The following is a 72,089-nucleotide window of genomic DNA, read 5'->3' on the forward strand; positions in this document are numbered from 1 at the left end:
TGACAAGCCACGTAGTTGGAAAAACATTATTAGTCAAAACAATGCTATGCTTTAATATTATATGATGAATTTGGTTACTTACAAGTGAGCTGACTCCAATCAATGCGGAAATAATTTAATCCATTTATTATTATTATCCAGATAAAACATGCAGCGTAGCTTAGGTGTCCTCTTCGACTCCGTGTTGTAACGTTGACCACAGCAACTACAATGAAGGTGTCACAGTGTTTGCTTTTGTCCTTAACGCGAGTCTCTCTAGATTTGTCAAATCTTTTAACTACTCAGATGTCTAGTGAGCTTATGCCGCAACCAGCGAGTCTCCGAAATCATTTACTAATAATTTTTATTCCCTGGACTGTATTTAATTTGACCCATTCTGTACATCATCATCTCCTCCCGTATTTCCTTTCATTCCCAATCTCAGGGAGCCGCAATGCGTGTGACGTCACAGTCACACGCCGATGCTCGCGCACGTCTCGCGTTCCTGCAGGTGCAGCATTAAAAAAATGACACAATTTTCTGTATTTGCATGTTACAAAATTATTTTTTGTCTTTCCTGTTATAATTACATTATAGATATAGATCTTACAGTTTTTGTGTGTGAGATTTAGATTAGAATCATAATGCATAATTAAATTGCTAATTTATTTCCTTTCAGACGGTCTTTCACAGACATGACACTCTTTTAAAATAAAATAAAAGTTACAGAAGTTACTGCTTTGGAAACAATATGGGGATGTGAAAAGCAATAAAATAAACTGACAGTAAAATCAGAAAATAAACAAAGTTTCATGTATTTCATGTTTCCATGAAATCTTTGCTTTGAGAAGAAACATAAGAAATATAATAAAATCAACATCAATTATAATGCCAAAGACTCAAGTGAAGGTCAATGTTTAACAATTTTGAAATTATTAGTCACCATTTGTCATTTGATCATTTTTATTTTTTCTTCATAGAGCAAATTCTGCAGAAGCAATTTCATGCCTTTTATATCTATTTTAATATTTATTTCACATTCAGCTATGTATAACATTGTGTGCAGTGAGTTGTGATCTATTTCATAGCTTTGCTGCTGAGACTGTATTTCCTGCGCACACCAGAGTATGTGCGTGTGCTGGCTGTGTTACAGTAGGACAGAGTGGGAACAGTAGGCAAAACAGGTTCAAGCGGGGGGAGAACGTGACTGTCTTTGCGTGAGAGTGTGAAGATCTCTTGGTTTAAAGCTTCGATTTCCTGTGCTTGAGCTTCCAATAGCTGCTGTAGGCTCTGCAGCTCCTGTTCCTCAGCAGGACAACTGCGGTGAAACGGACTCACCTTAAACAAACACACATATGAATCTGTGGATTATGTTGACTTAAAGCATGTATAAATTGTGGGGTTGATTCCAAAAATTTACTTTTTTACAAAGTCACATACAAATCTACCCTTGATAATTATGCCAGGTATAATTTACACATAGACAAAAATAATAGACAATACCGTATTGCTTTGTCTGGAGTTGAGTTGGGCGTCCATCATGTTTTTCTGACTGAGCAGACTGTTCATTTCACGTAGTCTTTCTGTGTTCTGTCTCGTGACTTCATTTAGAGCTTCTTCTGCTTCTTTAACTTTTACCTGGTATGCACAAGCATGTATATATACAAACATACACAATAAAGAACAAAACCACAGAAATAAGAACTGCTGTTTATTCTGCTTTAGGGGACATGTGAGTGAAAATGTGTGTGTGTACTATACCTCATAACGTTTCAGCTCCCGTTTATATTTATCCTCTTGCTCTGTGATCTCCTGTCTCATCTCCTTTAGCTTCCTGTTGTCTGACAAAGTCTGCAGAACCTCAAGGTCAACTAGCCTTCTGAACTTCATCAGCATCGTCTGCTCGCAACACACTTCTGACTCTACAAACAAATGCAGTTTTTTTATTTTAAATATGAAAGTTTTATTTTGTTAAAGCACCAAAATGAATTCTTCAATAAGAATTTTTGTAGAGCTAAAGTAAATTGTATATTATTTTAAAGTAGTACTACTTTTTATTTTTACTATGCATTACTGATTTAATTCCTCAGGGTTCTACGGGTCATGGAATTTCTGGAATATCAAGAAATTTTAAAAAGTCTTTGACATTGAAAGTCAGGGAATTCTATAATTTTTTGTTCAAGTCATGGAATATCAGAGATTTTGATTTGTTGCTTTAAATTTTAGTTTCTATTTATCAAAATGTAATCCGCTTCTTAAAGGCGGAGTCCACGATGTTTGAAAGCCAATGTTGATATTTGAAATCACCCAAATAAACACGCCCCTACCCCAATAGAATCTGGACCTTCTGTTGATAGACCCGCCCCACACATACGCAACCCGGCATTTGATTTGATTTGATTGGCTATAAGTGTGTTTTGGTAGTCGGCCCGTCTCCTTTTCCAACGCGTTTTTCAAACATTGTGGACTCCGCCTTTAACTTGTGACACAAGTAATACTATTACCGGGTCCAAGTCTCCGCTGACTACAATTTAGACATTGACACTGTTTATTCATTTCACACATTTTAGCCACATTTTTGTAAATTCACGGTGTACACTACATTATCAGACTCACGGCATCTCAGACATAGGTTAAGGAAATTCAGTTTTTTAGTCAGTGAAAGTCAGGGGAAAGTCCGGGAATGTGACATTTGATTGGGAACCTTGATTCCTGAAAGTGATTAAGAAAACTTCTTTACTTTTCTTTGCAGGGGCAGCCTTGCTAAAGTCTCCCAATTTTGTACACTCTCAGAGAAAAGGCAAAAACGCCGTCATTGGGGCAGTACCCTTTCAAAAAGTAAACCTTTGTACCTACAGAGTGTATATTATCTGAGGTACAAATTGGTACCTCAGAGGTATATATTGATACCAAATGTATTTATATTTGTAACTAAATGGTACATATTAGGACCTTGGGGTAGCTTTGTATCAGTGGCGGCTCATGACTGCTCATCCGAGAGACGTTAATTAAAAAAAAAGTGTTTGGAGTGTCATGTGTGTTGCTTGCGTTTTAAAATATGTGTTTGTTGCATCATGTAAACCATGTGCATCACGTGTTTTGTCATAATAAGTGCCTGCTGCACACGCGTCAAAACCGTTTATGATAAAAGAGACGCTCACGTTCACAAAATACACACAAGACACTCCATTAACAGTAAACTCTGATTACACATGAGATTATGCGAGTATCTGGCAAACTCGAGCGTCTTATTTATCATAAACCCTTTAGACGCATCTGCAGCAGGCACTTATTTTGACAAGACACGTGATGCACACAGGATCTTTTGATGAGCAGAACACATATTTTGAGAAAAGGAACCACACACATGACGGGCTACACACATGTTGTGACAAACTTTGCATCGAGCGCCCTCAAAAAAAAGAAGTCACCAGCCGCTAACTACTTTGTACCATTTTGTCTGAGAGTATAGGTATGTAGCGATGTTGTGTTTTGTGTATATCTCTGACCCTTTATTCTGGCCTCCATGTCTTTAAGGTCTTGTCTGAGCTGAACGTGTTGTTGTCCGGCTTGCTTATATAGCTCCCACTGATCTGTCTTCTCCTGCTGCAGCTCTTTAATGCGTATCTCCAGGCGTTCAAGAACATCTGTGTTAACCACCAATGCAGAGTCCAGCTCACCGAGCATCAGACCACTTTTCACATAATCTATCTGCTCAGGCAGACAAAAAAGGAAAGTGATCATGCAATTGGTGGTAATAATTTTCAGCCATGAGGTTTACTGTACATGGCATTATTATATATACAACATTAATGTTGGTTTCTATTCATCAACTTGATAAGCAACGAATTTCCTTATGCCAGTATGTTCATTACTGACTTTGTGGTATGTAATAAAGATAAAATTGTATGTGTTGTGTTCACACCTGGTGGAGTCTGAGCGGCACCACCACGTCGATCTCATTAAGCCTTTGCTGTTTTTCTCGATTAATGAGCTCCAGATCGCCCTCTGCAGCTTTACGGTTGTTCTGCACGATCTTCTCCTAGTGTGGGTAGTAACAAACGAACAAACAAACGAACGAACCCTGTGTGTTTTTTCTGTATGGGCAAGCAATTAAATAGATAGAATATGTTCTCTCTTACTTTTTTAACTAATGCATCACACTCCTCCTTTAAACTGTTGACACTTTTCATCTCTTCCTGAATCTGCTCCTCGACATCCAGGCGATGTTCACGCAATGCCAGCGTGTTCTCGAAGAGGTTGAGATCACAATCTAAAACTCACCCAGACACATACATAAAGGGCCAATGAGACTCACTACATCAGCAACAACAAATCACTAACAAACTCAATATTATAATTGTTATTATTATATACAGTACTGTGCAAAAGTCTTATGCCAACATGCCACATTTAGATTTGTTGTTTTTGCAATGTTATAGTGATCATATATAATTGTTTTTTCAGTCTCTTTATATATCCAAAAAATACAGGAAATGTGTATATAGTATTAAAAACTGTATAAAAATGTAAACTGATGTGTCAGGTTTTTAGGGTAAGCTCCCCTTCCACTTGAGCAATAGCAGGAAACTGCAGGATCTCTTAAACCTAAATAAAATTAAATCCTAATTTGTAATTTTAAAGAAATTAGTCTTTTTACTTCATTCTGCTCAAAAACGGTCAATATGTGTTTAGTGCCAAGAGAGGTCACACTAAACAGCGATGATGCATAAAGACGACATTTAGTCCTGAAACTTTTATTTTTAATTTTTTGTACATATTTCCTGTATTTTTTGTTTGTATCTTAATAAAATAGATTGAAAAATAAATAGGGATGGACATTAAAACTTCTAAAACAACAAGTCTGGTGGTGGTGGCCTGTATATATACAATAAATATTTTATATACTGTATTTTATGTTTTTATTAGGGCTGTCAAAATTAACGTGTTAATAACGCGTTAACGCAAATTCATTTTAAAGCCACAATTTTTTTTATGTTGTTTTACTTTCTACCTAATCATACACTGTTGCAACATGATCTCACAAAGTTTTGTGTTATAATCACTGAATATTTTGCTCATTTGTCCGTGTCATTGTCACGAATATCCGCATTTTTCCGTGTCCGTACCACTGACTTTCTTTTCCGTGTCAGTTTCACCTATTGGTTACTCAATTGTTTTTCCTATTTTTAAACCATTTTCGCATGGGTTTGGGGTTAGATTTGGGGTTTGGGTTTATACTATTTTTTTCCGGTTTTTTAAACAATTATCCTGATAGGGTTGAAGTTGGGTTTGGGTTAGGATGACATTTTATGTCACAGAAAGAAAACAATTGAGTAACCAATACATGAAACTGACACAGAAAAGAAAGTCCGTGGTACGGACACGGAAAAATGCGGAGATCCATGACAATGACACGAATAAATGAGCAAAATATTCCGTGACAATAACACGGATATTCGTGAGATCAGGACTGTATGCAAGTATTAAACTAAATCCTAATGTGCTAACTTTTCATTTCAGATAGGTTTGAACGGGATGTTGATCTCACTTGGTGGGCACACGCTGTCGTCAAGCGGCGCTCCAAACTCAGAATCTTCATAATCCTCATCATTGTCCCCGTCTGATTCTTCATCAGAGTCTTCATCACTGTCATCTTCTTCCTCTACATCACCACCTGACAAAAATGACACATAGTCATTACATAACACAAAGTGACAAATGTACATATTTACATCAGGCTTGTGCACAATTCAGAATTTCAGAATTGGCCTCCATTCAATTCATGAATTGGAATTTGAATTGAATTGACTCCGCCCTACAGGAAGTTGAATTGGAATGACAGGAAGTGGAATTAAATTCATGGCAATTCAAAGAAATTCCACAAACAAAACAGAAAGAATCTCACATACATTCAGTGTTAGGAAAGTTACTTTGAAAAATTGTTTGGAAACCATTTTAAATACTTGGTTAAATTAAAACATTCAGGGAAATGAAGTCATGCTCCATCGTGTTCCACAAAATTACAATTACAAAAAATCAAACTTCATTAGTTGTTATGTGACTAGAGTTTTGAACATTAATTGCTGGGGGAAAACATTTTCTGTTAATGTAAGTAGTTCAAACTAATGTAATTTATAGATTATGTAATGCAATCATATCTGACATATACTGAAAGCTTCATTTTTAACACTTTACTTACTGTATAATATGTATATGAATTTCTTTGAATTTCTATTGAATTGCAATTCTGCTTCCTTTAATTCAGATTCGAATTGTAATTCTAGATCCTGTTTTTGACATCAATTCAAATTCAATTCAAATTCAAGAATTGAATTGGAATTTAGGAGTCATTCTCAATTTAATTCTGAATTGTGCACAAGCCTGATTTACATAAGTAGAAAAAACAATTTTAGTGTCCTCATTGGGGATAAAAAAGTGCACAGACCCTAAAAGTTTCAATTTCAGATGGACAGTCACATTTTCTGCACTGTTGCTGCTATTATAATTCCCCTAATATATTGTTTACACAGCCAAATACACTTTTGTATTTTTACTTTTTCTATTTTGATAAATCAAACATTCTTAATATGCAGCCCACCTTCACTTCCCCTTGCTTCTTTCTTCTTCACACGTTTGATCTTTTTCTTAAACACTTTGGTAAGGAACTCCTCAAACTTGTTGTTCTCCCCCAGTGATGTCTTAAAGGTGGTCGCGATTGTTTTCTCCTCATTCTGGAGTTTGACGATCTCGCTCCTCTTTACCTCAATCTGGTGCTTACACTCACTCATTTTGGCCTGACACACAAACAAGCAAACAATACCAATTCAGTTGTGATCTGACATAGACAGATTAAAAGTGTGTCTCTCTCACCGTGATTTCCTGCCCTTCTTGTATATACTTGTTTAACCGTTCCTGTAGAATGTTCTCTCTCTTCTCAAACTCCTTCAGCAGCTGCAGCTCCGCCAACAGGATCACTTGTCTGAGATCAGCCAGTTTCATCTGAACATCCAACTCCTGCTTCTCATGACGCAACAGGCGCAGCTCGGCGTCAAAGCCCCACACTGCCTCATTCATCTGCAAAGAAATCAGGTTCTTGATGGTCTTCATGAACGGATGTTTATGCACGCAATATTTCATAGACAGACAGAACATGCATCTGTTTAAGAAGTGCGTCCTGCTGGTACAGATTTCTGATCTCTTCTGCTTCTCTCATCTCCCTTTCTATCTCTCCGAGCTCCTCGTCCGGCCTTTGAGAGTGCATATCTATCACACCTTCTTCCTCCATAAGTGCATTCTGAGCATCGTTTTGTGTATCTTGTGACTCCTGTTCAAGCAGTTTAAGGATATTTTGCCCGATCTCCTTTTCATCCAGTCCAGTGGAAACCATCTTGGCCCGAAGGGTGGCGAAACGTTCCAGAGTGGCCCTGGTGTATCTGTGTTTCTTCTCTGGAATTTCATCCGGCACCAGGATGGGCACAGCAGGCAATGCGTGACGCTTCTCAGGTGGCAGACGTTGCTGAATCATATGCAGCTGTTCCACTTGAGAATGGAGCTGAGAAATGATCTGCACCTTACTGTCTCTTAGAGCCATCACACGGGCATTCATCTCAGATTTTTTCTCGTAGATCTGTACACAAAAATACATATATATATATCAGAGATTGAGTCTTATATCTTTAAAGCTCATCAGTATGTTTTAAATGATATGTTGTTCACCTTTATCTCCAATTCCATAAGCTGCATTCTCTTCTTCTCTACGTTCATTCTCAAGTGTTCAGGAATGGTGAAGTCTTCGGCTGTCTTTAGCTTAAAGTCACCCAAATTTTCTTTAGCCAATCGTATCGCTTCTACATCCTTAGGGTCCTCATAGTCCTTGCTGGGCTTGGAGGCAAAGCTGAGGAGGTACTAAACAGTGTTACACACACTCATAAATTACACAAGCCCTTGCTAAAATCTAATTTTTGGGTGCTTTTAAAAGAAGCATGTACCCATACTGAACGCAAACATCCAAAATGTATTTGACTAGGTCTAAACTGGGTCAAAGAGAGAGAAAGACACATATAGATGCAAGTGTTACAACTAACCCCCTTCATTTTCTCACCATAGATAGCTTCGCATTGGGCCCCCAATTTTCTAAATCCTCAACTGTGGGTAACATACTTATGCCGCAATAGTTAGCCTGTCTGGAACTAAGCTGATTTAAACTACATCACTGTGTGACACTTACATTACATGTGAACGGCCCCTACGCTAATAGAATTTTGGTTCTCTCTCTCTGTCTCGTCCTTGACCCCGAGGACAATGAGAAAACAGACCCAGTTCTGGTAAATGTGAAGGTCGGCACACCTCTGATCTACTGGCCGTCCTTCAACGTGATACCCAGCTGATGCCTGACCAACGACCACCGGCAGAACCCACTTAATCTCCTTATTCATTTACATGTGTAAAGGGGGTTTTTCAACCCGGGGAGGCAGCCTTCTTTGGCTTAACTTATAGCACCCTCTTCTATACGTTACATTAGTTATAGAGGGGTTGAAAGTTTACAAACATTGCAGGGTGCGCGCGCAACCAAGAGGCAGAAAGCCCGATTGGTGAGCTGATCTGCTACTGCAACAACCTTAATTATTGAAGCGTTCTTTATTGTTTGTATATAAATAAGACTTGATTTTAGTTGGATCTGTTTTTCTGTCTTTATTTTTGCAGTGTTACTGTGATACATGTATGAATTATAATGTTATAATTATAATGCTAGTAACGTAATAGTCGCATCTACTGGTATGTTAACATCAGGCACCCAGCACTGACTCTGTTGGTACTATTTTCCACGCAACAATTCCTTGGCATTTTGAATTACAGACACCGCTACTAGCATACAACACAATGCACGTCTCTTCTTTCTGCCTCTCGGTTGCGCGCGCAACCAGTTAGTGACGTCGCCGTGCAACCCGTCTATACGCCGCTTATAATGTTGATTCATAGCCGCAAATTTAGCTTATGCTAGCGTGTATTATGTTATGCTATCTGTCGATTTTCTGTGCTTTTCACAGCTTCTATTAATGTAAAGCTGCTTTGAAACAATTACCTATTGTGAAAAGCGCTATATAAATAAAATTGAATTGAATTGAAAAAAGATGCACTCACAATTGTTCCCATTCCTTTTTCCTTTCCTTTATTCTGGCTTGGATTTCCTCTGCTTTGGACAATTTCTCTGCTTCCCTGTTGGCCAGTTTCCCTGACTTACTTAACCCTGAAGACAGAAAGAAAGTTAAGAAAGTCTTGTATTAAATTCAGTATTAACATTCTTTAATACTGAATGTATTAATACTGAATGTTACAAGCATGCACAACCATTTAAATAGTACACACACACACTTTTCTTCACTTACGTGTAATATTGTGGATTTCTTTGTTGGGCTGTGCTTTGTCCCTCCACTGTTTTTGTTCCACAGGTCCACTTCGAGATATGTCTCTGTTACGCTGGTATTGCTGTATTTGTATGGGGGACAGAGCAAGCAGCCTGTAGGTGGAGATCCGATGTACACTTTCGAATGCATACACTGTGACCGTGTCCTGCACCGCTGACTTTGAAAACCTACAGAGACGGACACTGAGTGTCAGCAAGGGAAAACTAAAAAGTGTAATGGTGAATGGGTTAGCTCTGGATATAAGTACATGGTTTGAAGTTTGTTGAGACCCAAGCGATGTCTCTCCTCATCCCAGGCGAGCTGTTTCCGGACCACCATCACTCCCTCTTCCGTCTGCTGCTCTATCTCCTCACGGAAGCATGGATCCAGTTCAAACTCCTACAAGCATGAGGGATCAGGAGGAAGCATTTTGTAATTGTTACCGTGACTCCAAAATATATGTGCATTTTGTTCTGAGCATATGTGAGAGGTGTGCACCGAGCGATGAAGGCGGATATGGTCTGGAATGTTCTGGTTCTGCTCCAGTAAAGCTTGAAATCGACTCTGCAGTTCCACCAGCATCTTCCGTCTCTCCTGTTTCCTCTCTTCTGCTTCTTTCAGCTTGCGGTCCAACTCTAGCTTCTGCTTAGCTGTTTCTATGCTGTGCACACACAGTGTACATAAATGTACATACAATTTCTGTAAACCATATAATGTAAACTATAAGCAAACCTCATTTTAATATAAATGCAATGGATTGACTCAATCTTCACTGTATATTCAAATATTTTATTAAAGATGCATTAAAAAATTGAGTTGGTGTTAGGCTTGGCAACACCAACACCACAACACATGTGCAAAGTTTCTAAAGACATAGCCTGGAACAATGACTACAAAAAATTACAACAAAAAAGAATTAACTACATTAATGTAACACATTGACTGTGATAATTATGCAACTTAGATTCTGAATAAAAAGACATAACAGCTAATATGCAATACCTGATTGGCCCACAGAGGGGGGCTATGGCACACAAGTTGAAAAGCACTTGACCTCAGAAAACTGGACTAGACTTAAAGGGGACATTTCACAAGGCTTTTTAAAGATGTTAAATACATGTTGGGTGTCCCCAGAGTACATATGTGAAGTTCTAGCTCAAAATACCATATAGATAATTTATTATAACATGTTAAAATTGCCGTTTTGTAGGTGTCAGCAAAAATATTCTCGTTTTGGGTGTGTCCTTAAAAATGCAAATGAGCTAATCCCTGCACCAAATGGCACCGCCGTGGTTGGATAGTGCAGATTCAGGGGTGGTATCACAGTGCAGATTCTGACGGTGACATCACAGGGGGGACCTAATTTCAGTAACCTATTTTTTCACATGCTTGCAGAGAATGGTTTAGCAAAACTAAGTTAATGAGTTGATCTTTTAAACATTTTTTTAGGTTGATAGAAGCACTGGGGAGCCAATTATAGCACTTAAACTAGATTTTTATGATATGTCCCCTTTAATTAAATAACACTGTGTCACCTGTACGCAGATGGATCCTCTATATCCTGAGCTGGTTTCTCCATCTCCAATCCAACCTGTTTTCAGGAACAACATAGAGGCCCAAACGGCAAAATAATTAATTTCTCTGGCCAAAAATATGTTTTAAATATATGCTATATGTTTGAATTTGAAAGCATATGTTGATATAAAAATTAAAACTAAATTTATTTGAAAATGTAAGGGCAAGCAAATACATTTCTAATTTTACAACCCATATGGCAAGAAATATATTCTTGGCCAAAATTTTAAATATATTGTAAATACAATAAAATTTTATATAGTATATTTTTGAAGTTAAAAAATGTATTTAATTTAACCTTTTTAAATCTGTTACAGGTTATAGGTTACAAGTTTGTAACATTAACATAACGTTTTTCATTTTTCTTCCCATGCAACGTGATTATATTTCCTTGCTTTAAAATATATTTATTTTTTAAATATATTTCAAAATATAAAAAATATATGGGTAAAAATATATATTTTAAAACATTTTCCAAAATATATTTCAGCAATTTTGGCCATTTTTTGTATATTTTGAAATGTATTTAAAGATATATTTAAAAACATATTTTTTGCCATATGGGGAAAGTTAAAACACACGAAAGCACACGCTCACCCACTCTCACACATATGAACACACTAACCCGTGGGGATGGCACTTTGGCCTGTTTGAGCTGCATTGTTCTCTGGAGCTCCTCCTCTGGCAGACAGCTGAAAGAGAAGATGTTGCCGTCCTCTCCAGCGGTCAGGACGAACATGTCATCATAGCTGCAACGGAGGTGCCGCACACAGCCATTCTGGTTGTCATGGATGCTGAGGGCCCAGTAAGCCTGCATGGAGCTGAGCTGAGGGTCTGATGCTTGTATGGGATAAACTCTTACACTGCCATCCTGCATGCCACACAACATCAACTGCTTGCTGGAACTGAGACAGGGAGCGTAAGAAATCAGTGCTGGGTGAAAAATGCTTTTTTTGGCTGTTTTGAGCGCAAAGGTCATGAATTTAATTTCTAGGGAGCACACATACTGATAAAAAAAATACATATGGCTTGAATGCACTGTAAGTTGCTTTGAATAAAAGCATCTCCCAAATAAAAAATGAGAATTTCTCATGGAGATGGAAGTTGAAGACCTCACTTGAATGTGATGGTGAGAATGGAGTTATGGTCTGTGTCATCCACAGCTATAAAAGAGAAAGGCTCATCTCTCCTCTCTAAAGCATCCTGGCTCTGCTCTTCTGAGAATTTACAATGGTACAGATACCCCGAATCATAGCCACCCTGAAACAATTCAAACAATGCATTTCAGTATTTCATACAGCACACCTGTCCTGTACAGTGGGCTCCGTCTGTGTTTATATTTATACCATAGACAGCCAAAATGAGTCTGGTGTTGAGTAAAATCCGCAGTGAAGAGGACTGGGTGGAGAAGGAGTGTACAGAGGGGGCAGTTCCTCTTCCTCCTCTTCTTCCTCTTCCTCCAATAGATGCTCCTCTGTGGCATCCGGGTCATACTCTCTTAACTTCTTTAAGCGCTCTTCTCTTTCTTTCTTTTTGTCTTCTTTTCTGGCCTGTCTGAGTGCAATCTCTGCATCTCTCTGCAAACACACATATCCATAAGCCGCAACATTATAGCAGCAAATACGTGTGTGTGGAAGAGAAAAAAGAGTGAATGATTAACCTTAATGCGAGACTTGATGCTGCTGAAGCAGAAATGCTTTCTGGAAAGGTCTGAGAGCTGGAAGGTGTTTCCTCCGGCCTGAGACCCAGCATCAGGACACTGAACTTCCATCACGTGACCATTCTGGCAGAAGATCAACAAAGTACTTTTTTCCTTTAAACACACACACACACACACACACACACACACACACATACACAAACCTTCAGTGTGCTTTAATATATTGTATGATCAGAAAAAAAGCTTTTATATCTAAGCCATTAAACACACCACAATCATTACTCACATGAGACTGAGGTGACCACTGCAGACCTTGCACAGGCCCTGGAACAGTAACAAACCCAATAGGGTCATATTTGTCGCCCACCGTAAAGAAGAACACAGTGCAATCTGTACTCTGCAAAGACAAAAAACAAAAGTTAACCTCTCACAAACACAAAATTACACTCACTCATACAACACTTACCGCAGTAGCCATGATCTTTCCAGTTCTCTCATAAGCAATGGCTGTCACAGAAGCATTATGGGGTTTGAGAGCTTCTTTGAGAAAGAGTTCGGCATCTCCAGCGTGACTCCGTCCAGCAACTGCGTACAGACTCCGAGGGTTATACAGCTCCAAGAGACGCACAACACCATCACTAAAACCAACAGCTAGCAGACTTGCAGCACTGTTCACCTGCAAAGACAAATCAAACAAATACACATATAGTAAAACAACAGCTTCAATGTTTTTGGGAATGCACAACATCACCACAAACAAAGCAAGAGGAGAAAAATATTACATATGGGAAAAGCCCCTAAAAGGTTGCATTACCATGTCTGAAGCCCAGGTCAATGTGGTTCCCCCCTGTTTGAATCGGCTTATCGTGAGCTCTTTCTTTGAAAGAAAGTCAAATACCCTAACAGAGGCTGAGTAGGAGAAAAAATCAGTTGTTATTGCTCATAGAGATACAATGATACAGCGGGGAAAGTAAGTATTTGACACATCAGCATTTTTATCAGGAAGGGGATTTCTAAGTGGGCTATTGACACAAAAGTTCCACCAGATGTAGCCATCAACCCAAATATTGAATTCATACAAAGAAATCAGAATGTTTAAGTATACAAGTTGAGTCATAATAAATAAAGTGAAATGACACAGGGAATAAGTAATGAACACATGAAGAGAACAAGGTGTAAATTGGCATAGAAAGCCAGGAGATCACCTGAAATCTGTGAGTATTGAGATAGAAACCCTGCCCCCTATCAGTCATATTTGATATCAGCTGTTTTAGTCCTAATTGATGGCCTATAAAGGCTTCTCATTGCCCATAACCTCATCAAGGCCAAGGAAACAATGAAGTGGTTTCAAAGAAAGAAAATCAAGTTGCTTGAATGGGCCAGTCAATCACCTGACCTAAATCCCATAGAAAATCTATGCAAAGAACTGAAGATCAAAGTTCATAAAAAAAGGCCCAAGGAACCTTCAAGATTTGTGTGAAAGAATGGGCCAGAATCACTCCTGAGCAATGCAGACAAGCTGTAATCGCCAACAAAGGCTTTTCTACAAAGTATTAAATAAAGTGTGTTCAATACTCATTCCCTGTGTCATTTCACTTTATTTATTATGACTCAACTTGTATACTTAAATGTTCAGATTTCTTTGTATGAATTCAATATTTGTCTTGATGGCTACATCTGTTGGAAATCTTGTGTCAATGGCCCACTTAGAAATCCCCTTATTGATAAAAATGCTGGTGTTTCAAATACTTATTTTCCCCGCTGTATGTATAGGTTTGCTCAATACTGTCTTACCGTCCAGGGCTGTTGTGGCCACAAGGTGGCTATTTCCAGAAACATCTAAGCCCTGAATGACACCAGCATGAGATGAGAAAAGACACTGTGGATCTTGAGTCTGCATAATAAAAGTGTAAATGATGACCAAAACATGCCCCATCATAAAAATCAACAACATATGATTTGTATCTTTATTAGTGACTCACAGTGTTAATAGATCCAAATAATAGATCCAGTTTCCAAATACCACCATTAGAGTCCTATTTCAAATAAAAATACAACAATCTTGTATGTAGGCTCAGCTGCTTAGAAACATTGAATGTGTGTAAACAGGCAGAATGGATGTATCTAAACCTGAGCAAACCAGATGGAGGTTTCTGGGATAGAACTCTTGACCATAGAGCGCAAGCTGACATTACGACCTATTATTAATTCATTCATAGGTTCGATCTCAAACAGGCCACTTTCGTCCACAGCATCTGCTGAGTCTATGGTCTCCAAGTTCCAGCCCTAAAAATGATTGGGTGGTAAGAAATCAAAACATCTTTACCATGTAGTACAATCTGAATCATTTCTAACAAACTAAACTGAGGTCAGACTTACTTTTTAATTCATTAATAGGGTAAAATATACTCCAGTACATACCCTGACTGCTCCATCAGAGCCTATTGTAATTAGTTCTCCCTCATCCAGGTTAAATTGATGTATGGTTCCAGCATGACAGGTGCGTCGTCCTTTACGGCATATTTCTACTTTTATTAGACCACCCTCCCAAAGGAGCATGTTTCCCCACTCTGATCCCGACACCACCTTAAGAGAGAAAGAGAAATATTATTTTCTAAGGATTATTTAAGGATTAGTCAATTTTCTTAAAAAAAAAATCCAGATAATTGACTCACCACCATGTCATCCAAAATGTTGATGTCTTTCTTTGTTCAGTCAAGAAGAAATTATGTTTTTTGAGGATTTTTCTCATTTTAATGGACTTTACTGGACCCCAACACACAGTTTTAATGCAGTTTAAAATTGCAGTTTAAAATTGCAGTTTCAACACAGTTTCAAAGGACTCTAAACGATCCCAAACGAGGCATAAGGGTCTTATCTAGCGAAACGATTGTCATTTTTGGCAAGAAAGATAAAAAATATGAACTTTTAAACCACAACTTCTCGTCTTCCTCCGTTCGTGTGACGAGACAGCGCGAACTCACGTAATTGCGTAATGATGTCAAAAGGTCACGTGTTACATATATGAAACTGACATTTGTGAATCATTTTAAACAATAAACTGACACAAAGACATTAATTAGTATCATTCCACATACAACAACGTTGGAACGCTCCTCTTTCTCCACACTTGTAAATACTGAGGCGTAGTTTCGATACGTCATTCGTGACCTCTTGACGTGATGACGTATTACGTGAGGTCGCACAGGACCGGAGGAAGATGAGAAGTTGTGGTTTAAAAGTGCATATTTTTTTCTTTTTCTTGCCAAAAATGACAATCGTTTCGCTAGATAAGACCCTTATGCCTCGTTTGGGATTGTTTAGAGTCCTTTGAAACTGCAATTTTAAACTGCATTAAAACTGTTAAGTGTTGGGGTCTATTAAAGTCCATTAAAATGAGAAAAATCCTGGAATGTTTTCCTCAAAAAACATAATTTCGTCTCGACTGAACAAAGAAAGACTTCAACATTTTGGATGACATGGTGGTGAGTAAATTATCTGGATTTTTTTTTTTATGAAAATTGACTAATCATTTAAAGGCGCAGACAGCTTGCAAATGTAACTTTGTGCAGACAAAAAAGTAGGGGTTTGGTTGAGCCAAACTTCTTAAAATAACAGATTGTAATTCTGTTTGGTGCACAGAAGTTGCATGTGTGAAAACGTGCAATGTAATAACCTTGCCATCGGGAAGCTCCACATATCCTTCTATATCTGTTACTGTCGTTTTTCCAAATCTTCCCAACAACCCTTGCAACTTTAAACCAGTGAAGGTACTGGCCATTTTCCAAAACCTATATTAAAAGATTTTTAACATAAATAAATGGCACATTTTATTAGCACAAACCGGAGGCATCTTTAAAAGCAATGAAAAGCACATACATTTAAAACTGGCATTAGCAGAATCAGCACAGACCTGATATGTCCAGAACCGGAGGTAGTGAGCTGTCCGGCGCAGTCTGGAGAAAACGTGACTCTGTAGATTTCCTGAGAAAACGCTTTATTGCAAAGTATCCCCTGTTCCTGCTTCCAATCCCAAATTGTGAGCATATAGTCCGGCTCTCCACCCACACTCGCCAGTAGAGAGCCATCACGGTTAAAATCCACAAAGCTGTATGTGCTATCTGTACCCCCTTTACATAAAAACAGGTGTAATATAAGATTTTATAAGCAAATCATCAACATTTTTGAATGAAACCTATTTGCCAGTCCGTTCGATGGGATTCATATTGCAGGGAACACACATACTGGTAAGGTAAATACCTAGAATATAATTTTCTTTGACCTGTACTCCAAAATGTTAAGCTGTTTAGATATCACACTTAGTAATTTTTCGTAGTGTGTATGATGCCATATGACACCTGACCATTTAACATATAGCTGGTGGTAATGCAGTGCACTGTACCTCTGAGGATCCTGTACGGCCGCAGGGAAGGGTACTCATATATGATGATGTCAGGCTGATGACCCTTTTCTGCCACTGCAAAATACTGCTTACTTGGGTGAGTCTTTGCAAAGAGACAAAAAGATGGTACCATATCCAAAACTGTTTCAAAGTGCTACCTTTCATACTGTATGGACCATTTTTTATACAACTTTTTGTTTTTATTTGAATTTAACAGACATATTTGTCAGTATTAATGTACCATGATGGCACCGATTCCTCCTCCACTGCTAGTGCGAATGTAGCGCTGCTCCTTGGTATCTATGTCCAGTAAGACAAGCAGATTTCCAGCTATGAAGGCCAAGGTGTGCTCATCCAATAGCTGCAGGTTTCCTCTCCGCCCGCAGTCATAGCCAAAAGAATGTCTGGACTCAGTTTAAGGAGCGAATAAAATGAACTGAAACTTTTTAGGAATGTAATGTCACAAGATGGCAGTATTGGAAACATGCCGAAATGTTACAAGCAAGGGCGTAGATTTGGTTGATCATGCCAACTGTACATATGCTTTCATTTAGGGCTCTCAATCAATTAAATAATTAATTAGATTAATTGGTGTTTAATTTTATTTTTCTATATTTTTGGCTTTTGACTTGATAATTTGATACTGACTTCTCACTACATGACACAATGAAAGCAACATTTTTGTTTGCTTTTGCACAGTGAGATACGGCCCCTACTTTCATTAGAATCAATGTTGAGGGGTGTCATTGCTTGTTTTAATTATTAATCATTTATAATAATCCTAAATATAGGCTATGACCAGTTATAATTGCATTTTACTTTGTGACGCTGTTTTTCCAAAATCATATAGGGGCGGTTTCCCGGACAGAGATTAGCTTAAGCCAGGACTAGACCTTTGTTTAATTATGAAATATAACTAGTTTAAACAAACATGCCTTACTAAAATCATTACTTGTGTGCATTTTGAGGCCAAACTAAGGGCACTGATGTATTTTAAGATATGTCAGTGCAAGATGTTTTTAGTTTGGACAGGTCTTACATTTATTTTAGTCTAGGACTAGTCTAATCCCTGTCCGGGAAACCGCCCCATAATCCACCATTTTGGTAGCATTTCATTACTTTGCCCTCCCCCTTAAAATTACATTTGGCTACTCTATTAGGCTATATGATATCATTGCATGAGGTTTAGGATACGAGAGATGCAGCAGATTTGGGGGGATGTTGGAGTCTGCCGAAATGAAGGGTTTGGAGCACAGCTCTTCATAGTTGTAATACATGTCATCTGGTATTAAACTCCTCTGCTCTTCAGCAAGGTTTCCACCACCCTCTTTCATCTTCTCATTCATCTGGTCTGGAATTAAAGTGACAAACACAATAAATGGTGTGAATTCGGTCTGTATTTGGCACAGACCCCCATATGAAATATTGTATAATAACCCTATGGTTTATAAAAAAAAATTGACCAACCTACTATATTATTTGATTTGGTTAATATTTATTAAGAATGTATGGAAATACAATATTGTGCTTACGAATTCACAGAACTCTCATGTCAAAATTGTACTTCCTAAAGCGTAACTGCTAAAGTTATATTAGTAACTATGTAAAAACTATTCTTAAACTGTTTTTAAAGACATATAAAGTGTTATTTCACCTTGTAAAGTAACTTCATCGTCAAGCGTCTCGGAAGCGTCCATCTTCGTTTTACAGCGTTGCGTAGCAACCGTGCACTCCGCGCAATGCTCACCGGGAATCATAGTCCTTTCGGTCAATAATCACACACTGACCGATCTTGGAAATAAACGTCTTACACTGATTTATTAAACCAGGCTACGTGGTACTACAATTAAACATTTAGGAACACAGTGTAGCCTAATAACAGCTTAGTAAATGGCCTATTTCAACAATAGACTTAAATACAGACTGGGTCATTGCGTGTTCAATGATTGCTCTATAATAATTGGGCTAAAGGTTTAGGCTACTAGCAAATTTGCCTTGCATCATACACTAATCTAATCAACAAAAGTTTACTTTAATACACAACAACGACTTTGCACAGCTGACACTAGATGGCGATAAAATCCACGGTCCTCAACTTTGTTTTCCCAGCAGTCAGCTGTAAAAGGATAATGCGTGTTAACACGACACGAGGCTGAAAGCACTGTAAACAATGCCTGAAACACAACGGAGCGGCTTTTATGACTGGCATACAAGCACACAACACACACCCAGCCTACACAGGGTATTGTAAAATGTTTCACTGTGCCAACTTCTCTTTGCATTTCTGAAATCCAAGCAAACTCACCTGTTCACACAAAAACTATGCATCACTCAGCAGTGACTCACGAGCCTCGACACACGCTTCTGCTCACACGCACATAAACATTGCTTTCATGTCTCACGGCCATAAACAACATCACACACTATTACTCAAATCCTGAACCCTTCACATGCTCACACGTATGTTTTACAATATTTTTAACAGGCTTTAATTTTGATAATAATGTTCAATTCCTAAAATGTATTACATTACAGCTTTTTTACAGACGCTAGGACACATTTCTCAATAGGTCACTTTTGCAAAACTCTTCACAAAGTGAGCACAACAGAAGTCTATTTGGGCTAAACTGAGGATCAATTATCATTGCTTTGGCACAAAATGCATTTAATGAGTACATCTCTCAAATTTCATGAATTATTTTCTCACTCAGACACAACAACTGCCAAAACTCTTTATACATACAGGACAATTTGCACATGCTTACATACTGTTTTCAAAACTGTTAAACTTATGTTCAAAACAATAACACAGTACAAAACTGAATAAGACAGGCTACATTTCTACAGTAATATTTTAATGAAATATATTTTAAATCTTAAAATTAAATGCTATAAAAACAATTGGCCAAATGGAGAAGACAGAGTAGATTAGCATTACTATTGTATCTGTATCAGTGGATGGTGTGTATACAAATTCTTGTATTTTGAAATTACTCAGTGGAAAAAAAATAAACTACATAAAATATTGAAGAATTCTGCATCATGTCTGACTCATTCCAGTAGCATATATTGCAGTGAATTATAAACAAGAAAACATGATGCTAGATGTTGTAAGTGTTTTTTAGGTCATTGTTTTATGGGTGACAAAGTGTGTTTGTCGGCTGTCAACCTTTGCTAGTGTTCTGGAAGAATGAGTTGATTTGAGACCTGAATAAAGTGTTTTGTAGTTGTAGTGCATTTTGAATGTGATATGAACTGCTTTGCCAAGCTGAAAGTTTGTTAGGAGAATTGTGTGAAGAGTTTTACAAAAGTGACCTAAGTATTGAGAAATGTGTCCTAGTGTCTGTAAAAAACTGTAAATACAAGATGATCTGGTCGATTAATGAGCTATTTTTAAATAGTGGGATCATCTAAAAAGTTCTCACAAGTCATGTTTTTAGTAGATCTGTCAAAAGATTCATCGCGATTAATCGCATACAAAATAAAAGTTTGTTTTTGCATATGTGTGTGCACTGTGTGTAATTATTTTGTATAAATACACGCATGCATGTATGTAGGCTATTTAAGAAATATTTACATGTATATATTAAGATTGATTAAGATTTGAATTATATTATAAATAAATAAATAAATACAATTTTTCTAATGTATGTATATATACATGCATGCACGCGCACAATCAAAAGCATATACACACACACAAAGAAAGACAGAGAGAGAGAGTTTTCTAGTGTGTGTGTGTGTGTGTGTGTGTGTGTGGTGTTTTTTTCTTATTGTGATTGTAAATTCGAATGGCAGGAAGTCACATGACCCTTTCCTGTATGTGAGAGTTTGTGTGTACCTGTATGTATAAATAATACGTTGTAATACCAGTAAGCAACACATGTAAAAGAATATGCAAACACATACACAAATGATCCAGAAAATAATTGGAGAGTATTCAATACAGTCTGGTTTCTATTATAAAGTGTCAGTTTCATCCTATCCTGTGACATAGTTTTGACTGTGTGTAAATGATAGCACGTGTGTGTGGGAGGGGGTTAGTCACTGTTATGACTCAGTCTTTCATCCAAAGAGGTCATTCACTCCCCTCACCTCACAGACCCCACTGTTATCTAAGGTGAGTCAACTGGTAGGCTCGTTCGTGTGTGTGTGTGTGTGTGTGTGTGTGTGTGTGTGTGTGTGTGTGTGTGTGTGTGTGTGTGTGTGTGTGTGTGCGCGCGCGCGCGTGCGTGCGTGCACAGACCTGCCTGTTTACTTCAAAGGGGCAAATTTTGGAAAATGTGAAACATGTCACATGTAGACTTCTTGATATTTACTTCTTGCTATCTTTATCTAAATAGATTTGTAGGTTTGCATAAATGTCCAGGCCTTGTCCTAGTATATTTTAGACCAAGTCAGGGATAACACACTTGCATACACACAGGCATGTTGCAGTCTCCAAGTCCTGTGATCTGCATGTTTAAAGGGATAGTTCACCCAAAAATGAAAATTGTGTGTCATAATTTTCTCATCCTCGTGCTTGTTCCAAACCTGTATGGGTTTTTTTATTTTGATGGACACAGAGGAAGATATTTTGGTGGATGATGGTAAGCACACGGTTGATGGTACCCATTGAATTCCATCTTATTTGTTTTTCCTACTATGTAACTCAATGGTTACAATTCAGCTTTGTGCTTACCATCATTTATCCAAATATCTTCTTTTGTGTTCATCAGATAAAATAAACTCATACAAGTTTAGAACAACATGAGCATGAGAAAATGATGACAGAATTTTTATTTTTGGGTGAACTATCCCTTTAAGCGCCTGCTTATTTCATATCCTTGATAACACAATTCCAGATGTAGGTAAACAAGTAAGCTCTGCTATTCTATTAATACTTCAAGGTGGAAAAAAGACAAAAGGCATGACTAAATTAACTCCACTAGTGATTCATAGCAAACATGTTCAGATGTGTTTCATAAAATAAGTAATTGTTCGCAAACAGGCATTTTTCCAGCTGATATTTCAACTAACAGTCCAGTCCAAATCATCTATAGCATATCTCTCTGAATAAATGTGCAAATGACGTCATTGTGCAGCAAGTTTAATTTCCTCTTTGTAAAATGTAATCGTTCTTTCTGCCCCGCCCCCTGCTGTGAAACCTAATTAGTATTTGTACAGCCTGTGCTCACACTGTCACTCAAATTGTACACACAATTATTTCTGAAAAAGACTTAAATTAGAATATGACTGTATGTGTGTGTACGCGTGTGTTGTTGGGATCGAGGAAAGCTTGGTTTATTCTTGCACAGCAGGAACATTGGCTTTGATATGTGTCTTATTCCACAAACCTAACAATTGCATGTGAACACACGTTTGCATACAACAATTCGTTGACAGTATACACTTTTTTAACTGTCAGTGTTTATATGTCATACAGCATATATATCGGTGCTAATATGAAGGTTTTGCCATATATGAGGGCAAAGCAAGACCCCAAATAAGAAAGAGAGACAGAGTGAGTGTGTGTTTGTAAGTGTGGTTTGCTGGGAACACTGATGATGTGCTCTGCGGGGGGCAAGCCGCCTCATAAATCTTTGGATTTTTTGCTCTTTCATGGAAAGTCTGCAACAAGAATGATAATGAAACATAAGAGACGCTATCCCTGTCTATCATACGCACACATGCGCACATACATAATCGTGGTATCTACTTTGGACATCTATTCGAGCCAGCAATAGAAATTGCTTCGTGAAAGTGCAGGCCTGGGTTGCAAATGCAAGATTTTCATACAATGCAATAAGTATTTAATATTCAAATGTCCTGTTTTCTTTGTTCCTATAGGAATTGTTAATGAATTTAAAGTTTTTCTATAACTGCTATGTAAACCATTAGTAATCCATTACAAGTAAACCATTTGTATTACTTTACTGTTTTGCATGATTATGATGATAGTGCAACTATTTAATCTCAATAAAATGATCGCTGCAAAGGTATCTGATTATTTAAAAACGTCTATAAAACAACTAAAAACAAGCCTTTTTTGGATAGCCACAAATAACCATTTCCAGGTAAGGTCCATACTGATGCTATTAAATAATTTAGTATTGTAAACTTTGTGTCTCATTTCTAGCTATGCAACTCATTTGGTGATTTTTACCAATTGTGAACAATCGTAAGAGATACTTTTTGGTTTCTGGCCTACAAAAAAAGGTTACCGTTAAACCATACAATGTAAAAATATGCCCATGTTGCCTATGTTTATGCTGTAAAAAATACTTTGCTGCCTTAAAAATTTTGTTGAATCAACTCGGATTTACAAGTCATTTCGATTTACTATTATTTATCTTTACTAGAGATAACTACAGGTGAGTTGTTATAACTTATAAAATTAAGTTGACTTTTCTCAACTATATTTTATAAGTTGTGACAACACATCTCTGTTGACATGACTTGTAAATCTGAGTTGATTTAACAAAAAATTTTAAGGCAGCAAAGTATTTTTTACAGTGTAACTCTATGCCTATTATGAAATCCCATTGATAAAAAAAATTATCCAGTTTTTGTGCTAAATTGCATAAAAAAATAACTTTTCCCACATGTATTTAAGAATGAATAAAAAAGGAAATAATTTTTTTGATATTCAACTGAGCGAAAAAGAGATATTGAGACAGAGTTTTGCTGTATTTTAAGGTTCACTATGTAACAAAACACGTTGAACCACAGAACACAGTTATGACTAGAAATTCATATTTCTTTAATAGTGCTGGACAAAGATTAATCGCAATTAATCGCATTCAAAATAAAAGGGCTTTTGGTATGTGTGTGTACTGTGTGTAATTATTATGTATATTGAATCACACACACATACATATATTCATTTCAGAAATGTTTTATTTATATATAATTTTTTTTAAATGTATATATTATATAGAATATTTAAAAATATAAATAAATATATATATAAACATGTACATGTTTCTTAAATACATACATGAATGTGTGTGTATTTATATAATAATTACACACAGCACACACTCATATATTATGCAAAAAAAATCTTTTATTTTGTATGCGATTAATCGCGATTAATCTTTGCCCGGCACTCTCTAAATAACCAAGTACAAATTTAAATGAAATGATGTAAATGAAGATATTTTACACTTTAAAAAATAAAAATAAAGTTTTGCTAACATTGCATGCCAATGAATATTCCAACAGTGTACCATAAAGGACAAAACATCAATAAATGAAAATCTAACAAAGAATAAAAGCCTTAAGACTCGATGACAAAAAGGAAGCCAGAGGTGGACAAAGGCAGGAGCGTCCGACCACAGAGAAAAAGAAAATGAGAGAGACTCTTTTGTGAGAAGAGGGTGCGGAGCTTTGCTGGGGTGTACAACAGTGAGTCAAAGTGACAACCGAAAGAGAGAGTGGTGCTCTGTGTGTGTGCGAAGGGTAAAGTCTTTAGTTCTGTGAGCACTGGGACTGCAGCATTTCCCTAATCCACTCGCTCTAAAGCGGCCGACCGGCTACCCAAAAACCCATAATGCACGGCAGCCTTTAGGCATAGGGTCATTAACATGATATTAGGTTCCAGACACAGAGAAACAGACTGCAGACTACTGTGTGTGTGTGTGTGTGTGTGTGTGTGTGTGTGTGTGTGTGTGTGTGTGTGTGTGTGTGTGTGTGTGTGTGTGTGTGTGTGTGTGTGTGTGTGTGTGCGTGTGCGTGTGCGTGTGTGTGTGTTTCATATTGGTTTAGCAAGTGTGTAAGCTGAACTGGTCCTTTTATTGCCGTGTCAGTGTGAAGAGACAGAATGTGACAGTCTGACTCTGTGTTTTGTAGGGAAAACCCGACACAACCTGATTTGTAGATCAATAAACTTAAATGAAAATCTAAATGTGTTTCTGCCTCTAATAGTTGTAATATCAACTGTTTAGTTTGCTATAGGACTCTGAGAATGAGTTAATGCAGTAAGGGATGCATTACAAAATGAAATGGTGGTCTCCTTATCTTGGAATGCTTTTATGACTTTACAGTCTTCGCTATACATTAGTCTAAAATATTCAGTTGCCCCAAATATTTATATCAAATTTTATTTATATAAAATAAATGCTCTAGCATTCTCGGTGTTAAGCAGGTCTGTTTCTCAGCTCCAGCCGCACGCTGTGCACAGTTGGGGGGCCTGGAGCACCAGCAGCCCCTTAGTTCAGTAAAAAAAGCAAAATCTTTCGTGTTCCAGCTTCACTTTCTTCTTACAAAACAACAGAGGACTGAACATGGCCTCAGTCTCCTTATTAATTTTCTTTAAGTGTATTTCAAAACATTTTTCTATTCTTCCACACCATAAAGAAATGCTGGATCAGTCAGTTAATCGACATTCAGAAGGAGTATACATACGAAAACTACTGGAGCACATAATATATTTCTGAGCAGGATGAAATCTACTAAGGTACGTGGAAAATTACATGTGAAGCTGATAGACATGCTTGGCTTAGGTTCTTTGTATATTTGTATAAGCAAAATTTGTATTATTATTATAATAATATTATTGTGTTATATAATTGGAAACCAGTGGAATAAATTGGAACCAATGATGGGTTGATAAACTGTTTATGATATAATGAGAGGGTTGTGTTGGAGGGAGATTTGCAGATCAATGCGGTCTCAATAGGCTAAAGTTTTAGGTGTTGTTGATCAATAGTTAGCTCACTTGTTCAAGTGTGCAATATATCTAAGGTGAAATATTAGTTTAAGTCAGCATATGCTTACATTTTTAAATTGTGCTAGTAGGCTACTGTGCTAGTGTTGGCTTGACTTCAAAATCTTGCCCAGTAATAGTGAAGATGTTTGGTTTGGCAGTAAGCCAATGCCATAATAGTCAGTGTGGGCCTAACTAAGCAACTAGATTTACAACCTAGTCAGAGAATTTGAGTATGGGTTTGAATGCAGGCAAATTGTTTAAAATTGCACTAAAGCCAACATCTGTGAGAACGAATAAAACCCTGAGAAAAAAACACTCCTCCAAGCTTCACATAATGAACATGCTGCTAACATGATAATGCATGAAATGGGAAGATTGCGTTTCACAGATTGTTACGTTTATGTGATCCTGCATGCAAAAATTATGCTCTTTAAAACCAGCAAGGACATGAAATGGGCTGTTTTCTTGTTTCGTGTTCCAGTATATGAGCTTAGAATGATACTTTAGTAGATGAGGTGAGACGCGCAATCTGTTATGGATCACAGGTTAATGGTTATAATCCCTTGTATCTGTCGAGATGAAACACATTCACACTGGTATTAGACAAATACACATGAAACACAGGCCTAAATAGAAACTTTATGCACTGTAAAAAAGATTTGTTGATTCAGCTTAAACAAGTAAGTTACCTAGTTGCCTTAACAATTTGAGTTAATTCAACTTAAAAATATCAGTTAACTAAAAATATTGCCAACTAATATTTTTTAATTAAATTAAAAAAATTAAGGCAACCAGGTAATTTACATTTGTAAGTTGAACCAACTTAAAGACTTTTAAAAAATGTATCAATTTAATTTACTTTAAAGGTAAGTGTTGCAGTCAATTTATTTAAGCTACATTTAAACAAAAGTTTTTTTTGTTTTTTTTCTGATTTTTTTTGTTTGTTTAAATCTAGCTTAAATAAATTGATAGCAACCACTTACCTTAAAAAAATGGAGTAAATGGAATGAATCATTTTTTTTTCAGTGTACCTAACTGTGATTTTAAATGTGATTTGTTACTAATGAACAAATAAAATCCATTTCAAAATCAGTTAATTTATCCACACAGCTTAAGGTAACCCTATTGTACATTTATCCATTTTACATGTAAAATTTCTAATTTATGTCACTAATTATACATATGGATTAAACATTTATTGATAATGATGTATTACTCATTTCTGTCTCCCCCATATGATTTCATACTGACATGTCTGGACATATCATACTGACATAGCCTACCGTTATGGTCACTCATTACAAATGTAAGTGGTTTTAAAGCATAATAAATTATGATGTAAAATATTCATGAAAACAATGTACTATAGTGTTATACTATCATATTTATATATACACAAAATATACAAAAATAACTAAAAATATTGTTCCATTGTTCACTGTTTTATTGTTCCAACTTGCTAAGACAATTTACAAGACAAGACATTTTAAAAAGTAGGCTATACCCTTGTTAAGAACAGTATTTAGATTCCAGGGGAACGGCATATGTTTGGGACAATATGAATGCATATAAATTTGTTGGTTTTTGCAGAGCTCTTTAATTTAACTAAATAGTCAAAATATAAATAAATGTACAAAATTCATATTTCTTTCATCTATTAACTGCATTTGAACATATTACAAGAGCCTTTTCATCAGCAAAGTAAACATGAATTCTGCATTTATAAATATCACAACTCTGCCCTCTGCAATTTTCTCATTTGTGAATGTCTGAAATTAAGTACACAGTGTACTACGCCTACAGCTCTGAATCATGCTGGTTCCCACAACAACACAATTTTCTAGCGAATCAGAAACCGTTATTTGCTTTCAGGAGATTAACTACCCAATCACACATGCATGGGACTAACAGAAATTATAGTGACTTTCAAAAGGGAACCAAACCTTTCATTTGAAATAAAAATTACCAGCAGAATAATTAAAACAATTTTGTTGTTTTTTGTACCACAGGTTACCCAAGCCATTTATAAAGACAATCAAACAAGAACACATCTCTTATTAAATGATACATTCAGGTTAGGGTTAGTCCTGTTGAAGCCACTTTGTTCCACAAACTATATACTTCGTCTATCTATCCATCTGGTTAAACAGCACAGTGAACAATTTTTTTTTATCATCCTGTGATATTGTATGAATTGAGTTCTTCGTCTCAAAGATTGCTGTGTCCAAGGGCATTTAAAACGGATGGGCTAAATGAGATAAATTTTTGTGAAAACAAAATAGACATTTCAGTTTTTCCACTTCCATCAAGGCTGAAACTGTGAAGGTCATATAAACTGAGCGTGTCTGTGAAGAGTGTGGATGCTTGTCTATTAGGTGAGCGATGTGCACCTCTTGATGTCAAGATTGTGCTGACAGCACATACACAGTATGTGTAGTCAGAGAGAAGAGGATACGTGCTTGTGTGTGTGTGTGATGAGATTTTAACTTCATTCTCCTGCTTTTCAATCAATACTCGCATTAAATAAAGATGGATATAATCTATAATCTGTTTAACATTCAATGCAAGATCACAATTAGTGATCTCTGAAGCCTGCATGATATAAACATATTGTGCGTCCTATTTATATGGCATTTTCTTTGTGATGCCTGATTCCTTAGTTTATTTATATTGTGCAGCCTGGCTCAGGAATATTCTAGCTTGTTCAAACCATGAAGAAAAATTGTAAAAATACACACGGCCTTATTAAAGTCTATAAATAATGCAAAGCACAGCATCTGTCATAGAACAATGTCCTATTTTACAAATGATCAGGGAATCCAAACACACACAGACAAGTGTTATGAAAACCATACTAATGATCTTCAGCATAACACATATGCCTACACGTTTTGTGGTGATCCGAGGATGAAAACCTATTTATTCTGTATTGAAACAAACTGGAAATACAGATACTTCAATCGCCTTGTTTATCAGACAAAATACAAACATGCATTTTTACAAGCAACCTTTTCTCCCTGTTCAGATCTGATTTTGCACACAAATAAATGCTGGGTCAAAAAGAGACAAATCCCGCCACTGGGTTAAAATAACCCAGAAAATGTTTATATGTGACCCTGGATCACAAAACTAGTCATAAGGGTCATATTTGAGATTTATACATTATCTGAAAGATGAAGCTTTCCATTGATGTGTGGTTTGTTAGGACAATATTTGGCAACTATTTGAAAATCTGGAATAATGGTGCAAAAAATCAAACTAAAATCTCTTTAAATTTGGCCAAATGAAGTCATAAGCAACTGCATCCACTCACAAAAAAAGACAGTTTTAATAATTAATAATATATAAATAAAAAATTTAATAATTTTGACCCAATGTATTTTTGGCTTTTGCTACAAATATTGTGTTACTTAAGACAAAGGTTTTGTGGTCAAGGGTCACATATTTGACCCAACATTGGGTTAAAACACCCCAAATTACAACTCAACAGGTTGGGTTCATCCCTTTTTGACCCAACAAAATAACCCAGCATGTATTTGAGTGTGATATGATTCCAGATGGTATACATTTAGGAGTGAGGTCTGTTTCATGTACTCATTTACCTTCTCTTTCCGGCACACAGTCGCTTCCTGGAAATTAATTTACTTTTAATTGCACTGCATGCTTTTAACTACCAACAAAACTCTTTATGATTTATTGCAGGGAGTTGAAACATAAAAATGTGTCAGTTCATCAGAGTAAAAAAATGCAAAACCACAGGGTGTGATGGCAAGTTTATTGGAAATTGCAAAAGCCAACTCACCTATTATTAAGTGTAAAAGTGTCATATTGTGCTGTCAAAGCCTGCTGAAATTAAGAAACACAATTGTTGACACTAATGGAGAATTTATTGTTATTCATCTAAATTTGATCACTCTGAAACTCTGTGTAAGGTTTCTGTTGTGCAAACGTTCCCCAATTTTTTTTTAATAACTATTCACAGTTACTGATGTAGAAAGATGTGGTGCGTATTACAGCAACAATACAATGCAGATCTGTGATTCAAATTTTTTTTGCAATTGGAAAACATGGCACATAAGAGGCCTACAATAATATTATGTATCCACTATAGGGAAAAATACTAATTTTGTGTTTACGCATGGAATTAAAGCTGGCAAAAGGTGGATATACAACAAGAGCAAAAAAATTAAAGAAAAGACAAATATATGAGCTTTCACACAGAATCCTGGTCTAAGCACAACCGTGTATTCGATTATAGCCAAACGTCCCCCTACTCATTTGAAGAACTTTGATGCCGAACCGCTCGCGTCTCGTCTCACACATTACCAAAACTGGGGTTGCGTCATTTGCCGAAAAACACAAAAACATATCTGAAGCTTGAGCATTTGAGTGTGTGTGTTTTTTTTTCTTCTTTTGTGTCAATTCCATGTACTCTTTCACTCTGGCCACCAAACCATGCCTAATGGCTCCTGGGGAGAAGAGGCCCAGATTGTGGCGTCTTTACCCACAAAAAAGCTTAGAAAAGTAGGCTTAAAATTTAAGGGTGCCACCCCCAACAACCCACCCCTCCTGGAGTGCACATATGCCCCTTCTATCCCAGGAGAAACCAGAGATGAACCAAATAAATGGATGTGAACAACTTTGCTATAGCCTACGCTTATTTTAGTTCTGTATTACATTTTCTCTATATTCTATTATATCTGTCTAAGAAGTAATATTTAAATCTGACTCATCTGGAGTGGATATTGGGTAAGATTTTTGTATTTAACCTTATTGGCTGTAATTATTTCTCACTATTAATTTTTGATAGAGTGGCTAAATAACTAATAATTACAACTACAACATTTTTGCAATGCAGTATGTGGTTCAGGCATTATGCGCTAACTGAAGATAACAAAATAATAAACTAGATCCTGACAGTCTGTGCATGAGATGTACTGGCATGCATTTTATAAGATCATTTAATGCAAAAATGATAAAATAGTAAAATAATTACTAAAGCGTTAAAGTTCGAATCAACATTTTTAAATATGTGTTTGTGTGAATGCCTGTATATTGAGCATGAGCAGAATGGGGCGAATGAGATCAGAGGAGAGGATGAGAGGAGAAACCATGAGGATCGACAATGGTGAAGCAGCCAAGCGATGCTTACTCAAAATCAGTGGAGAAAGAACAACATGACAGGGAAAACAAGAAATATTTTATAATTAATACAATTCTTTAACTGCACATAAGACTTTATATAGTGAAATAGAGGATGGTCAAAGCTCTACTGTTGCCAGTGGCTTACATCTGTTCTCTACTGTGAGGTGAATCATTGATTATATAAGTTTAAGGTGTGCTGTGGCTGTGGTAATTAAGAACATCCCTCTAAAAACCTTGTGACAGGTGCAGTTCTAAAATACAGAGACTACCTTAAAATGACCTCCTTCAATTTCTGCATTATTCACAATGTAAATGTGCAAGACACCAAAATAGATTTTTCCTTCTTGCAGACCATCTGCAATCGATCTTTGGTAGCTAATTGGCATGACAAAGGCCTCACAGATTCATTGAAGATACACAGACAAGGGTGTTGATGTGGGGTATATTTTGTCAAAGAAAATGCAATTAGAATAATACTGCTATTAATATTCATCCATACATTCATTCAACACTTATTTCTTGATTTTGGCTTGATATTGGAGTACATTTTAAATAGGTATATCTTCCCTATTTCCTAATTGTCTAAATCTATTTAGACAATTATTTTTATTCAGTATCATTAATGAACTACTGTCTAACGTATTTTCAGTAATAATAATCTCAAATACCTCAAAATCTGTTTGGCATAATTATTCCTGAATATACTTAATATTTTTACATTTCAATCCTTTTTTATAGATTTATAGTTTAGTTCAAGATATATAATTGGTTGCTTGTTTTTTTCAAATTCCAGAATAAATTGTATAAATGTAGTTTAATGCTAAAAAAGTAAAATGCAAAACACATTCTACATAAAACTCAAAATTATCTTGTGCATTCCCTAAAATAAATATAAAAAATTAGATATTCGAACTGCAAAGAGGTTGAACTGCAGTGCTTATGTGGAAAGCATTTTGTTATTGACTTCCAAACAGATTCTGACTGGTGGATTTGTCAGGTCTATATTGGGGAGCGGTGTGTTGACAGATATTTCATTGCAGGACAAGGTTATTAAAATCTGACTGTTTGGGTTTTGGTTGACTTCCTCACACCTGACACGTGCTTTCCTCAACATGGACTGAATGTGAATGTAAGAGGTTTACCTCTTACCAACAAGACAAAGGAGTATAAATGCAAAATGAGTAGCAATCCATTTACAGTGTATATTTTCTACTTTTTATTATAAAAGGCACAAAAAAACTTTATGGTAAAGGCTTGATTTTTAAGCTGACTCTCATAGCACTGTAATTACAAATCTGTTATTTGTTCTTCTTACTTAATCACATATAACATATTTGTAGGTTGTTTAAATTTAGGTTTAAAAGGCAAATTATAAGAAATCTTATAGTATCTGTTTTGGGATCAGGTCATGGGGTGAGCCTGATGAAAGGCATGAAGCACTGGGCACATTCAAAAGCACTTATTGTGGCCACTCCTCAAGATGTGCATAACTACTAATGGATGGCAATAAAAAAACACAAAGGCACTTACAAACACCTATTTGGAAAATTAAAATAGGCTTTAATTACTAAGTATGACACTTACAATACAATATATGGCGATTATAGCGGGCTTCTGATATTGTATGTATGTAATAAAGAAAAACTGTGCATGGAGTGAGAGTGTCATAAATCCTTCTTGTGTGTGGAACCAAGACCATAGATTCAGGAGCTCACAATTATAGTTTACCAATTCGATAATTCAACATCAGCACTAAATTTCAAAATTAATGTTTAGTATATAAATAAATTCCAAAAACACTGAACAAAGATTAGTTTGTTTAGCTGCTTTAACCTCTGCAAACTTACTGCAGGATGTACTGACGTGAATGAGAAGCATGCACACACAAACTCACATAACCCTAGCATTATGCAGAATACATACTGAGAGAAAATCATTACTATTCTCAGTCATGAAAAGAGACAGATCCAGTTTAGAAGTTAAATAATGTGTGCCTTGCCCTTGTCATATAAAAATATTTAGGTTTAAATCGAATTAGTATCTCTAACATGTCTGTTTTGAAGTCATTAGGAATGTTTTCTCATTTTTACCATTAAAATTACAATGGGTTAAAGGTTAAATGTGTATGTCTGAATGCTTAAAGAAAATAAATAAGCTTTGCATAAGATGTTTTACAGAATTTGTGCTTATTTTGTTTTCTCTTTTTATTCTTTGATTCTTTTTTGTGCTGTTTTACAAGATGTGAAATATCTTTGTATCTTTCTGAAACAGTGAAGTAATTTTAATTTGTAACACTTATGACAGATTGCTTGCTATTGCTTACACTCAATTAAAAAAAAACATTCCTACATAAAGTACTACAGTATATAATACAGTAAGATTCAAAATTATTATTATAGTGTACTTTAGTTGATGTAGTAGTATGTACTACAGTAAAGTTCAAAAACACTAGTATTTAGGAATTTTACTACAGTTTTATGTGTTTTTATTTGGGGCTGGGTTCAAATTACAATCGTAAAATTATATAGCTAGTCACAATTTCTTAACAACAATAAATTACTGACAAATAACAAAATATGTGACTATAAAATAGCTTTTCACAGTTGTTGAAATGTGTTACAGTTTGTTATAAAACTTAATGTAACTCGTGGACTACATTTAATTCTGGCAAGCATCCTGCTGCAACAGCAGTAGAGTTTCCTAATCCCTCATACAAACATTACCTTTGTATAGCTGCTCCCGACATCCCATCCAAAACACCCACATTCCAACCTAATGGACGCACCTCGCCCTTCCTGAATCTGTCATATCACTCCGCGCATACCACGTTCACGAAGTCGACTTAAAAAACGCAAAACCTGTGACAAAGTCGTCTGCAACGTAATATATTTGTCTTATTACTTGTTGCAACACACTTACGTTGTACCGCTGGTTTTATCATCTGCAGAGCCACTGATGTGCTCTAGTTTTTGGGTGCGGTAGAATACATGAACCGCATTCCTGGTATAAGAGCTGCGTCCGACCGACGCCATTTTAAGGTCTAGATTTACAGCAGCGCGGAAGGTTTGACGCACCGCTAACGCAGGAGAACGGCTACCCGTCCGGGAATTTCACCGGCTGGCTTGGCTGTTTCGTTCCCATAGGATAGCGACACTTTGATCAGGCATTGCCAAACCGAGGGATACGCAGTTTTACCATCAGGTAAGTTGTTAAATGGAGAATTGTTTAACACACATGTAGTTTGATTTGAGCATCGGGAGGGTCTTCCCATGGTTTTCCGTGGTAACGTTTAATATGGATCTGCTTTCCGCGACCTGGACATTTAAACCTTTCTATCCTAGTGTTTGCTTGATTTAGGCATCTGATCGGCGTTTTATTATGCTTTTTTCTGTAAACTGCAAGCTTATTCACGACGCACACCGTCTTGTGTTTGTTTACCACAGCTTTGCAAACATTGGCTAACGTGTAGCTAACGTTAGCTTTCATTCAGTTCAATGGTTCGATCGGGGAGCTAACGTTAATAGCAAACTAGCAGATCTCATTAGATAAACTGCTATTAACGTTACAATAAAAATGAAATTTTCAAAGTGTTTCGCTCCTGATTAATGGGATCGCTGTGTTATTTTTCGCTAATAACTTACCCCTATATGTGATTTCTTGGGTAGATTATAGATGAGTAACGTTACGTTAGATGTTTAAATACCACCCATTAAACAACGGCTAAAGAACATTTAAATTTGTAATTTGCGAAATATACGTGAACTCGAGCCGATCTACTGGCTGTAACTTCCATAAAAACTAAAGTCTAGTAACGGTACAAAAAGGTGAAGGGTCTAGAAATTAGCCAGATTTATCAATATTGGGTTATGTAAATCCAGTCAAGACGCGTTGTATGTTTGGTCTTGAATGTAATGGCAAAAACTTAATCTAGATTTGTGTATTTTAATAATACTTGATGATTTGAATTGCATATTGTATTTAAAATAATTTAACTGTCTTGCCTATTCGCACAGTAACAATTCAGTCCCAATTTGCTTATGTCAGTACACTGGCTTGTCAACCTAAAAGTAAGTTTTGGAGGCATTTAAAACTTGTCGGGCTCTTTAGTCATCCTAGATTTAGTTGTAGTATTCGGTTCAGTAATACAGTTTGTTGACATCTGAAAGTCAAGTTAACTCTGGATTTTTAAACTTGCATCTCAACCTATCGAGGTTCACTACTCTTTCTCGAAACAAAGGCCCTATTCCGGACGGTCGAATTCCTCTGTGCTTTCAGGAGGGGCTCGGGTTTCTCACTGCTCCCAGAGCTCGGAACAGCTGTTTCACACACTTTCTTCATACTTGCCCACCTTGAGAGGCACAGCAGAGCTGACCTCGGATCAGTCACGGCGCGCGTGTCTCCGCTGGGGAAGTGTGGGCGGAGCTAAAACCCGACTGCAGCGTGCGCTGTGGAAACTGACGAGGTCGAAACTTTTTTTCGATGGTGTGTGTGGTCGTGTTTTCAGCCGGCGACCGTAACTCGTCAGTTGCTGCGGGTTTCGTACCTATGCGGGAAATACCCAATGTGGTCTGTTTAAAAACAACTGCAGTTTTCCCATACGACACGGCAAATACGAGTTTATCAAGTTTCCATTGATTCTTCAAAACTACATGATCACGTTAGGCAATATTTAAAAAAATGCTGTGCTTGTTCCGAGCTGATGTGCCTTAAAATTCTTTGTGTTTATAAGTGACTGCTGTTTACATTTATTTCATATAGAAAAGCTGCATCAAAGTTTTTTTTCGGTGCATGCATTAGTCTTAAGGATATCTATAAACTAGAGTGCTCCAAATTTAAAAGTGTACGTTGTCAACTTTTTCACGTCCGCTTATGGATTAGTGATTTTATGACATCATTTGCATTTTGGCTTCTCATCAGATTCCAGGCTGTGAGGTAAACAAAACATTATTGGCTCTATTAAAAGAGGGAGGGGCAACTTGAGATGTCCCACCCTAACTGGGTTACTACGCCAAAGTATCGAACAGATCTGCACATTTCACGGTGCTTTAGTGGGTCTGTAATTGCAATTTATTCATAGTAGTGGTTACAATTTATCTTAAAACTCTCCCTTGCACATCAACAGATCCTTGCACTCACTACTAGATTAACAGGATACTTTGAATAAACCCTAGTCTTGTTTGGGAGGGCTAATGAGATGGCATTCCACATTTACTTTGAAGCTTCCGCTTCCAAATCTTTTCCATAATCGCATGGCTGGCCCGTCTGTTTGTGCCCCCCGGTGAGCCAATATAAACCAAAAGAAAACCCCTGTTTGTATCCGACTGTCTTGAGTGCTTATAGGCTGGTAAGAGCCACACTAGCTAGTTAATTCCAGGTCCGTTTCATCACAGTGGCTACACATGGTTTGTTTTTAAACTCCTAGCTTCCTCTGTCAGCTCTCGGTTCAGGCCCCCTCCCCACACATACACCATAAAAAGTCTAATTTATTAACATTGGCACGGCATCACAGTGCTGTATTTCCCGCTAGTGTAGTCTTTTAGTGCGGGCCAGCATTCGAAATGCTATCTTGTCTGTCTCATGTGCACATACACGGATGTTTTCGTAAGAGAGGTTTCCTGTGACTACCTACGTGTGAGCCTCTTACTTGTCATATTTTAAAAGGCAAATTTATTTCAGCTACTACTGTCAATATTTTTATGCATGTTGAAGGATGTATGAATTTTAACAATTGTATGCTTCCAGGAACTATTGAATCAGTCAAGCAATTATATTCTCAGGCGGCCCGAATGCTTATCCAGCTGATAACCAGCACTTAACCTGGTTGCTGAGAGTTGCAATTTAGTTCTGGAGTGCACATGTAACGTTCTTGAATGTGCGAACGTGCTGTCTTGTGCTGATGTCATCTGCGGCATGCTGTTCTTCCTTTCCACGGCACCAAATCAGAGCTTGGCTTGACGTCTGTTGGTGGCGAGATTAACCACATTGTTGATATTGCTTGCTTACTGGATTGCCGAATTGGTTGTTTAGTCGGAAACAAACTATCGCTTCCATTTCCATAGCACAGTGCGGTAATTGGTCACAGCATGTACTATGCGTTTAACCTAGATGTAGTGCCGAATAAGGACTTTTAAAACCTTGTAGCAGGAAGACTGATTCCGTCTACGTTGTCTACTTCCTAGATGCAGTGCAGTGAAATATCCACCCTTGGGGGTTTGTGGGCTTAATTCCGGTAAATAACCTGTTTAGATGATGCTCATTTAAAGAAGTGTTGATACTTTTATTAGCTTCCTTTGCAGGTGGAGATGTTAAGACTCATTTCACTGATTTAATTGCGGATTTAAGGACTGAAAAGTCTGTGCAGGAAGGAAGACTGCTTCTGTGAAATCGTTCCAAAAGACACAAGTGGTTTCCTGTGAAAATTAAAACTTTGACCTGTTTTGAGTTCATTGCTTTGACAGGGAGCCAGTAAGGAAATTCGACGTTCTGAATACTTGGCAGCTTTTAATTCGTTGTGGCAGCTTTTTACGCTTCCGAACGTGTACTCGACCCCAATGAACCAACGTCGCCTGCCCAGGGCCCTGTGCAGTACTGCGGAGAATTGCAGGCAGCCAAGGTTTAGCGAGGGCATCATGCTACTGTCATTTTAATTTCCAACACTTTATTGTTGCAAATACTTTTCATTTGTAAAAAGATTTCTTGTTTTGTTGACTAATAAACTCTTCTCATTAGTGTGCAACCTTTTAATAGGATTTTATGTGACTGCAGAAGCCCCCACCCCTGAATAAGTTGAATGGAAAATATTTTTTCATCAAGTTTACTTTTATCACATTCTCCTTAAATGCTCAGTAAAGTTAAGACCACTTAGGAAAATTAACATTTGGACATTTTTTGACAATTATGCAAAACCATTCCTTGTCGTGCTTTGTATTTTAAAGTAGGTTTATAGACTGCTTTTCTTTGCTGTCCATTTCAAGCACTCCAAAATTTGGTCAATGGCAAAACATGAACTGTAATGAACTTGTGAAACATGTCAGTCTAAAAATGATTTCATGAAAGTTTAGTCTTAAGTGGCCATTAAGTTAATTGTTGGTTTTGTCTCCTGTGGCTGTTCGGTTTTAATAGTTTAATTTGTGGCGCTTGATGCTGCATTGTGTTCTCATCAGCTTTGGATGAATGAAGTTGACTAAACCCCTCAGCATGTTTTTACTGGCACTGCCAATATGACTCACCGCCCCGTCTCCCTCTCCTGTCTTTTCGCGTGACACCCTGCAGTCTAATGAGGGGAGTTTCCCGCAGTTAACATTACCTTTAGGGTCTGTAATGTAGATTAAAGCCTCGTTCTCGCTTGTAAAAACAGCTGGCGTCTGAGAGGGACAGCCAAATGTTACAGCTAGTATGTTAAGTAGATATCCAAAACAATCCATACGTATTTTACGAGGTGGCTAATCCGTACGACCACATTCGTATGTTTTTGTATGATTTGCTCCCCCCCACTAATCAAACTTTTGCACGATTCACTTCGTACAAATTGGCCAACTTGTAAAATTCTTGTGTGATCAGGCTGGAACATCCTTTCCACTTTTGATTTTGCATGCAGTTTGACCCTGTTTGACATTTTTCTTAATTCTTTCTACAGGTTTGGAAGTCACTCAGGCTGAGGGGTTGACAACGATGGCTACCCAGTGTGAGTATTTTTCAGGTTTACAACATATTTGTATAATGATTGCGCTCTTTTACACCTGGTCACTTCATGCGTTTTCTCTGATCGGATGGATATCAAAAACGTCAAAAGAACAGTTGAAATGCCCTCTGAAACGTCTTTTCAAGATGTATTTAAAGCCGATCGCTTAAACCACTTTAGGAAATGGTCTGAGACGAAACTGGACAAGTGTAAAAATATCCATTCAGTCAAAATTGATTTATGTGCCCAATTGTAAATGAAACCTTTAAACAAATTAGATAGTTATCCGTTCAAAGAAAACGCAAGAAGTGACCAGGTGTTAAAGGCCCATAGATGTAGACACACAGGGGTGACTCTCAAGAAATCCAGACTTAAAAAGTGTCCAGTTTCAGATTTTTAAAAAAAAGCTGTTGAAGCCAATGTATTTTTTTTGCACATGTAAGTTCAGACCTTAATCTTATTATAACCTTTATTTTTAAAGGATTTAAAAAATATTTCTTGTAGAATTATTTACTTTTTCTAGATTGTCATTATCAAAAATCATTACCGCAACATATTACATGAAATGTATGCATTTACAAACTCATGTTTCGGTAATGAGAACTAAAAAGTTGTCTAGGTACTGTGACAAACAAAATTTCAACTTTTATCTGGAAAGAAAAAATAAGAACTGCTTACCTGGTAGCCATAGTCAATGTCACAGTCAATTATCTCCCTTCCAACAAATTTGATTTGGAAATGTTCGTTTTCTTGGGGGTTAAAACAATAATTGAAAATAATTGAGGATGAGAATTTTTTTGACGCATTTATATTCCTTTATTATTGTCTCTACATTTACCAATGATCACCAAATACCACATGTTTCTTTACTGTAAATGTTATATTATAACATGCACTGAAGCTTTTTATTTTTTAGAGTTTTTAATTATCCAGTCATGGACACATTGCGGTAATGGAAATTTTCCCCTTAAATGTGGAAAAAAAAATTGGTTTATGATGTCATTTGAAATCATGTGCAAAATAGTACAAGAAGAGTTGTTTGTAACTGTTTGTTTCTTATTTTGTTTCATGACACCTCATAAGTCTGATTTCGCGAGAATCACTTATAGATGAGCTGATAAGGAAATGGTTTATTTACAACAAATAGCTAATAAAGATTGAAACTAGTTGCAGTTTGTCTGATCACTGTCTTTGTCTATCTGATGAACTGTAAATAACTGGCTGATGCCACCTTGTAAACTGTGAAAATCGCTATAGAAATAGAATTAATGTGCTTTGCTATGTTTGATGTAGCTGACCTCATGGAGCTCGACATGGCCATGGAGCAGGACCGCAAAGCTGCTGTCAGTCACTGGCAGCAACAGGCCTACCTGGATTCGGGTATCCACTCTGGGGCCACCACCACAGCACCGTCTCTCTCAGGCAAAGGCAACCCTGAGGAGGAAGATCTGGACAACCAGGTGCTCTATGAGTGGGAACAGGGCTTCAGCCAACCCTTTACACCTGAACAGGTGGCAGGTACGCTACCTTCAAGATGCCTGTTAACAATTGGTTAATAGTTGAAATGCTTCCTATCTGACTAATCATGATTTCTCATGTTAGACATAGACGGGCAGTATGCCATGACACGTGCCCAGCGTGTGCGTGCCGCCATGTTTCCTGAGACACTCGATGAGGGCATGCAGATCACCTCTACACAGTTTGACTCCACTCACCCCACCAACGTGCAGCGGCTGGCCGAGCCTTCCCAGATGCTCAAGCATGCCGTGGTCAACCTCATTAATTACCAGGATGATGCCGAACTTGCCACACGAGCCATTCCTGAGCTCACCAAACTTCTGAATGACGAGGACCAGGTTAGGAACCGTTTATCAGAACGTTTTTGGTTTTCATATTTATTCCCCAATTATTATTTTGGCTTTAAGATTTATAGGCTGTACAGTTTTTATTTTTAGCCATGTAGTGACCTAAATACATGAAGATTTTCTGCATTGGAAACTAGAGTGATGGGATAACAACTAGTTTGTGAATAGAGCCAGCAACATTTAGTCAAAAGGTAAAGCAAATAAAATGCTTATAGGTTTTTCTGTTGTTACTTCTCTGTGTGACTCTTAAATAGAAGCAACTGTTAGATATCGTATTAACTTTCAGTGACTTTAAACACACGTAGCTCCACTAAACTGCTCTCCATCTTGGTTCCTCCTAAACCCTTGCTCTTCCTGTGCAGGTGGTGGTGAACAAAGCCGCAGTGATGGTGCACCAGCTCTCCAAGAAAGAGGCTTCTCGCCACGCCATCATGCGCTCTCCCCAGATGGTGTCTGCCATCGTGAGGACCATGCAGAACACTAATGATGTAGAGACTGCCCGCTGCACCGCCGGCACCTTGCACAACCTGTCACACCACAGAGAGGGGCTTCTCGCTATCTTTAAGTCAGGAGGAATTCCTGCCCTGGTCAAGATGCTGGGGTAAGGGCACAAAAAAGGCTTGGTCTTAAAAGATTTGACGTGACAAATGAAAGTTAATTTAGAGCTAATGGAAGCCCTTCAAACAGCGTGTCCTCATTTATTGAAGTGCATCAAGTTTAATTATGATTGCTTTCGAGTCACTTTTGGTTAAATTAACTTTGAAAAACTTTTGTGCTTTATAGGTCTCCTGTGGACAGCGTGCTGTTTTATGCCATCACCACACTGCACAACCTTCTGCTTCATCAGGAAGGGGCTAAAATGGCTGTCCGTCTTGCCGGGGGTCTTCAGAAGATGGTGGCCCTGCTCAGCAAGACCAATGTCAAATTCCTTGCCATTACCACAGACTGCTTGCAGATCCTGGCTTATGGCAACCAGGAGAGCAAGGTACACTAAATGAAAACCTTTTAATTCTCCTATATCACTCTCAGAAAAAATTACCAAAGGTTCCAGCCCAGTGACCACTTTATGCCAAAAAGGTGCATATTAGTACCTCGAAAGTACATTTGGTTACCTCAAAGTAATTAGGACTTTGTGACCGCTTTTGTACTTTTTTCTGCAAATGTAGGGATGCTAACAAATCCATGCTTTTTTATATCCATACTTATTTGACTATGATCTTGCCACCTCAGTTGATCATTCTGGCCAGTGGTGGACCTCAGGCTTTGGTGAACATCATGAGAACATACACGTACGAGAAACTGCTCTGGACCACGAGCCGTGTTCTCAAGGTGCTGTCTGTCTGCTCCAGCAACAAACCCGCTATCGTAGAGGCCGGTACGTGCACGCCTGCTCTTCCCAATTACGTTTTTATTCGTACGTGCCTGATATCTGTGTGACATCTTTGCCGTCTTATGCGGGGGTTTTTAGGCGGTATGCAGGCTCTCGGACTTCACTTGACGGATCCCAGCCAGCGTCTGGTGCAGAACTGTCTTTGGACCCTCAGAAACTTGTCAGATGCCGCCACCAAGCAGGTACGTTTACACAGAGCATGCATGTGAGGCTTCCAAATTTTGGTATGGTTATTCATGTTTTCGTTCTATTTGCGTTGTAGGAAGGGATGGAGGGACTTCTCGGCACGCTGGTTCAGCTTCTTGCTTCTGATGACATCAATGTGGTCACCTGTGCAGCTGGCATCCTGTCCAACCTCACATGTAACAACTACAAGAATAAAATGATGGTTTGTCAGGTGGGTGGGATTGAGGCCCTGGTTCGCACTGTTCTCAGAGCTGGCGACAGAGAGGACATTACAGAGCCTGCAGTCTGTGCGCTTCGCCATCTTACCTCCCGACACCAGGACGCCGAGATGGCCCAGAATGCAGTACGCCTCCACTATGGCTTGCCTGTGGTGGTCAAATTGCTACACCCACCCTCACACTGGCCCCTTATTAAGGTATGTCTAAAACTTAAGTTTTGATACGAGTGATTCAACTAGTACACGCATGTACCCATGACCTGCATGTTTCCCCTTTTTTCCAGGCCACTGTCGGTCTGATCCGTAATCTGGCGCTATGCCCAGCAAATCATGCCCCACTTCGTGAGCAAGGTGCAATTCCCCGATTGGTCCAACTGTTGGTGCGGGCACACCAAGACACCCAAAGGCGCACTTCTATGGGCGGTACACAGCAACAGTTTGTGGTTAGTAGAAATCAAACTTTACATGGTGAATATTCCACAGCAAAATGGGAGTTTGACACAGTCTCTAACCACAATATTTAGGAGGGAGTTCGTATGGAGGAGATCGTTGAAGGCTGCACTGGAGCACTTCACATCCTGGCCAGAGATGTACACAACAGAATTGTCATTAGGGGGCTCAACACCATCCCTCTTTTTGTACAAGTATGTGTTTTTCATTCATTCGTACACGATCAATGTACAGTCCAAAGCACCAAAACCGTGGGGTTGCTTATGAATTTTTCATAAGTTTCGGTCTTTCTCCGTAGCTGCTGTATTCGCCCATTGAGAACATCCAGCGGGTAGCAGCAGGAGTGCTTTGTGAGCTTGCTCAGGATAAGGAGGCAGCAGAAGCCATTGAGGCAGAAGGAGCGACAGCGCCGCTCACAGAGCTCCTGCACTCCAGGAATGAGGGAGTTGGTGAGTGAATGCCCCATGTTGATGCAGACTGACGGACGAATTTAAATTCTGCTCCAAGTTGATCTTAAATACTGGGTTTAGTTGGTGCAAACTATTTTTGGAGCATGGTTTGATACCCCTTGAAGGATTGATTTAATCTCGAATCTGTATTTTTTTTCCCCTCAAGCTACATATGCGGCAGCTGTGCTGTTCCGCATGTCCGAGGATAAGCCCCAGGACTACAAGAAACGCCTTTCCGTTGAACTTACCAGCTCTCTGTTCAGATCCGAGCCTATGGCCTGGAATGAGGTACATGGGCACACCACTGCTTATGCAATACATTGTGAAATTCATGCTGTATGACTCAAAACCATTTCGTACTTGTGTCTTAGACTGGTGATCTTGGTCTTGATATCGGTGCTCAGGGAGATTCTCTTGGATTTAGGCCAGATGGTAAGATTTTTGATATTGCCGGTATAATGTCTACACACTGCTTTAAAAATAAAAATAAATTAATAATGATCTCTTTCCTCCAGACCCCAGCTATCGGTCTTTCCACTCGGGTTATGGTCAGGATGCTCTGGGCATGGATGGTATGCTTGAGCATGAGATGGGAGGTCATCACCCTGGAGCGGAGTATCCAGTGGAGGGGCTTCCAGACTTGGGCCATGCTCAGGACTTGATGGATGGCCTGCCCCCAACAGACTCTAATCAGCTGGCCTGGTTTGACACGGACCTATAAACACGGTCTAAAGTATTGAAGGTAAGGAAGTGTTTGTAATGGTGTTACTTGAACATGTTTGATAGTTGTTGTTTTTTTGTATATTAAAGCGTTCTGTGCTCTCTCCACAGCTGTATCGTTGAATGAATCTGCATTGTGATTTGAAGAATCGTGGAAGGTTTGCCAGAGGGGTGGGCTAGTGTTTCAGAAAGTGCCTGACACACAACACGCACTTTTCGCAGACGAGAGAAAGATTTCTAATGGGAAGCTGTGGAAGTCTGTCTCTTTATTGCTCTGACCCTTTTGTTTTATTTTGCCCTGGATGGAAAACGCAAGTACGGAGGGATTCGATGCGGATGCTGACGAGTGCACATGAAAAGGATCTTTTACAATGGAACTATGAATCTTTTAGTCTTTTTTGTTTATTCCTTGTTTTTTCCATAAATCTGCCTTTTCATGGTACTTACCCTAGCCGCCTTTTAAAACACTTGTTTTTTGCCATAATTTGTATTATTATTATTTTTTTAATTGTCTTCTAAAAAGTTAGTGGACTTGCCTCGTTGGTTTCTGGATCTTTATCACGTGCTAGTGTACAACACTAATCTCACTTCCTATGTAATCTGACTGAAAGTGTAATAATGTGTAGCTTTTTATATGATCAGTTGTATAATGGTGGTTGTTGGGAGTAAAATTATATGCATTCTTAAATGCTTAAAGAGAAGCGGTTTTCAATGTCACTATTGTTCCAAAAAGGGTGTGGATGCAACAAGGGTGGGTGGGGGGGGGTAGATGGGGGTTTATGAGGTATACACAGAGACAGAAATCTTTTTCTATGCTATCTCGAGGTATATAGTCTATTGAAGCAACGTCATCGTTCAGCCTGTTTGGCGTATTTTGGGAACATGGATAATGACCTGGTTCATCAATAAAAGACTTATTTCATTCTTTGTGTTTTGACTGATAACTGAGCATTACTTTATATCTGGTTGACTTTAAAAATGTAACATTATTTATGATCCATTATCATTGGTCTGGACAAGTTTTGTATGTGACCTCAAGTACAACTGTGCTCAAAAATGCTGGAAATTTGACCCAACAATGGGTTAAAACAATCCAGCATACAAGTTAAATTACAACCTAACAGGTTGATTTCTTCCCTTTCTGACACAATGCTGCTGGGTTGAAAATTACCCTTTTTTTACTTTTTTTTGAGAGGGGTGAGGCAGTCTCCTTTATCCATATGGTGTTGATAATTGGGAATGTAATATAAAACACCTTAATGGTCCTAAATGGGCATCATTGTTTAACCATTTTATTTTTGCTGTGATATGACCTAGACATGTTATGAATGGGTTAGCGCAGTCATGATTATGAAATTTGTCTGACGATTAATTGCCTGTTTTAGGGCTTGACGATTATTGCTTTGACATTTAATTCTCATACATTTTTTCTTTGTTTATAAAAGAATTTTCACACGTTGTGATTATTTAAATTAAAACTTTTTGCAAGGTTTACCTGGCAGAAAATATTAATACACATAACGCATATTTAAAAGTAATCCGATACTGTTTTGTTTGTACAGGGGCTGCAGCTCCCCCTGGTGTTTTTTAGAGAGATGTGCAATCATTGCGGTGATCTGAAATCATCACGATGAGGTCAAACAATTGCGATTAGATGATTATTTAATCATTGTGACAGCCCTAGAATGGGTGATGTGAGATTTACTGTTCAATATGTGGGTCAAAAAGTTTCTCGTTTCGTCTGCCTGTTTTTCATTTCTTACTCCGTGTCGTGTGATTTAGCCTCTTAACATCTTTGTTTCTGTGAAATCAAAGCTATAAGATTGCTTATCAGTAAATTCGGCTTAGAGGAGTGGAGGCGATCCGTTTTGTTATCTGAATGCGTGTGGGGATGAGGATGTGAGATGATATCTGTGCTTGTGTGCGCACATGGGTATGTTAACTCGCCGCCAACTCTTTTATAAAGGGGATTCATCTGAGTCTCAGATCAGTGTCTGACTTGCTTTATCTGTACAGATGTCTTAAATTTGACTGATTCAAGTCGGTTGGATTTAATTACAGACCAGCAGTGGATTAATCTAGTGTTAGATGTGCTTTTCAATCGAAACGTTTGATTTTTATCTCTTCTTTTGGTATCCTCTATATTCTACAGAGAAAAATTATGATTTTTATGTTTTGTGAATTTGATGTTGATTCAACCATGGAAAGATAAACATGCAGTCAATCAGATTGACTGTTTTCTACATATAATCATCTTACATAATGTAAAGAACATTCTGTGTAAATATAACCTTGATATATTTAATACCGAGTAAGGTCAACGATTGAAATATAAAGTGAAATCAATTAACTTTGACTCCATACCAACATTGCGGTTGCTAGTGCATCAGCGTTCTAATACAGCAAAGAAACTGGAAGTTTTATGAATGTCTCCATTTATTTCCTCCACACGGTGAGGAATTTCACTGAGGCTTTGCCAAACAGCGGCTGCAGTCTGAAGTGTTGCCAGAGCGCTTTATGCTGAACAGCCCCCACCGCCTCCGTAAAACTCAAACTCAGCCCCCTCTTCAGATAAAGAGGGGGGGGTAGATTGGCCCTGTTTGCACTGAGGGTGGGGCGACCTGTCTAAACAAATGAGTCTGTAAAAGTATGGCCCAAAGGCTGAGATGTTACTGCAAACCAATACAGAGCGGGCTTGGATTTAAAACTTGCTTTAAAAGTAAAACAAATAAACTTTATAAAAATAAATGAAGTAACTTAGGAAATTAATGAAAAAACAAATGTTAACTTGTTCAGAGAAGATCAAATTGGTAAAGCTGTAATGTTACATGTTTATTAAAATATATATAGCTGATTATATAATTTATAATAATAATAATTTAAAGGTCTGGTTCTTTCTGTGTTTTTGAAGCTTTGATTGTGTATACAGTGCGCAATATAACACGTGTTCATGTGTGGCTGATGTCTTTCTTGTTCTATGAAGTCCCTCCTTCAGAAATATACGTAACAAGTTCTGATTGCTTGCCGTTAGCTTAGCTGGCGACTGACGTAAGGTACATTCACATTATAAGCGACTTTGCCGCTGTGTATCACTCGTCTCTTTCAAAAAAGGCGTTTCTATATCTGTTTGTCATAAACAAATGAGTAACGTCCACTCAAGTAACTGAGGAGAGACGGATGACGTGAACTCCCCTGCTTTGTTCTCATTGGTAGTCGCTCCCGAATGTCGCTCATAATTTGCATGAAGTTAAGCATTTCTCAACTTTGTCGTACGACTGGACACGCCCAAACCTGGAAACCTTGATGATGTATACGGTCGACCAACGCGACTTCTGGAGAACGCACCCGAAACATGTTCGTGACCTGTCCGGCGGAACTGGCACGAAGGGCCACCCTAGTCGCCAAGCTTCCATTGAAATCAATGAGATTGCGTCGCTCTGTTACTGCAAGTCGCTGCTAGTCTGTATGCAGCTTTAGCAACTTTGTCGCTGTGTGTCGATCATCTCTTTCAAAAGAGGAGTTTCTATATCTGGTTGTAATAAACAAATGAGTAAGTAAGGGCACTCCAGTAACTGACGAGAGGCGGATGATGTGAACTCCTCTGCTTTGTTTTCATTGGTAGTCGCTCCTGAATGTCGCTCATAATTTGCATAAAGTTAAACATTTTTCAACTTTGACGCTGTCGCTCGTGTCGCCGGATGCCGCCGAGATCGCGTCGCTCTGCTACTGCTAGTCGCTTATAATGTGAATGTACCTTTATTCCTGTGGGTAGAGGTTAGTCAAAAAACTGTTCTACTGACGTCATTAAAGCAGGAAGTAGAGGGCTGTAGTCCAAACCGGCCATTCGCTGTAGGCGAAAAGATGAATTTTGTTAAAGAGAATATATATCGCCTGGCAGTGAACTTTGAGCTTTATCATTTTACAGGTATTATTTATGCTATTATAGCAACATTACACACTAACTAGGGTTTAAAAAATATGGGATCAGAAAGAACGTGACCTTTAATGTGTGTTTTTTATCACTAGTGCTCTTAGGAACCCATAATATACAAAGTTATTTTGCAGTGTTGGGGTAACGCATTACAAGTAACTTGCATTACGTAAAAATATTACTTTTCTAAAGTAACAAGTAAAGTAACGCATTACTTTATAAATGTACACATTAATATTTGAGTTACTTTTTTAAAGAAGTAATGTGAGTTACTTTTCAGTTTAATTAATTTGATTAAAAAATAATGTACTGAATTAAACTGAACTTATACCACGGGCCTGTTGAATGCTTAACGCTTGACGGAAGGCTTGTCTGAAGCGTGGCCAACAGCCAATCACAGTGGCCGCAGCACATGCTCCGGTCTTCCATAAACGTAATTGGCTGGCTTTGCGTAGGTTATTTGCATGAGGCAATCTGATTTGCTGATGCTCGCATTGCCGGTTGAAAAGTTGAGAAATGTTCAACTTCTGCCGCTAGCAACGGCAGTGACGCGGCGCCGACAGATCCACAATTCAGTTCGCCAACGCATGACGTCACCCATTAAAAGTGAATGGGAAGCGTCAACGCTTACGCCTCGTGTGAATGCGCCGCTATTCTGATTGGTTGAGAAATGTTCCATGGGTGTTGATTATTTTTCTGTAAACTGCACACCTAACCTGTCAAATGTCTTAAAAATAGGCACCAGAGCAATGTTTAACCATGGTATAAGAGGAATAATTGACTCCTTTGAATTATAAGAAAATAATGCACACCCGCAGTGTTGGCACTCTAAAGGAAACGGAGATGGCAGGCTAGAGCTTGACATTTTTGCGACGAAAATATGTAGTTTCTGAATGCACGACTTCTCTGTCGTAAAAAACACCTGCAAAGCCTGAAAGAGATCAAGCCTCAGCCAAGTAAGAAAAAGTAACGCAAAAGTCACTTAAAAGTAACGTAAGAATTACTTTCCATGAGTAGTAACTAAGTAAGGCAATTAGTAATTTTTTGAGGAGTAACTTAATATTGTAATCCATTACTTTCAAAAGTAACTTTCCACAACACTGGTTATTTGTATAAAACTTAAAACAAAAAAATCCTGTAAATCTGTTGAATGACAAATGAAATCACAGCACGTGACCTAGGAAAGGGAAGATGAGATTTTGGCTTCCCTGAAGAAAAAGAGGGAGACAGCCAAAGAACTCCATGGCCTCGCCTCCCACATATTCTCTTCCCTTAAGGCAACACACCTGTGTGGACGGACGTCTGCGTGAGAGAGACAGTCCTCGAGATCAAAGCTCCCGAAAGATCATGATGTAGTGTCTGGCAATCCCTGGCTCTGTAAAGCCAACAAGTGTAAGCGCTAGAAAGAAGAGAAAGAGTTCATTGCAGTTCAGATTTCATTCTTTGGAGCTAAATATGGTGTGGGAGGAGCTATAGATAATGAGGATTATCCCAGTTCATTTTTGGACCGATTTTAATTCACCTTACAGTGCAGTAGCCATCCCAGTAGCAGAAACATAATCTGTAACATGAGTGTTTATTGGTCCTTGCTAAAGGCAAGTATCACTATTACAGAGCTAAAGCTATGGGGTGAAATATGGGACTGATTCTAGGGTCCGACAGGTGCAAGGGGGCCCACAACAATTCAAGCAGTACTGAAATGTAAGGAGCCCTAAGCAATGCACAGTCAAAGGTGCAGAATTCCTTGCTGTGAATCTGGTTAGCTATACTTAGCATTAGGGGTTTAAATAAATGACGTGTCTTGTTAAGTACAAAATATGCTATTGCCTTAGAAGTGATAAGCCAAAGATTTAAAGAATGGCCCTGAACCTATAAATAATAAGCAACAATATAGCAACCATGCAGCAATGCACTATAAACCATTTAGTACACTTTAGAAACAGCACAGCAACTTACATTTCTTTGTAAAATTTAAAAATGTCTCACATAGCAAAACGCTTACTGATTCAATCTACCATAACAAAACATCCTTCTAATAAAGCTGTTTAGTTTGATTAGCTGACACAACAAACTCTGTACTGGATAATTCAGCATTCGCTTTTTAAGTGTTAGTTTGCTGCCTGTGTATATAAAAGGTTGGAAAGCTCTACAAACACGCTCGCTGAGATACACGCGCTTATTCAGCCTCTTTGACAAGAGCAAGGAGACTGTTGCCTGGCAACCGCTGGGGTTTATGGATGAAGTGGCACTTACAGCCACTCTGGCACTCAAGCTCATCCGTGCACACGTGCTGTGCAGGTGTCTGTTAGTAGAGAGGAGGGTTCTGGGTGGAGACAGACGCACACTTGAAACAAAGAGATGAAAGCTTGCTTTTTACATAGATTAAAGAAATGAACCATGATATAAACTCAGATACTGTGGGGTTTCTGCTAATATCCGACTGGTTTAGATAAGACTGGGAAGCCTTATCATACCTGGTGTGTACAGAGAGACCATCTTCATAACCACTGTGATGTCATGTATGATGTTATTAACTATACTCTTAAAAATAAAGGTGCTTTAAATGTTCTTCACAGCAATGCCATAGAAGAAACATTTTGCTTCCTCAAAGAACCATACACTTTTAAAGAACCTTTTCATAGTCTAAATACTTTTTTTACCCCAAAGAACATTTTATGAAAAAGAAAGGTTCTTTAGATGTTACTGTAAATGTTTATTATGGCACCATTTAGCCAAAATCAATGGGTTTCGTTATTGTTTTTATAAAATTATTTCCCCTTCACTGAAAAAAATTATTTATTCAATTTACTCAATTTTTTTTAAAGTAAGTGGTCGCAATCAATTTATTTAAGCTACAATTAAACAAAAAAAAAGTAGAAAAGCAAAACAAAACAAAAAACTTTTGTTTAAATGTAGCTTTAATAACTTGATTGTGACCACTTACCTTAAAAAAAATTGAATAAATATTTTTTCAGTGTTCTTACCAAATTATACAAATTAGCCAACTCGTGAAATATATTCCCTTAGGACAGTGCTTCTCAATAATTTTCTGTCACGCCCCCCCTAGGTAGAAGTAAACATTTCTCGCCCCCCCCCAACTCTCTGCCGCGACTGTAAATAGTATAATTTGTCTATAAAATTACACATCTGCAAAACATTGTATCCTTATTAACATTTAAGAAAACACAAAAAAGAAATATCAATCAACTTACAACAAAGAATAACTTTATTAACATTGTTTTTTAGTCAGTAAAGACTTAAAATGCATCAATTTGCCTGAAATAAAAAAAATCAATCCTTATTTACAGTATATTTTTTGACCATTTGATACTGAAAAATTAAATTAAATATAATCAATAAATAATAATAAAAAACTCAAGCGGCTTATCAGCGTGTTTGGGGTGTAATGTCTTTAAGTGACGGTGCCAAAATAATCACTTCCTGAAAAAGTATTTTCCCCTGGGTCTCGCGCGCCCCCCCTGGTGTCGCTTCGAGCCCCCCCTGGGGGTCCCGCCCCACTATTTGAGAAGCACTGCCTTAGGATCAGGCTGGATTTTTTTGTGCAAACAGGTAAAGCACATTTAAAGGGCCCATATTATGCAAATCCATTTTTACAAGGTGTTTGTACATAAATGTGTGTTGACAGTGTTTGAACAAAACAACCCTACAATGACACACATCCACCCTCTCGCCCTTTTTTAATTCTAATTAAACCAAAGCAGTCTAATTAGACATGCTGTTTTGCTTTTTCTTGTTAATGTGATGTCACACTGACAAAGCCCTGCCCACAGCCACTGACTGACTGGTTATTTTTACCCAAAAGATCTTCGAAATGTGTTTGTTAGCACGCTGTAGCGCTAAAGATACTATTGTCCCAGACTGTATTCCCAGGAATCAGATCGATTTGTTACCGAAAGTAGTAGCTAATTTGCATTTAAAGGGACACTCCACTTTTTGAAAATATACAAATTGTCCAGCTCCCCTAGAGTTAAACATTTGATTTTTATCGTTTTGGTATACATTCAGCTGATATGCAGCACCTGAAAATAGTCCCCTTGGTAACTTTCGATAGCAGGGGACTATTTTCGGGCACTGTGTAATATCATTGCGCCTCCTGCAGCCATGTTACAGCAGCAAAGTCCTTGATTATTACGCCAGAATGAAAGTATTGTTCATAGCCATATCGGCCTAGAAAATCGCAACTTTTAATTTTCTGTCAGTCTTAGTACACGATGTAACTACAGAAGAGTCAAGTTTAAAATAAGAAACATACCGAAACTTTTTAGCGCAATGCTAACGGTCTAATCAGATTCAATGGATTATGCTAAGCTATACTAAAAGTGGTACCGCCAGACCCGGAGATCGGTTGAATGGATACCAAAACGGTAAAAATCAAATGTTTAACTCTAGGGGAGCTGGAAAATGAGCAAATTTTCAAAAAAGTGGAGTGTCGCTTAAAAGGTAAACTCATGAAAATAGCACTTTTTTGCTTTCCGCCCAAATAGAGGCATTTTGGACATGCTATAAAAAAATGAATTTTGAGCTGAAACTTTATAGACACATTTTAGGCACACCTGAGACTTATATTACATCTTATAAAATGGCCATAATATAAAACAGTACGACAAACTAAAAAGGCATATTATACTGTCTTTGTGTTTTGCAGTATAAAAATCTAAAAACTCAGTCTCACTTTTTCAGTGTCTCAATCTCTAAGCCTTAGGCTCTAATTAGCTGTTAACTTGATTCTTTGTTATATTGAAATGAAGGAAAGAAAATGGGGGCACGTTGGGTTAGACAGCTAAAGGGTTACTGAGATAAGTGGAATTTCACATGCCTATGTTGCACAAAGAGGATGTATAGCTAAACACAGAACTGTAATATCAGATCACATATAAAATTAACTATATAGGGGAAGACTTTATAAACACATTTAGTACTCAATTATGCAAATTACTTGTTGTGTAATTGACATTTAGATCCCAAAAGCATCTTTATATCCAGCATCATTTACTGTATAACCCTCAACCAGCAGTGTGTAAATGAGTGTGTGCTCACTGATCCTCTAAAACATACTGTATATGTGACCCTCTATACTAAGCTGGAGGCATGAGGGGTGTCAATCATGCTTTGCTGGGAAAGATGCTCTTTCTTACTGCCGCAGGCAGGTTTAACACAAGCCACACCCTACTGACCCATGACTGTGCACAGGGAAATCAAACACGGTGACCTATGATCTCATGGCCTGATGACCTCCCAAACTCCCCTACCCGCTCTAATAAGCAGCTCCTTTATGTGTGTGCATCTTCGTGCGCGAGAGAGAAGAAGATTGTGTTCCCTACAGCAAAGATTACCGGGACTAACAATTTCTGTCTCCAGTGCATCTCTATTGCTAATGAAAGCTTACAAGCCACACACAGTAATCCATACATCATCCACCTCCACGATAAAAGCCATAAATCATAAATATAAACAATATCAGACCCTTATAGGAAAAACTATGCAGCAAAGATTGATAATAAGAGGAAGTTGTTCAATATGTCATTTGCAATGCTTGGTTTAGCCACCAATAAAACAATATATTTCCCCATAATCTATTAATCTCCTCTTAGAAGTAGTTGTTGGTTATATGACAAATTTAATACTGGTGTCCCTTCTGCAAAATGACACATGCAGGCGAGAAACTGCTCTCCATCTTTAAAGGTTACGTAAATCTGTTCACAGCTCCAAAGCACCTGTCGTGTTATAAAGCTTGTGCTCACAATCTGTGTGTGATGAAGAGTAAACGCATGCTGAGATATGCCTACATCAGTCACTATAAAAAGATTTATTACTGACTCTGCACATTTTCCATCTGTTAAAACAGATTTTATATTCAACACTCAGAAAAAAATATTAAAACTGTAACTTTTCTGTCACTGGGGTGGTTCATTTTTCTATACCTTTATGGTCATATTGAAGTGTTGTACCTTTTTGGGTACTATATTATACCCTAATGACCTATTGTATACCTTTAATGACCAATTTTGTATACCAGTTAAATGTTGGGAACAGTTAACTTTACCTATAAATGGATACAATAGTTTCTTAAGATACAGTAATGTATATATTTTTCTGTATATACAGTACTGTGTTAAAGTCTTAGGCCACCACAACCAGCTTTGTTGTTTTAGCAAAGTTTTAATGTCCATCCATATTTTTTTCATTCTTTTTTTAAGATACAAACAAAAATAGGAAATATACAAAATTAAAAAACAAAAAAAATTTTCAAAACTAAATATCTTCTTCGGGCATCAGTCAGTATTTAGTGTGACCTCTCTTGGCACCAAACACATCTTTTTTTTGAGGAGACTGAAGTCCTGAAGTCATTCGATTAGAATGAGAAATTAGGATTTAATTTCATTTAGGTTTAAGAGATCCTGCAGCTGCTATTGCTCAAGTGGAAGAGGAGTTTACCCTAAATACTTGACACTTCAGCTTATACTTTTATACTGTTTTTAATACTACATACACATTTCCTGTATTTTCTGATGTATTCTAATAAAGAGACTGAGAAATAATTATAATAATTACTATACAATTGCAAAAACAACAAATCTAATGGTAGCATGGTGGCTGTACAGTTCTGTATCTGTAAAAGTAAAAAAAGGTTACCACCCCAGCGACAGTACCTTCTTTCTGACAGTGAATGAAAAATTTTAAATGGAAAGCAAATAGAGCTATTCTTCCATACATTTGATTTTTGTTTTCTGAGAAACAACATAGATACCCCACACACAACTTTTCCTTCCTACTTAACAACATTTTTTATATCATTAAGTATATGAGGAGCTCAGAAAAGTCCCTAAACACCACCTCAGTTAAAAATTAGATAATGATATTTACTGAATGCTCCTAGCACGTATTATATGTTCATCAATACTTTTCGCTTCAAATCAGCTTAATCTCAGGCTATTCAAAAATACTGGTTTGTAAGCAGAATCCATTAAGAGTAATTTACAAGAAACATGTCAGACGCATTTGGTCGTTATTGCATCTGAGCTCTTTACTCCACTACATTTAAAGTGACTGTTTAGCACAATAGAAATACATTGGGCTTGTTAATGGGCACTTATTGTTCGATTCAAGATTTTACATTTCCTTTGGTGTGTAAGTGTGTATTAGTACATGTTAAGGATATGCAAAAGCTATTCCCCAAAGTAAACAATTACGCGAGTTATCATCTCCAAAATCTTGTAAGACCCCTTTTCTTGGACTACAACAAACACACAGATTGTAGGCAACAGTTTACTTCTTGGGATTGGTGATGTAGACAAGACCAACATTATCATAATTCCTCACTCATGGCCTGTAAGTAAACTCCTGTTAGCATTGCATTGTGATCTTTCAAACATGGTAAAGAGCGACACATTTCCGGCTGATGTTAGAGGTATTCAAACCAATCACAACATACAGATTAGCTGGCCAATCAGGGACACAGCGCTTTTTAAATTGATTAGTTTTGTACAAAATCTGTTCGCTTCAGGAAGAAAGTGAAATCTGGAGCTACAAAAATGTACGGTATGTAGAAAATAATGTGTTTTATGAACCATAAACCACGCAAACACATTTTATATTGTATACCAAATACACAAAATAATGTTGTTTTTTAGCAATGAAATAGGTGCCCTTTAATACCCACACTTTTTCGACACTTGAAATTGAAGGCACAAGTTAACAAGACCGTCCCAGGTCTTTTAAATTATAATTTTGGTGATGTCCCTGATGCAATTCATTTAAAGTGCAAAAAATGTACTTTGGTCAGAGCATACTGTACTAAAGACCCTTTTGAAAGACTTTGTTTTACCAGTACTCTGTCACAAAATTGTCCAAATGGTCCGCAGTTGTCACTGGGGCAGTATATATACCTTTTCAAAAAGTACACTTTTTCAAGAGTTCATGTTAATACCTCACACTGTAAAACATTTCTGTAGAAATTACAGTATTACTGGGTATTACTGGCAACTAGCTGCCAGTAACTTACTGTAGATTTTACATTTATGTTATTTACTGGAAACAGTTTGTTCAAAGTTAAATGAACATGAAACATTTTCAGTCTTTATCTTCTACAGTAAGTTACTGCCAACCAGCTGCATAATTACAGCAAATTTTTTACAGTGTACATATACTGTATTGGTACCAAATGTATACATATCTGTACCTAAACGGTACTGTAAATATTAGGATTTTTTATGGTACTGCCCCAGTGACAGCTTGGGACCCTTTTTTCCTGACAGTGTACCCTTTTTGAGCACACAAGTTTTACTGAGACTAAAGTCTGATCCTGATTGCATTCAGAGATGTTAAATATGCTGTTGTTGAGATCTTGATTTGTAACATTGAGGTGTTCGGTTTTATGTCTATTTTAGGAAAAACATGATTGCTCTCCTCGCAAACCAGACATTTCATGTTTTTCACTGACACTTCTCTTAGGTGTTGAGAATGAGTGCATCTTTGAGTCTACCTTCAAAAATGAGCCTTTGTCGTGAATGCATGCTACATACTTAAAGGAACAGTATGTAAGAAATTTATATCAATTAATCATAAAATGGCCCTGATATGTCACTAGACATTAAGAAATCATTTTCATTTCAAATACTTATATCACTCACAACAGTGGTCCGGCCAGGATATTGTCATTTAAAAAGTGGAGTTGCAGCCCTGATGTTTATGTTGTCATTTTGTGTATTGGCCACCAGTTGTGTGATTGCAGTACCAGTTTTAGCCACAAGTTTTGTGGTTGCAATACCAGTTTTGGCCACAATCCTACATACTGTTCCTTTAATATAATAAACCTTTTTCAAGTAGTACTGAAATTTGTCGCTTTTAACTTGTTTTAGAGTAATTTTTTGCACTAAGTATATGATTTTCAAGTAGTGTTTACGGCTCTTTTAGTGTTTGACGAGATTAAGAGTGTTCCTGTAAATCAATTGGTAGAGCATTGTATTAGCAGTGCAAAGGTCATGGGTTCAATTTCAAGGGAACACACATACTGATAAATGTATAGCTTGTAATCAAATGTAAGTCTCTTTGGATAAAAAACATCTGCCAAATGCATTAAAGGGGACATTTCACAAGACTTTTTTAAGATGTCAAATACATCTTTGGTGTCTCTAGAGTACGTATGTGAAGTTTGAGCACAAAATATCATATAGATCATTTATTTTAGCATGTTAAATTTGCCACTTTGTGAGCAAAAATTTACTGTTTTTGGGTGTGTCCTTAAATGCAAATGAGCTGATATCTGCCTTAAATGGCAGTGCTGTGGTTGGATAGTGTAGATTAAGGGGCGGTATTATCCCCTTCTGACATCACAAGGAGTGCCAAATTTCAATGACCTATTTTTCACATGCTTCCAAAGAATGGTTTACCAAAACTAAGTTACTGTGTTGCTCTTTTTCACATTTTCTAGGTTTATAGAAGCACCGGAAGCACAATTATAGTACTTAAACATGGAAAAAGTCATATTTTCCTGATATATACCCTTTAAATGTCCATCAAACATGGGCTCAAGTAAGCCATATATGCTCTGTGCTCTTCACAAAATAATATTAAATTATATAATATTTAAAGCTTTATATTTACTGAGTGTAAACAATTGTGGCATTTGTATCTATTTTTTAAGTTCTCCCAAGAAATTTGAAGAGAAACAGCCAAGACAATGTTAAATTTAAATTAAAAAATACATGAGATTTCGATAAAGTCTCCTGAGCTATCTCTAAGCAATAAAATTTTCCTGTTGGGTTCTGCATCATCTGTGCATAAAATGAATGTAAAAATCTAACATTTGATGACCTCATCGAATATGACCCTGGGCTATTACATTCAACAACTCTAAAAATCCCTTAGGGTAGTAAAAATAGACAGTAAACTAATGACCCTTTTGTGGACCGGCAGCATTTATGCATATGTTGTTCTTCAGGAGAAAGCCCATCATTTAATTGGGAACAGAAATGCTTGGACTTCACCATCCAAGCGAGCAGCTTTACTTGACTGACAGCTTCTCAGAATGAATTGAACAGGAGACTCTGCCCAGGGGATTGGATATCTTTTTGATGGGAGGCTGCGGTCACGCCCCTTTTTGATGACCAGACACTCCCTTCAGGTCCCAGAAGATTTCTAGGGGCCAGAAGCAAAAACGAGCTATACTGCCAGCTCTGTTTCTTACTCATTTATGCCCTATCCCTCTTTCCCAAGGGATATATGGTTGGTTAGGCTCTCAATTGAGTGAGATATTATAGGCAAACCCCAAGAAGCAGCTATTTACGAGAACTGTAGCACCGTTGAAATCAACCGATGTATGATAAATGTGTTAGACAGCGAAAGTGTGCATCCATATGATGAGTGATATTTCTTTGATCCTGAGTGAAACATATGCACCATAATAAGATGTGTACACTAAGGAAGGCGAAGTATAATGTTCATTATGAAGGAATAACGTAATTTGTGGTGGGTCTGTGTAGCCATCGCTGTTTGTGACGGTGTTTAGACTGTAATGTATTTTTTAAATGGTTGTGACACTAATGGACATCATTCTTGGCTGTAATCAAGGGTCGCTTTGAAGTAAACAGAGTCTGGACAGTGTCTAGATAAGTAGAAAGGCCCAGTAGTGATGTTAAGACAGAGCAAACACACACACACTCACAAACATTGATCTTTCAATACATATTTATGCTTGACCACAAGTGACACGAAATAGCCAGATAATGAGGGCCAGTGGGACATCTCTGGTTCCCCCAGGGGCCCTATAGTCTCTCTCTCTCTCTCTCTCTCTCTCTCTCTCTCTCTCTCTCTCTCTCTCTCTCTCTCACACACACACACACACACACACACACACACACACACACAAGACAGCAGTAATAAAGTTTGGTACTGTTCTCAAAAAAGAACAGTACCACAAAACAGTAGAAAGATACTGAAAATCATTAATCTTTAGTCATGATGTCATATATGGTTGTTATAGAATCACAATTATTATTAATTTTTAAAAGTATTAAATTACTTTGTATAGCTGTGTCTGTATCTGTTTATTCTTATAATCATCACCTTCATCAAGGTAAACAAAAGTGACAGTGATGCAACAGTAATGTGAGTATTGATGGGTAACAGCAATCCCTCCTTTATCCATTTAAACACACAGTAGACACACAACAGAATTAACCCTTGTATTGCGTTGGATTTTTGTGACGATTTTGATGGAACGGGTCAAACTGACCCGCATTGGATTCAATGCAATTCCTTTAATATCACATTATGAAAAACAAGAAGGAATTAGGTATGAACAGGACCGTTTTAGTATCAGTATTTATCACAAATTACAAACACTTAAAATTAAAAAGTATGATTTTAAAAAATGCATTTAACCACAATTTTTAACATGTTTTTTTACAAATGTTGCACAAAACTGTTGCAACATTAAACATTTTAAATTTAAATTCAACATGTTTTTTAACATACCTATCCTACATAAACAATTTAATATTGCTGTGAAATGAAATGAAATGAAATGAAATGAAGCTTTTTTTCCTAAACAGGCTCATCTTTTGTCCTTGAGGCTCATTGTACAAATTCAAGAAATCACTGTTTACATGATGTGCACACATCAGGCATGTGCTTTCTATTTCATATACATTGAAAATAGAAATGATAGTTTACATTTACTTTTCTGTGTCTGAGGAAGGCTTTATCAGTAATGAAAATAGTGAGGAAAAGCTCACTTTTCCCTTTCCAGGGTAGTAAAACACCAACATGCAATAAATGTATTTAATTTGTGTCTATACAGTTGCCTTGGAACAAACAAGTATGGGTCAAATTGACCCGCAAACATCTAAATCGTAACAAAAATCATTATTTGCACTAAAAAAAACTTCAAAACACATGAGTGTATCCTAACTTTGCATGCATGTTCATGCAAATGAGAAAAAGTGACAAAATGTCTGGAAGAAAACGGTAACTTAATTAGAATTTCATATACATTTTTTCTTATATTTGCCAACCTGCTCACACCTCAACTAATAAGAGGAATTTAGGAAAAATAGTCTTCCCTTTTATTTTTACATTGTCTAACAACCACTGTTCATCAACGCCCTACCCAAACATTTGGCCATTTGTAGAAATTAAGCAAATAAAGCACTGACATACGTTGATTAAAACGTAGCTGAGAAAATTGATATGTATGTTAAGATATTTAGGAGTCAATGAGCCAAAAAAATACTTTAATTATACACAAATCACACAGCTGTCAGCATAATTTAATTCAGTGATATCACACAAATAAAGAGCGCTGCTGTGCTAAATAGCAGCACGGCTGTGATTCGACACACAGATGTGCTGATGATCAGTATTTAAGGATGTTTCAGGGCCGTGCACAGACATTTTGAGGGGCAGTGGCCCAAACCAAAAAGGGGGCAAGGGGGGCACAATTTATATGGTTTTAACAATATGATGTGTTATAGATTAGTATCAAATAATATAAGTGATTCTAATGGAAAATAGACTTTATAACAAGATTTAGAGTGTGACAAAACTTCTTAATATTCTATATGATTTACATGCTGAAGCTTTGAATCCATGTTTGCAATTTTGAACAGCTTTTGCAGCCTCCCTTCCAACTCTGTCTTTTTTTTAAAAACTTTGTTTTTTATTTTTTGTTGACAAAGTGTGCCAACAACAGCAAATTTGGTGTTATTTATATTAGATCTCATCGGGTACTCATTAGACAATCACTGTTATTCTAAAAATGTTTGCTAAGTTGTTAGCACTTTAAGAATACAGAGAGCAAATCATCCACAGAAATACAAAAACATAGGAAAGCCGAGAGAGGTCATCCATATTTTTATTTTTGCTGCTTGTTTTCTCATGATCTCGAGATAACAAAAGTTGTTTTCTCGCTATCCAGACATAATAATCCAAATGCCATAATGTAATTTCCTGTCCATAATATTTCATTTATTTTGAAGTGAATATGGAGTCTTTGCCTTTACCACGCGTAGCTAATTGTCGATTGACTTGCCGTGTGTCTCAATTCGTTCCCTAGCTCCCGAGGTCGTGAATCAGTATATCGTGTACACAGGTTCGGGCACTGGTAAGGACCCTAGCTCACTTCACATTGGGACGATGTTCACTTATTTTTCTGTCACGGCTGCTTAAGCGTGTTGTAATCACTCACAGCTGTTACTCATCAACAACCGGCAAAACCAACATCTTTCTGACTTAATTTTAAAAACAGTACATTGTGAAAAATGCTGCCATTATTCTCTTACATATCTGTGCATAAAATTGGAGGCATATAATTACATTTTAAATGTAATAAATATATTTACAATTTTAAATAAATATTATTCTTTTAAATATTGAGTAGATTGTGGTCCCTTACTGTGTAGCAATGTGTGTTTATATTTACAACTAAAACAAACGTTTGTCTTTATAAAAGTTCTGTAACATTTCATAAAGTTTATTGAGTTGGATCACGTGATGTTCGGTTGGCGAGCTTCAGAAAAGGTCACGTGATTTCCGGTTAGGGAACATAGGGAACATCGATGCTCACTGGTTTTTGCGGTGCATTGTGGGAATTTTTAGGGAACGAACGTTCCAGTGCACTGAACGGATTTTGCGATTGAGACAGCCCTTAAAATGGCTGACTCCCTGATCAGTGCCCTGACTACTGAACAAGGGAGCTGATTGAGACACACGGTTAATAAATAAATAAAGTTTGATGTTCGTGAATGTAGGGACCATCTCTAAAGTGCACTGTACACGTTTCTATCTTCAATAGTATTTAACAGGTTATTTGAATAAATATAAAACATCTAAAAAAGTGTGCATTATAGTTGACAACCACGAACACTTTACAGTTGGTTTTGTGACTGTTTGTTGACTTTAAGTTATTCCATTTTAATGCTGTTTAAAGTAGAAACGTATACGGAGCACTTCAAAGACGGTCCCCAAATTCACTGCGCTATCAAATGGTCAATTATTGGCAAATCTGTTTCATCTTGAGCGAATCCCTGAAGTAACATCTCATTTTTTCATCCATGCTAATTTGCTAAATATGCTTTTGCTGTCTAAAAATTATGTTCTATTGAGTACACGTAAGCTTTAATCACATCACAAGAATACAACTTTTGTTACGTCGAGATCACGAGAAAACAGCAGCTTGTTTCGTGATCTCGACATAACAAAAGTTGTATTCTTGTGATGTGATTAAAGCTAAAAGATAACGAATTAAGTAGTGATCCCGAGAACACAATCAAGCAAAAATAAATATATAACACGACCTCTCTCGGCTTCAAACTACCAAATTACTAATTGAGCAGCTCAACAACTGAGGTAATGTAATGAATCTACCTGTTAATACAACAAACTGTCGTCTTCGCCCTTCAAAGAGTGGACACAGAATGTGAAAGATGCTGCGGAGCGGGCGGGAAATTACGAAGTGGATTACCAGAAACAGTGGATCTTTAGACAAGCGGTAACAGAACACTTTGACTGGGGTTGGCAAGAGGGGCACCTCAGCTGATTAGGGCAGAAGGGCAGTTGCTCACGCCACCGGGCCACCCCCCTGTGCACGGCCCTGGGATGTTTGCAAGTATAATATTGCTTATATATCAAACAGTTATAACAACGAAAAGTGGTACAGAGCCACCACTTTATCATGTTTCTATTTAGATATAGGTGACCCTGCCTTTGAAAACCCAGCTAAAGATCATTTTTTAACATTAAATCAACCTACACATTGTAAAGAACATTCTGTGAACCTTTAATATTGACTGAGTAAGGCCATGTCAAAGATTGAAATCAAACTTTGATGCTCCAAATCTCATCACTAAGACTTTATCTTGGATTTCACAGACAGGGTCACAGATATATTTTCGTTCTTATTAGATTGTGTACTTAGTGCTCTTAGACGTGTTTGGACTGCTTCTCCCACCCCTCTCTCGTCTCCCCTTTTGTAATTCACAGAGAGAGAAAATTTTTCCTATTCTCCCTGATCCACTCAAAGACACTAAATCTTTTTTCTTTACACCCGTTTCTTTGTTCTCGCGGAACAGGTGGGAGAGGGGCCTGTACGGACACGGCTTTCTTTTTTATGTGGGTAACCTCACCGAAATGGAAACACAAACACTGACTTACTGTAAAGCTACACGGTTCATGAGTTTTCACCCTCACCCATTCCCCCTCTGATATTTTTCTATTAAGGAAGCAGCTCTAACACATATATCTACTTAAAACAGATTAAAATTCATAACTACTTCTGTGCAAATTTGCTAGAGCCGCTTATCAATCCAATTTCAGCCAATTAGAGCTCTTCTCCTTAATCTGCCTTCAAGGCACCAAAGAAAGAGCAAAGAGGAATATTTAATTTAATACAACAAATGTCACATGCACTCTATCTGAGCAAAGAGTGCGTGTCAGAAAAATGTGGCTTATGAATCAGAATATTAATGGATTAATGATTCATATGTAACAGAATTTTTTTGTGATGGTTGTCCATCTTTTTAGACATGTTTCTGGAAATTAATGTCTGAATGGAACTGTATATCCTATATTATTATAAGTTAAACATACATATCAAGATACATATATCTTTTTGCTATTGCTATATGACTTAACTGATTCCAATTGAAACATAATTGTCTTTCCAGTTTGTAATGTAAAATCGTTAATCTTATGCATAGTTAATTTACGTATTGATCTATACAGCACTGACACTATATTCACATTATGCAGACATAAGAGGACTGCATAGCCAAACTGACCTAACTTAAAACAATATTTCTTTTAGCACCTCTATAGTATTTGTTGCAACACTTGATTATAATGCTAAAGTATGACTTTTTGCATATTTTCATGTGTCTGTTGTACATTTACTGCTGTGTTATTATTTTGATGTAGCTTTTTTAATCGTTTTAGTCTTTGTGCTAAATGTTTTCTGTGAAGCAGTTCAACAACGCACATTATGAAAAGTGCTTTGGAAATACTACATAAAAATTTACATTTTAACATTCTACAATTATTTAAGACATTTTTAAGCAACAAAACAACTCAAAGTAATCTGATTTTGCATATAATGGCAGTCAAACAGACAACCCCACCTAAGTGCAACAATTAAGTCAAAATTACTTTGTGTGTATATTATGTATTATATATTTTTTATTATATATTAAACTTCACAGTGATTGCAAATATATAATCTCTATGATTCTTCAAAGATTGCTTTAGTCAATCTATGAAGAAATCTTGAGTTTGGCCTTGCAGTGGGTCCAAATCTTTGATTTTGGCTCCATCTAGCGGTCGTTTCGGGTCATTTCAATTTCACTTTTAAAGTACTTTGATTTGCAAGCATAATGAAAATATTGCAAAGCATTCGTACACATTCATATACATGGACTAGAAAAAGCAATGTGGATAAAGCAAATATTATATAATAATAATAATGATGATTAAACAATATTAATAAGGTGCGACCATACTAATGCAATTTACATTATTACAAACTGCTGTAATGAAATAGAAAATCAACTTTTACGCAAATAATAATGAATCTATATACAGGGAATGAACGAATTAGATGAGAGCTCGTTGGTTGATTTCTGATGGTGTTCAGATCAAAAATTTGGCTGTGAGGGATAAGTCTGCCCTGCCCTAAACACCTGTAGTCATCCTCTTAACGCAGTAAACCAACCAGAACATTTGCTTTCTCAAATTTATGCATTTGGCAGACGCTTTTATTCAAAGCGACTTACAGTGCAATGCAATTGTAAAAGTACCCTATGTGTGTTCCCTGGGAATCGAACCCATGACCATGTGTGGCTAACACAAAGTGCTCTAGTAAGATGCAACTCACCTAACTCTATCACTGCACTATTTTACAACGACAGACATTTCACCTTAACTGCGAGCTCTGCGTTTTCTCTGTATGCCCTCTGGAGGACATGCAAATTGAATTTGTAACAGGTGAATGAGTTACCACCTCTGCTATTCTTACCTGGTTTACCGAAAGTGTGTTTTCATTAAGAGGAAGTTCACTGCTGCAATGTAGCGAGTGGAGGATGGGGTGACCGGTGGGCGGAGTCCTTTCATCTGCAACCTCAATATTCAAATAAGTAGCATATTAACATACAACCGAGTCTGATGATAGTTTGCAGAGGGGTTAAAAAAGGATGGTGCTGCTACCCTTCTCTCGTGCTCCTGACATTACGAAAATAATTACCTGGGAAGTTTAGGATTATATCCACAAGACTTTTTCAAAGACCATGGCGGGGAATCCCAACTCCAGACCTGTAATAACAACCAGCAGTAGCTCTTACTGGGAGTTCAAGAATTCAAGCACAGAAGGGACTCAGTGGTACGACAAACAGTTCATGCAGAACATGCCCAAGTACCTCATCGTTGTTGAAGTTGTAAGTAAACTAAACATTTTTTTAAATTACGTATGGAACAGGCTTGCTTTATGTTTGATAAGGAAAATGTCTGCTGTTGTGTCGTTGTGTTTCTGTGTGGATCACTTCTGTTATCTCTCCCATTGCACCATCATTGGAATTTGCACGAGCAGAATAGCGCTTTGTTGAGGAGCGCTAAGTGCGTTGGACGGCGTGGTTGCTAGGCAACCGAATGTAGGCTAGTCTCCCCTTACGAACATTAACCATGGTTTCACTACAGGAGTTTCTTGGTTATATGTGTAGTGAAGCTAGTAACTACAAATTTACAATGACCTCATCACAGTATAGCCTAACCATGGCATTTGTAGTAAACTACAAATGGTGATTTATCATGGTTACGGTACACTTATAATATTATTGTTACACTGGTTAACTATAATAAAACTATGGTTAATGAAGACTGTCTCCAAAACAAAGCTCTACCACAAGTTTAAAACACCCACAAAGTAAACAAGTCAGATGCTTTACCATATTAATCCAACTTACTTTAGGAAAATGATTTGGATTACCATTGGCAAAACCACGGTTTTACTATACAAACATGATTTTGTAGCAAAACTAAAACCATGATTCATTTTTGTAAGGGCTGCCGTCATTGTAAATGCAAAAATGCACCTGCTTTTAATGACCTCTATATTCAGGAGGAAGTAGTTGGCTTTCAGCTACATAGCCTATTTTATTTAAAATATGACCTGATTTTTGCTAAATATTTGCATAAAACAGTACAAACAATTGAGCGAGTTAATACTAGCAATAAAGATGCAAACTCCTTTTGCTGTTCCCACATGAAGCTGACAATGAAACTGTCAGTGCACAGAAGATAAGAAAATGTCAATGTGTTTTAGAGGAAGTGGGCTTAATTGTATGTATATGCATTTACATGACAATCTATATTAGTCTGTTATTAATATGTTGAGTTATTTCCCCTTATTTTAAATCAAGTTGGCTACAGCATTGGCATCTCTTTGGCATAAAACTATACTAGTCAACATTTGAAGTGGATCAAAAATGTTCATCAATGTTGTCCTAAGACAAGAACAACTTTTAGAAAACGTTTCGGTCCACTTTAAATGTTGACTAGTGTACTTATTTTAGATTTATGATATAAAAACTAAGGAGTTGGCAGTATAGTGATTTCTGCTAATGATAACTTTATGTTGATTGTTGTTCTGTTTACATAAAAAGCACAGTTAGGCTATATATCAAACATTTCTGTATTATTTAATCAGAGGATTCAATTAGTTAAGGCTTCAAGTATTTGTTTTGTTCCACAGATTTTGGGGCTCCTGGTGTGGACTCTGATCGCAAGCACACGGTATTTTCGGTTTTCTGAATTTGGATGGGTGATGTTTGTGTCTGTCTTCTGTTGGCTTCTCACGCTCTTCCTCCTCATCATCAGCTTGACCAATAGGCAAATCCAACATGAGTCTTGGCCAACAGTAGTGAGTGTAGTTTTTTAATACAGGTTTTGGTCAAGTATTGTCTGCACAAGCTTTGAATGCACCAAGAATACCAAAGTAGTATCTGCAAATAAGTCTACGATGTTTAAAAAAAACTTTGGCTCTGGCTTCCTGAACATTGCAGAACTAATTGATGTTTTCTGCTTTCTCTCAGGTTCTTGTTTTTAACTGTAGTGCGGCTTTACTGTACATGTCGGCTGCTATTGTTGAGGCAACAATGATAGATCATGATGTCAAAGGTCATCATGATTACAACTGTTGGGCAGCTTCAACGGTAATAATCTTTTTGAGCTCTATACTTGTCATAACATTCTTACTATACTACTTACTTACAGAGGACTAGAATAAAAGCATTTAAATCCAGTTTACTTTATCTTAAAGGATGTCTCTCTTTTATCTCTGTTCCAGTTTTTTGCATTTCTCATTTCTCTGAGTTATGCTGGTAGTGCATTCTTCAGTTTCAAATCCTGGCAGAGCAGAGATGAATAAAGCTGACTTGTGATTGGTAGTTTCTGGTTAGTTTAAAAATATATGGACACACTCTGAGGAAGGCTTGATGGCCGAAATGCATCAGTGTGCAGTGTTTTAGTCATCATTTTTAATGTTTTCTAAATAAGCCATGCTTTGAATAAAGGCTTTTTATATTTTTTAACTGGAAGTAGTGCCTTGGGTTCTGATTTATTAAAAATATATGGCTCGATAAATGTTTAAGAATTAAGAAATGAACATGTTTGCTTTTGTACTGTTCTGCTTTGTAATACATTTGTAATGTTTAATGTAATTCTAGTTTTTAGGGTTATACCAGTTGTGAATAAACAGACATTGAATGTTTCACAGTTTGCATTGAATGCTGTTTAATGTAAATCTTTATCTACCATACTTTTTATGTATTGGAAATCTTCTGATATTAAGACTGTAACTTCACTGATGTAGAATTGTTCTGAAAGTTTTTTATGAAGAATAAACGTGCAATGATTTTTACATTTATATCTCAACTATGCTCATTAACTATATAGACTATATCGAGGTTTCGGGACAACTGCCTATTACACCAATAGGGACTGTTATTGCAATCTAAACATATCTCTATTTATTTCATTTCAAAGGTGTTTAATGGGGTTGAGTTCAGGCTTCCGTGCATGTCACCCAAGTTTCTGCACACCAAACTCATCCAATCACGTCCTTACTTTGTGCCCTGGTACATGAAGAATAAAATAAGGGCCTTCCATACTGTCCCCGCAAAGTTAGAAATGTAGCATTTTCAGAAATGCCGAATTAGAACCATATTTATAACTTGGGGCCAGTTGTTCAAAAGTAATCCATTTGGATTTCGGCTATCGGATTAGATCCAAATTTTAAAATGGGTTGTTCAAAACAAAATAATGGATTCTGAATTTGGATTGGATCACAAAATCCAATCAAAATCTAGGTTTTGATCTGGATCAGATTGTCACTTTGTGTTGGTCAAAACATTTTAGTAAGATTGGAATTTGTATGATCCCAAAAAGTAGGATTATTCTGATCCCATCAGAAGGGTGGATTTCAGGAACAAAAATGTAATAAAACTTCCAATAAAATGTTACTAAAACATAGAAACCTACAGTTAGTCTACAATACAACATTTGTATTATGTAATATTTATGAATTTATCCTTTGTTGGTTGAAATTTTGTTAAATTCAGTTTAATGATAAAGTATTCAAAGTATAATATTGGGCTATATTAAACCTTCCAGTCAATTGAGAAAAAAAGTCAAAATAAATCCCTTATACAGCAGACAATAGCAAACCAAAATTTATTTTAACAAAAGTAACCTTCAACTGTCATTTGGCACTGTACATTATATTCATTAAATCACAACCATCAGAAACCAAAAAGTCAAAAGTTTTAACAACCAGCATTTCTACAAATGTAAACTACCGGACATTTAACCTCTTTATGACTTAAAAAAAAAACAGAAGCACAGACTGAATGTTAAATTTAAACAACACAACTTTCGCTTATTTTTTATTTTATTGTTTTTATTTTATACCCCATACAAACCAAACTACCTGCTCTTTCTTACATAGCTAATATTCAACATTGACATGTGATCCCATTTAATCCAGATTTGCTAATCTGAAAAAGTGTGTATTTGGATCAGGGTGATCCAATCCAATTTTGCTTTGAAAACCAAGACAAAAGTGAGATGGTTTACCTGATCCTGGATAACAAAACATGGGATTTCCAAATTTTGATAATTTTGATCCAGATTAAACTTTTTGAAGAACTGGCCCCTGGAATTATTCATATTCCTAAAATTTATCAGACTCCCATCCTGCCTGGGCCATAGAGGACCTTCTGAGCCACCCTCATTGACACACATCCTTATCGACTGTTTTCCGTATAACATGAATGTGACGAGATAAACCTCACCAGCCATTTCCAGTTAACTTGTGATTCATGCTAGAATACGTTACACCATATGAATCATAAACAACTCGTAAGGAAAAACTCAGTAAAATTAAGCAACGCCGTACGCCCACATGACGTCATTTACATTGGTAGCGACGCGACAGAGACGCGTTCGCTTGTAGTGTCAAGACAGATGGTTTAAACGGGAGTTTTATGAAGTGTTTTTAACTCGTGTGTAGCCTATTTCTCGTTGCCTGTTGTCACTTGAATGAATGATGGTGGGGTTTTTAGCTCTTGAGCACTTAAAATCAAACCAAGGAATCCTCAAGATCGTTCAGCTCGTAAGTTATTTAATTCACGAAAATGCATACAACTTACCATTGCGTTTAATTCATTGCGATACGGGTTCAAATGCCCTTTTATTAGTTATTGTGTGAACTTTAAATATAAGACTACAAAAAACGTTGTTAGTAGGTTATTAGACAAGATGTTTTATTTTGGCGCAGGTGATTCTCGTTGTCGCGTTCGCGTGCGTTCACAGCACATGGTACAGCAGCATTTATGCCTATGGTTTCTTTGAAGGGGTCACACTGGGTTACTCTGTGGCAATCGCACTTTTCTTAATACTCACGGTTTTTGGAGCTCCGAAGAGGATAGAGTTTGTGAAGTGGACTGTTGTTGTAAGTAGGCTACCTGTTGTTCGTTATTTAACCATATTTATACAAATGTGTATTATTTTATATCATTGATATATTTGCTATCTGTATTTGTTTATGAAGGAGTTTGTGTTGGATATACTTGGATTCGTTTTTGTCACCACTGGTTCCATTGTAGCAGCTGTAAAGTCTTGTGAAGCTACCATTCTAGTTGCAGCTTCGGTAAGTTGTTAAAAAATGATGTTTGCAAATTGACAAGGTTGTAAAATAAAATATGTAAATAACTGCATGCAAGTCAAACAACTATTTCTCAAAACACTTTGTGTTTCAGGTTTGTGGTTTACTTGTGTCGTATCTTATAGCAGGAAGTGTAATGCTCTCATATTTTGCCACCCGCCATTCAAACCCCGAAAGTAAGTTGGATTTTAGTTCATTCCTACCTAGTTTTTAGGGGAAAAAAATAGTAAACCATTTTATTTCTTCTTTTATTTTAGATCAACCAGTATAAAGAAATCTTCAAGATGGTTCAGAAATGTATGGATTATTCTGAAATATCTTACGGTTTCAAACTAAAAAGGTGCTGCTGAGGAAATAAATTGAGGTCAAATTCTTTGTTGCTGTATGTAGGTTTAAAAAAACATAATGGGATACAAATTGAGTGTCTTTAAATCTAATTAAGTTCCACTTGTGATTTGAAGATCTACATCACATTTCTAATATAAATCTAAACATTGCATATCTCATCCCAGCAGGCATTTCAACGTTTAATCACTGTTGAATCAACGTTGAATTACCTTTTGATTTGGCAAATTTATTCAACGTTTAACAACAACTGACATTATTTCAATCAAATTTTAATGTTGATTTTTAAGCATTTTATTAACCTTTTGCAACCGTTTACCATTCACCGTTGTTTCAACGTTGAACAAACAACTGACCTTATTTCAACCAAATTTCAACGTTAAAGGTCGGTCATATGCCTGCTGGGATACAGCTAAAATACAATAATTTCCGTATATTATATTTACATCGATCTTAAACTTGCTGTAGGTCATATTGTGGGTCATAACAGTGATGAAACATATTTTGCTGTGTCCTTCCGAAATCTCATATCTCCATATTTTGTGATTTTTTTTAAAATCATTATAATTAGTCACCCTTTATGTTTGTACGTGGATTTTGCAAATTTTTAACCAACAAAAAGTGCTCGTCAACTTAGACAACACAATAAGTAATCATTTAAAAATACAATGCTTTTTCCAGTTTCTTGAAAAAGAGTGAATTTGGGCATACAGGCTTTCAGAAGGACTAGGCTAGTATTTATTTATGTTACTAAAATGTTATTTTTTGTATATTCTCATTTTTCTAGTTGGTTCTGTATTTAAGACAACCTATTAAGAAAATAAAAACCTGAAATTTTTTTATATTGTTGAGCAACAGTTTAAAAAAAAGTCTTCCTGTGTCATGATGACACCAGTTACATTTCATCCGTTTCCTTTCTACTCCACCCACACGAATGACAGACAGACAAGCAAACAAGACAGACAGACAAGCCATTCCCAATAAATACAACTTTAATAGAATGATTACAGACCTGATCCAGAGAAACATCACTACATCTTGTGAAATTACAGGACCATATTAGCGTATGTTTATTTTGAACCCTCCCTCTCCTAAGTAGTTTGGTTGATGACTGTACATGCAGGTGAGGATGATCTCAGATCTCACCTGCCCAGCCACCTCTGGCGTCTCCACCCCTCCCCTCCCTTTACTAATTTCTAGCCGTTACAACAGACAATTTCACTTAGTCTCCCGCTGAAATTATTTACTTATTTAGCTCATAAGCATCTGAACACTCACACTTACACCAATGATAAGACAGTAATACTGCTCTTGTGTGCATCCATTAATGAACAGTGCCATAACTGTCTGTAGTTGAGCATTGAGGACATACATACACACAGGAACATACAATTTTCAAAAGCTCTTATAAACGTAGAAAACAAACAAAAATTTACACAAACATAGTTGTCAGTCCCATCAGCAGTGTACGCTCAATGATAAATGCTCAAAGCTTAAGATATTTGTATGACCAGGTGACTTCATAAACCATTTAAGTTAAAACCTCTCTATGCTGCATTGGCCAATAAAGTGTCTTGGTAAGGAGATCATTTTCAGTGTCACTGCCTACTATTGTGTAATAGTGCAATATTTAGATACTTCTACTGTACGCAGGGATGACTTTAACCTGACAGTTTCTCAGCAGCAATAAAACCATTAGAGGTTAAGATTTTTTGAAAATAAAGTAGTGAAATTGTGTCAGTATGTTTGTTCTCATATAGTACAATAAAG

The 72,089-nt window shown here is 37.1% G+C and overlaps 4 protein-coding genes across 13 annotated transcripts in view; 2 read left to right on the forward strand and 2 right to left on the reverse strand.

Annotated features, from left to right (window-relative positions):
• Nucleotides 1-617: 617 nt before the first annotated feature.
• Nucleotides 618-18,922, reverse strand: LOC129454645 (cilia- and flagella-associated protein 44). Its single transcript, XM_073858371.1, has 33 exons — nucleotides 18,678-18,922; nucleotides 18,218-18,374; nucleotides 17,265-17,427; nucleotides 17,024-17,126; nucleotides 16,535-16,751; nucleotides 16,298-16,412; nucleotides 15,043-15,207; nucleotides 14,752-14,907; nucleotides 14,604-14,657; nucleotides 14,416-14,515; nucleotides 13,436-13,530; nucleotides 13,088-13,297; nucleotides 12,908-13,018; nucleotides 12,622-12,774; nucleotides 12,308-12,538; nucleotides 12,079-12,221; nucleotides 11,587-11,866; nucleotides 10,922-10,977; nucleotides 9,885-10,047; nucleotides 9,655-9,785; nucleotides 9,369-9,574; nucleotides 9,124-9,229; nucleotides 7,699-7,876; nucleotides 7,136-7,609; nucleotides 6,853-7,053; nucleotides 6,581-6,776; nucleotides 5,531-5,656; nucleotides 4,122-4,252; nucleotides 3,905-4,021; nucleotides 3,489-3,690; nucleotides 1,741-1,901; nucleotides 1,483-1,617; nucleotides 618-1,317 (listed from the first exon to the last, which is right to left on the reverse strand). Exons 1-33 carry the CDS (start codon nucleotides 18,778-18,780, stop codon nucleotides 1,057-1,059), a joined length of 5,400 nt encoding a protein of 1,799 aa, XP_073714472.1. The 5' UTR covers nucleotides 18,781-18,922; the 3' UTR covers nucleotides 618-1,056.
• Nucleotides 18,923-33,885: 14,963 nt separating this feature from the next.
• On the forward strand, nucleotides 33,886-44,740 carry LOC129454649 (catenin beta-1). Of its 2 annotated transcripts, XM_055219203.2 has the most exons (16): nucleotides 33,886-34,061; nucleotides 38,497-38,544; nucleotides 39,835-40,059; nucleotides 40,144-40,397; nucleotides 40,769-41,007; nucleotides 41,190-41,391; nucleotides 41,637-41,781; nucleotides 41,875-41,978; nucleotides 42,059-42,397; nucleotides 42,484-42,642; nucleotides 42,724-42,843; nucleotides 42,948-43,098; nucleotides 43,265-43,386; nucleotides 43,470-43,530; nucleotides 43,614-43,840; nucleotides 43,930-44,740. In XM_055219203.2, exons 2-15 carry the CDS (start codon nucleotides 38,532-38,534, stop codon nucleotides 43,817-43,819), a joined length of 2,340 nt encoding a protein of 779 aa, XP_055075178.1. In that variant the 5' UTR covers nucleotides 33,886-34,061; nucleotides 38,497-38,531; the 3' UTR covers nucleotides 43,820-43,840; nucleotides 43,930-44,740. The 2 variants fall into 2 exon arrangements, with proteins under 2 accessions (XP_055075178.1, XP_055075177.1); XM_055219202.2 differs by lacking the exons at nucleotides 33,886-34,061; nucleotides 38,497-38,544 and having other exon boundaries at nucleotides 39,795-40,059.
• A 19,487-nt stretch (nucleotides 44,741-64,227) lies between these two features.
• LOC129454662 (CKLF-like MARVEL transmembrane domain-containing protein 8) lies at nucleotides 64,228-70,349 on the forward strand. 4 transcript variants are annotated; one of them, XM_073858386.1, is made up of 9 exons: nucleotides 64,228-65,190; nucleotides 66,504-66,544; nucleotides 66,629-66,671; nucleotides 66,844-66,963; nucleotides 67,098-69,422; nucleotides 69,588-69,761; nucleotides 69,861-69,959; nucleotides 70,069-70,150; nucleotides 70,232-70,349. In XM_073858386.1, the coding sequence occupies exons 1-5, from the start codon at nucleotides 65,044-65,046 to the stop codon at nucleotides 67,176-67,178; spliced, it is 432 nt and encodes a 143-aa protein (XP_073714487.1). In that variant the 5' UTR covers nucleotides 64,228-65,043; the 3' UTR covers nucleotides 67,179-69,422; nucleotides 69,588-69,761; nucleotides 69,861-69,959; nucleotides 70,069-70,150; nucleotides 70,232-70,349. The 4 variants fall into 4 exon arrangements, with proteins under 4 accessions (XP_073714487.1, XP_055075203.2, XP_055075204.2 ...); XM_055219228.2 differs by having other exon boundaries at nucleotides 64,851-65,190; nucleotides 66,504-66,671; XM_055219229.2 differs by having other exon boundaries at nucleotides 64,851-65,190; nucleotides 66,504-66,671; nucleotides 69,664-69,761.
• Nucleotides 70,350-71,293: 944 nt separating this feature from the next.
• The window catches only part of dync1li1 (dynein, cytoplasmic 1, light intermediate chain 1), a 14,714-nt gene continuing 13,918 nt past the window's right edge, over nucleotides 71,294-72,089 (reverse strand). For all 6 annotated transcript variants that reach the window (XM_055219210.2, XM_055219209.2, XM_055219212.2 and 3 more), the window contains one exon: nucleotides 71,294-72,089. This exon is cut by the window's right edge and continues 1,003 nt beyond it. The gene's annotated coding sequence lies outside the window, so the exon portion shown is untranslated.

Source organism: Misgurnus anguillicaudatus, chromosome 20, assembly GCF_027580225.2.
Source record: "Misgurnus anguillicaudatus chromosome 20, ASM2758022v2, whole genome shotgun sequence".
NCBI classification, from domain to species: domain Eukaryota; kingdom Metazoa; phylum Chordata; class Actinopteri; order Cypriniformes; family Cobitidae; genus Misgurnus; species Misgurnus anguillicaudatus.

Coding starts and splice junctions, on each gene's coding strand:
- LOC129454645 (XM_073858371.1), bottom strand. CDS start 18,780: ATGATTCCCGGTGAGCATTGCGCGGAGTGCACGGTTGCTACGCAACGC. Junction 16,413..16,534: donor TCCGGTTCTGGACATATCAG/GTCTGTGCTGAT, acceptor CTTTTAATATAG/GTTTTGGAAAATGGCCAGTA. Junction 10,978..11,586: donor CCAAAGTGCCATCCCCACGG/GTTAGTGTGTTC, acceptor TCCTGAAAACAG/GTTGGATTGGAGATGGAGAA.
- LOC129454662 (XM_055219228.2), top strand. CDS start 65,044: ATGGCGGGGAATCCCAACTCCAGACCTGTAATAACAACCAGCAGTAGC. Junction 65,191..66,503: donor ACCTCATCGTTGTTGAAGTT/GTAAGTAAACTA, acceptor TTTGTTCCACAG/ATTTTGGGGCTCCTGGTGTG. Junction 66,672..66,843: donor ATGAGTCTTGGCCAACAGTA/GTGAGTGTAGTT, acceptor GCTTTCTCTCAG/GTTCTTGTTTTTAACTGTAG.
- LOC129454649 (XM_055219202.2), top strand. CDS start 39,810: ATGTGCTTTGCTATGTTTGATGTAGCTGACCTCATGGAGCTCGACATG. Junction 43,099..43,264: donor CTCCAGGAATGAGGGAGTTG/GTGAGTGAATGC, acceptor TTTCCCCTCAAG/CTACATATGCGGCAGCTGTG. Junction 43,387..43,469: donor AGCCTATGGCCTGGAATGAG/GTACATGGGCAC, acceptor CTTGTGTCTTAG/ACTGGTGATCTTGGTCTTGA.